The sequence below is a fragment of the Homo sapiens genome, chromosome 1, assembly GCF_000001405.40.
Source record: "Homo sapiens chromosome 1, GRCh38.p14 Primary Assembly".
Taxonomy (NCBI): domain Eukaryota; kingdom Metazoa; phylum Chordata; class Mammalia; order Primates; family Hominidae; genus Homo; species Homo sapiens.
In genome coordinates, this window is record NC_000001.11 from 105,458,713 (window position 1) to 105,530,801 (window position 72,089).

General features: G+C 34.3%; 1 long non-coding RNA gene across 1 annotated transcript; it reads right to left on the bottom strand.

Moving 5' to 3' along the window:
• Window positions 1-14,889: 14,889 nt before the first annotated feature.
• LOC105378881 (uncharacterized) lies at window positions 14,890-31,245 on the bottom strand. The gene is made up of 4 exons (XR_947658.1): window positions 31,051-31,245; window positions 27,880-27,978; window positions 20,406-20,627; window positions 14,890-15,072 (listed from the first exon to the last, which is right to left on the bottom strand). It is a non-coding gene; the product is annotated as an uncharacterized LOC105378881 (long non-coding RNA).
• Between the last annotated feature and the right edge of the window lie 40,844 nt (window positions 31,246-72,089).

The window sequence follows — 72,089 nt, forward strand, 5'->3', positions numbered from 1 at the left end:
ACTGTATAATTTTGGTAACATTCTGAGATAGGAGCATAATTAGATAGGCAGAATATAAAAAGAAAATAAATAAAGAATTAGGAAAAAATGAATCCAGAAAACTTTCATGCATAGTAAAACTTTTATGATTGTTATGAAATACATGTTGTCATTATCTGTTTGCTTCTTGAAACTTACCTGTATGAAAGTTTGGTTACAGAAGGTATCTCTTACAAATATTCTCTGGGTATTGTTTCATTGTTGTTCCCTTCATAGATGTGACATACAAAAGGTTTTAGCATTTCGGTTGCCTTTTTTTCTTGTTTTTTGCTATATTACATCTTTAAAAAATCAGTAGAGTACATTACTTGTAAGACCATTTTTAAAATAATTCATTGGTTCCAAAGGGAGAGGTTTGGCACTCAGAAAAAAAAGTGTCCAAATCACTACTGTTTGGCTTGATGTTTAGATTTTTGATTTGTAATTAAAAAAAAAAAAACTGAAGCCAATGGCTGGATTCTAATACCAAAGAGAGACTAAATACACAAAAGAAAAATTTAAGGATAGAGACCTTGTTAATATCAAGGCTGAGATTTTTAAAAATGCGAACAATCTGGAACTTAATTCCAGAAAGGAGAAAATACAATAGCTAGATAACAGCATGCCAATTAAAATATAAAATTTGTGCCTACAATTAGATGCTCATGTCATGCAATTATTTTGGTTCAAAAGTATTAGGGGAAGCCTTGTCTCTTTCTGTGCCAGTTATCTATTTATTGCCTCTCAGTTTCAAATTCATCTTTCACTCCCTGCTATGCAAAATGTGATCTAGGTCCTTTAACTATGTTTTACCAGCTGGCCTGATGGTAACTTTCATCAGTGGAGGTTACTAAAGAGACCTTGCAGGAGGAAGGGTATTTCTTTCTCTTTCCAGTGTGCTCACTTGGCTGGCTCCTGAAGCACACACATCTTCCTTACCAGCGAGCTCCTGCAGCGTGGGTAGCATCTACACAATCCAGTACATGCAGTATATGGTGGACAGCTTCCCCTGGAAACTACTTCTCCTCCTGACCACTCTTGCCACAGTAGTTCTATAGTACATTAACTCTGCCTTTTTCTGGAACCCTAAGGATTTATAGTAAGCTCTAGAGGGCAGATTTTCAGAAGTCCAGTCAGTGAGCACCCCAACAACTTATCTGCCACTCTGTGAGCCACTACCTTTCCCTCTCCAACAGTTTCTGGATCTTGGCTTTGTACTACATTCTTTGGAGTCTTTTTTTTTAATCATTAGCCAACATCACATTACTCCAATCCCTTGCTATAGTTAATAACTTTTCATATTGACCTTTTCTTGTTTGAATTACTATGTGGTTTTCTTTCTGTTGACTACACTGTGACTGATAGACCAACCAAAGCCATCTATTTCTGGAGGATTATTAAGACTCTTTGTGTTTTACATTTCCTGATATATTGGCAGTCCATGTCTTATATCTTTTAAACTAGAACACATTTAGCCATGGATCAATACGCTGGAGATTAACTGCTGCTTTCATGTTCAAAAGTACTTAACTGGGTCTTTTCAAAATTATTCTAAGGCATTTCTCTTTCTGGTATATTTTCCTTAAGATAGTCTTTACTTTTGGATCATTTAGTGCCTGTTGCAAGAATGTGAAGAAAGGAAGTTTTTACCTATTATTAAAAAGACTGTATACATTGCATAAATCATATGAATAATTTGTGATGTATTGATGAGATAAGCTAGAGTTTAAAATCAGTCATGACATATTCAACCTCACAGAGTCAAACTTGCTAGTGAAAGTCATGAGACCTGCAAGGTATGGGCATCGTGAGCAGGAGGGCCAGAGGTTACACTGTTGATCAAGGAAGTTCAAGAATGCCAAATATATTTGCTAATGTAGTTTTAAAATGTCATTGTTTCTCTTTACTTTTACTGAGTATTAAGGATGACAGAAGCAGTAAAATTTCTTAGTAAGTGGTAAGACTTTTCAAATTTCTCTGTTAAGAATCCAAGTAAAGTCAAGGTCTCTATCATTGGACAGATAAGCTGGAATTCCCCAGCCTGAGACACAAAATCAAATGGAAAATTATGCTACCATCAGTCATAGTTCTTTGGGAATGGAAAGCTTTAATTCATCAAAAAAAAGTCAGGAAAAAATGCAAATATATTGAGAAAAGCTGTAGCAGGTGGGTGGTTTCTTGAAATCTATTTGAAGATTTTTTTGGGAATATTGGACAATGAGGCTTGGATTATTGTCCATGTTCCATTTTGACACTTTTTGCAGAATGATGCTTGTGATAAATGAGTTCACTATAAAAATACAGACAGTAAGATTAGTAAAATCTCTTCACCAATATTGATGAGGCATAATGGCAAATATTTTGAAAGTTTCTACCTGAAGTTTCTGTCACCTCATGCAACTCTTATGAATGTACTAGAAATAATCTTCAACCAAAATTTTTCCAGTAATTTTTGCAAATTCCAGAGCTCATCAGTGACATTCTATGACAGTATCTTTTCACAAATCCAGTGAATTGACTCTTTGGAATATTACAGAGGTCATGATCTTAGGGAGGGATCCTTTTTTGGCATAATATTCAACTAACACATTTCAACAGCTTCCATATTATTTTTTCCATCTATGATTCTCTCGTTAGATAATCCTTAAAAGTTTTATTTTCATTGTAGACTATGGGTAAAAACATTTACTGTTTCCACAATGTATTGTATTCTGCAGTCATATTCCAAAATATAACGGACAGCAGGTATAGATTAAATCTTATACATTTCACAAATTAAGCAATATCTGGTAAATGTAATTTGTTCTAATATCTGAGCTGATTTTACTTTTAGTAAAATATCTCACTTTAATGTTACATTGAGAGGTCTTATTTTGCCTACTATTTACTTATTTCAGCCTTAAGTTATGATCCACCAACAAACTAAGAATGTTTGAATTTTTAAACAGAGAGTTCTAATAAATTGTTTAAAACCATGTTTAGTTCACAACAGAAAGGATAAAAAGTCATGGATTTCCCCTGCTTTAAGTAATGAAAGAACAACAGGATATAATTTATAGCAATGAATAGAAATGTTTCAGGGGCAAACATGAAATTTTGTAAGAGGTGAGCTTACTTGCTAATAAACGTTTCCTATTTTCAATAATTAACAATAATTGAAAGCATGAAATACCATCAAATATAAGGCACATTTTAAATTCAAAATTGAAAAATCTCCTTGCTTATTTGATGCTGCTATTGCTCATAGAAAATATGGGTAGATATCTGCCACTGGGTTTCTGGAACACCTTTAATAAGAAATTGGTCTGAGATCATTCAAATGAGATTGAGTCTAACCTCCAAGGTCTTGCCCAGAGCACTCACATATAAGTAGGTATTATGGGTTTATGATAACTAAGAAGATGCAGAGTAGAAATCAAAACTTTAATTAAATCACACAGTTACTGTTTCTCTTTAGTGTCACAGGGAAATTTCAGTTATGAGGTTTCATAAAAATTGGAATTCCATTGCCTAGAATTCACACTGACACTCTTAAAAACTTTTTGTCTTTATATTGCTTTATTGAACAATAAGGATTTACAGTCAACTTCACTTCTATAAAGTGTACAGTTTGTTGAGTTTTGAATGTGCATATATTTATGAAAAAAATTTAATGAAGATAATGAAGATATCCATCACCTCCAATCCTTTTGTCAAGTCCCTTTATAAATCAAACTCTCATTTTCCCTGTCACCTTCCACATTCTCCACCAGGGGTCAAGGCAACTACTAATCTTCTTTTTTGTCAATTTTATTAATAATAAATGTACACGCTTTTATATAGAGGGAATCATATAGTAGTACTCCATTTTGTTTTCTTTGTTTTTCTAAGACTTAGCATAATAATTTTGAGATTCATCCTTGAAGTTATGTCTGTTGATAGCTTGTTTTCTTGTATAGCCGAGTGGTATTCTGTTTAATCCATTGACTTTGAAAGGTACAATCTGTTAATCCATTACCTGACAGAGATATGGAAAATTAGTGCTTTACTTAAAAGTGCCCAAATTCACAATTTCTAACACTACCAGAGAGGGGGAAAAAAAAACAAAGCTGCAACTTGCCGTTTTTCTCAGTCAGTGGAACCTACTGGAGATATGTAAGGAAAACGGTCATCTTTTAGAGGCTGAATTATGATTTCTATGAATTATTTTTGTACCTGCCACATTGAACAGTTTAAGATTTCTCATTATTTCAAATATTGCCATTTCAGCTAGTTGGTATGAAAATTCCCAACCTGGATCTGATTTCTATTGAAGCCTTTCAATATGAATGCCTTCTTGGAAATTATCCTGTTTCAACTTTCTTAAAGATGGTCAATGAGAAATGTGAGCATATTCAATTATTTGAGTACATTAAGTAGTAGGTTTAGTGTGAGTCATAAAGAAGCTGGACTTTTCATAGTCATAGACTTTTTGTTTCCTTTCAGATTACTAATTTTTTTTTTTTTTTTTTTTTTGAGACAGAGTTTCGCTCTTGTTGCCCAGGCTGGAGTGCAATGGCACGATCTCTGGCTCACCACAAACTCTGCCTCCTGGGTTCAAGCTATTCTCCTGCCTCAGCCTCCTGAGCAGCTGGTATTACAGGCCACCACACCCAGCTAATTTTGTATTTTTTTAGTAGAGAGGGGTTTCTCCATGTTGGTCAGTGTGGTCTCGAACTCCCAACCTCAGGTGATCTGCCCGCCTCGGCCTCCCAAAGTGCTGGGATTACAGGCGTAAGCCACTGCGCCCAGCACAGATCACTAATATTAATTAAAATCAATACTTGAAAATGAATCAAAACTTGCAAAAATAATCTGGTTTAATCTTATTAGGTAAAGATTTCATTTATCAAGACAACAGTATAAACTCAGTAAGAACACTTCAATTTATAAATATTTTCCAATCAATTTAAATATTCAGTCTTAGATGGGTACTTTCTTTTTTTAAAAAATAAATTTTATTGTGTATATTTGAGGTTTTCAACGTGATGTTTTGTAATATATAGAGATAATAAAATATTATATTAAAAAATTAACATCTCTTTATATAATTAATTTTGCATAGCAAGAACAGCTAAAATCTACTTATTTAACAAAAATCTCAAATACGAGTTTCATTAAATATAGTCCTCATGTCGTACATTAGATCTCTGGAACTGTTCATCCTACATATCTTTTAATTGATTTGTTTTGATATACATCTCCACTTCTTCCCTCCAGGCCCTGCCCTTCCCCTGACAACCACAGTTTCATTCTCTATTTCTTTATATATGAACATGAAAAATAAATTCTACATATGAGATCATGTATTTTTTTTCTGTGCCTGATTTATTAACACTTAGGTCGTTTCCATAATGTGGCTACTGTGAATAATGCTTAATGAATATTTTGAATAGACTGTAATCTGTTGGAAGTATTTACAGTTTTTGATAAATAATGTACAAATGACCTATTTGTTCTCACAAAATTATAACTTTTCTGGAAGCTTTGTCTTTTCAAGATAAAAGAATAGGAATATTGATTGAGTCAGTCTTATTACCAATATTCTTCCTGAATACAGATGCAGAAATTCTTATAGAAATAGACAAGCTTGACTTCTGTTTTCCACTACATCATTTAATGAATCTGGAAGTTGTCACTCCTGTCTACCTGATGAGAAAAAGGTGAACAAACTAAAATTCAAAATTTTTTCTTAGGTCCATTAGAGAATTGAGGTATGAAGCAAACCATTCCCTTGAAAACTAGTGTCAGACAGATGCAGAAAATCACAACTTATCAGGAGCAGAAACAGCAGAAACCAGAAAAAAAGTAGGAACACTTAATCCACAAATTGCTGTATGTGGACAAGCTTTAGTTAAAAACTGCTGAAAGCCCTGTCTTAGAAGAGTTGAGGAGGAAATACTTTTGTGAGTTTTATCCCCAAGAGTTTCACCAGGTACCCACAATGAAGAATGGAGGAAAACATTCTCTACCTTTGGGTAGTAGGAGTTATTTCCACCTTGGAAAAAATAAGTACTCCCAGAATGTTTGTTATCCTTACTAAAGGCTTTCTATTAAGAAAAGTTACTTTATGAGGGCCTTATCGGGCCTAGAAGGAGGATCATTAGACAGTTGGAGCCTCTTATAGCATTCCCGTCTCACATAATCAGAAGACCACCGGCTCAGGGATTCTGGCACACTTACAGAGAGAGAGGGAGAGAAAGAGAGTGATTTAATCTTAAGATGAATACTTCTTCTCCCTAACACCTAATAGCATATCAACAGGGTTCCTGTATAAGAGTGGATTATAATTGAGAGAGCTACAAGACACATAATTTACATAATGAGTTTCTAGGGAAGCCCAAAGACAGTAGGGGAAACAAAAACAAGTGAGCCAAAGGAAATAAAAACTATTGATACCTACAGCTACATACGACTACAGCAAAGATTAAATGAAGCCTAAATTTTAGCCAGATAAAGGCCTGTTTGTCTCTCCTTCTACTACATGATACACGGTGTCTGGCTTTCAAAAAATTGTAAGAGGCCAGGCGCAGTGGCTCACTCCTGTAATCCCAGCACTTCAGGATGCCGAGGCGGGTGGATCACGAAGTCAGGAGTTTGAGACCAGCCAGGGTAACATAGTGAAACACCATCTCTACTAAAAACACAATAAATTACCTGGGCTTGGTGGCAGGTGCCTGTAATCCCAGCTGCTTTGGAGGCTGAGGCATGAGAATCGCTTTAACCCAGGAGGCAGAGGTTGCAGTGAGTCCAGATCGTGCCACTGCACTCCAGCCTGGGCGACAGTGGGAAACTCCATCCAAAAAAAAAAAAAAAATTGCAAGACATGCTAAAAGGCAAACACATAATCTGAAGAGACAAAGCAAACATCAAAACCAGACTCTTATGTGATACAGATTTTAGAATTATAAGACTGTCAATTGAAAATAATTACTATTAATAAATTAAGGATTCTACTGTAAAAAATGAAAAAGATGCAAAAGCAGATGGGTAATATAAGCAAGAAGATAATGAGATAAAAACCCTAGAAGTAAGCAAAAGGAAATACTATACATTCTGAAACAAAACAAAACAAAAAAACCCAGTGTAACAGAAATGAAGATGTCCTTTTAGGTACTCTATCAGTGTACTAGGCACAGCTTAGGAAAAATTCAGTGATTTTGGAAGTATATCAATAGATATCCCAAATGGACACGGTGGCTCACACCTGTAATCCCAGCACTTTGGGAGGCTGAGGTGGGTGGATCACTTGAGACCAGAAGTTCGAGAAGAGCCTGGCCAACATGGTGAAACCCCACCTCTACTAAAAATACAAAAATTAGGCGAGAGTGGTGGCACACGCCTATAATCCCACTACTCGGAAGGCTGAGGCAGGAGAATTGCTTGAACCCAGGAGGTGAAGGTTGCAGTAAGCCAGGATCGCACCACTGCACTCCAGCCTGGGTGACAGAGCAAGACCCTGTCTCAAAATAAAATAAAATAAAATAAATTCCCCTAATCTGAAATGCAAAGAGACAAATAAAATAAAATAATAGAAACAAATATTCAAAACCAGTTGGACAATTATAAAAAGTCTAAATTATGTGTCATTGGAATACTAAAGGAAGAAGCAAGAGAGAGAGAGAGAGAGAGAGAGAAAAAAAAAGGCAGAAGGATTTGAATAATAGTGGCTAAAATTGTCCAGAATTCTTAAGAAACACCAAACCACAAATCCAGAAATCTCACGGGAAGCCAAACAGTACAAATATCAAAAGTTTACACCTAGGCATATAATATTCAAATGGCAGAAAACCAGGCAGAGAGGGAGTGGAGACTTACCTATAGACAAACAAAAATAAGAATTACTTCACGCTAACCATCTCAACCATGCTAACATCCCAAACCATGCTAACTAGAAGAGAATGGAGTATTTTAAATGTTAAAAGGAAAACACACACACACACACACACACACACAAACACACACACTCTCACACACAGCAGTCTAGAATCCTGTGTATCCTGTGTCCAAAAAAATTATTCTTTAAAAGTGAATGAGAAATAGAGCGTTTCAGACAAACAAAAACTGAAGGAATCTCTCACCTGTTGGTCTGACTGGCAGGATACATAAAAAATAAATAAATTAATTAATTAAATTCACCTAAAAAGTTTTCCAAAGTAGTCACCGTAATTCTAAAGTATTTTTGGTGAAATTATGTCATTTAGAATGGTAAGTCAATGAATTACAATTATGGTGTAATTAGTCTAAGCTGTAGGGGTCCTAGAGACATGTTTAAACTTCGAGACAAAACCAAGAGAGTATGACAAAGGTCATAGCCAATAAATTTTTTCTCTAACTTTTGGCATCCTCATTCCCAGCCCTGTTTTTACATGAAGTCCCACCGTCAGCTTCTCATCTTAGAACAATTTACCGTTACCACAAATATCAAAGTTTTCATTGCTAAATTTGCCCCTCTTGCTGGCCTATTAGTTCTGTCACTGCTAATACCCATAGCTAAGGTCACCCATGTTGTTAAATGTGTCCACACCATAGAGGTCCTCATGTGACCAGAGCCTACCAGGTGGTGATTCAGGCTCTCATTCAATCCTGCAAAGAAAGAAGTACATCTTGGACCTTACAAAGCAGGGTCTTAAAATTTATTTCCTTATACATATGTTATTGTATATTGTTCTAAAGATCCACACAATGGTTGCTACTGAGCACAGTGTCAGTCACACATGAAGAATAGCTTTTGCAAATAGTCAGAAATCCTAACATTAAGTATAACATTCTTGCTTAGATTAATTCTGAGTTCTAAGATACTGATCTAAAATTAGTTCAATATAGCTACTCTCTGTGGCTGTACATTTGACAGCCAACTTTCCAAATATTTCAAGAAATGAAAGTAAAATCAATTAAAATCATACACCTAGAGATTTGCCATATCAATGTCATTACAATTGTATCAAGAAATTGCATACAGGAAAAATGATCATTTAGAATAAAATCTATTATTCATGTCAAATGGGATGACACTTTCAGTCACTCACAATACAATCCTGTATTAATTTCTGTATAAATGACAGGTACTAACCTTTTTGATAAGAAGATGAAGATGAAAATTTTCTTGTTGCACACAAAGAGAGTACAGTGTATTTTGGGAGCCAGATACATGAACTATCCATCATAATACTATCTAATAAGAACAGTTTCTATAGCATAGTAAAAATTATATAGGTTTATCAAGTAAAAAAATGAATCTTTTATTTTGGAGAGAGTTGGGAAGGTTGAAGTGAAACATAGTGTGGTTACTATTTCACAGGGTAAGTAATTTTTTCTAAAGTGTAACTTGAATGCTAGGTAAAATACATAAAAACTAGGAGAATTCTCTTTTGAAATATGCTAGGAGAAGAAAGCACAGGGAATGTTCAGGCACCAGTATGATTTAGTTGGTGGGCAGGATATTTGTAGTACACCACCTTTTAAGCAGGAAATGAAGATCTAGTTCCCCAAAAGTCCAGCATCCTAAAATAATTGACTCAATTTCTGTATGGCATTGTCATTCAGACTTAATGGTCCTAAAATTTGCCACTCTGTTTTAGACATGAACTTTCTTATGGAACGTAGAGTTTCCTGGCCTTTTTAATTTTAAAAATATTTTTATTGGTTTAAAACAAAGAACTCCACTCATGCCTTAATATTTTGTCTAAACTTTTGTGTTATTTAATTTTAATTTGTTCTGAAAGAACTGGGGTATACATAGAATTATGAAGAGTTTAAAAAAATCAGCACTCAGCTTAAGACATTAAACATAGCTAGAAGCACCCTATTACCTCCTTGCTCAAACTCTCCAAATCTAAAAGTGATAACTAACCTGAATTTGGCATTTATTATTATTGTGTTAAGAGGCTGAATCGTGTTCCCTCAAAATTTATACATTTGAGTTGTCACCCTCAGCTCCTCTCAATGTGACCTGTAACCCTCAGCTCCTCTCAATGTGACCTTATCTTTATTTGGAAATAAGGTCTTCACAGAGGTAAGCAAGTTAAAGTCATTAGGGTGGGCATCCAATATGAATGATGTCTTTTATAAAAAGAGAAAATGTGGACACAGAGGGTTTCATAGAGGGGAGACTATGTCCAGGGACACAGGGAGAAGACAGCACTCTAAAAGCCGAGAAGAAAGAGACCTGGGACACATTCTTGCCTCACAGTCCTCAGAAGAAAGAGACCTTAGTGACACCCTGATCTTGAACTTCTATCCTACAGAATTGTGGGAAAAAAAAAAAAACCCATAAATACATTTCTGTTGTTTAAGCCACTCAGTCTGCGGTACTTTGTCATGGCAGCCCTAGCAGAGTAATACATCTTATATATTTATTTTGTTATGCACACTATTATCAATAAACTATACATTTTACTGCTTTGCATATTTTAAACTCTATTAAAAGGGTATCATAATGCCACTTGATGTTCTGTTCTTATTTGATACTGTAATTGAGGAAAATACCTTCAAATATTGTTTAGGTTAATATATTTTTGATGTTGTGCAGAGTTTTAGTTCATTTTCACTGCATTTTCTCATCTCCACCACCTCTCCTTTTCGTGTGGAGAGATCGTGGGCATAACTTTGAGAGTTAGTGGTAGTTCAATTACTTCATCATCAAGCAATTTGAGCTCATGGGAGTTTACAGGAGCTCCACATGCCCTACACTGGGGAAAGTTAATATTGTATGTAACTCTTCCTACTGGAGAGAAAGGTAGCCACTCTTTCTACAGGAATTGTACATAGATACTTTCTTAGTGGGGGCTATCGTTCCTAGACAGAGGTAGCCAATTGAGAGGTAGACTTGAAAGAATCCACTGGGGATTTGCAGGTAATAATCCTACACATGCTTATAAACAGATGGATATTGTGGTCTGGATACTTATTAGAATCATTAATATTATTTAAAGTGTAAGAGGATCATTTTGTTGTTGACTGTCCTGAGTGAAGTTTTCCTGTAATACAGTGTAAACATTCATTGTTTACTTCTTTTTTTCTTTTTCTTTTTTATTTTTGAGAAGGAGTCTCCCTCTGTCGCCCAGGCTGGAGCGTAGTGGCGCGATCTCAGCTCACAGCAAGCTCCCCCTCCCGGGTTCACGCCATTCTCCTGCCTCAGCCTCCCAAGTACAGGCGCCCGCCACTGCGCCCAGCTAATTTTTTTTGTATTTTTGGTAGAGACGGGGTTTCACGGTGTTACCCAGGATGGTCTCGATCTCCTGAGCTCGTGATCCGCCGGCCTCGGCCTCCCAAAGTGCTGGGATTACAGGCGTGAGCCACTGCGCCCAGCCCATTGTTTACTTCCAAATCTGTTATAATATTAGGAAAATTATTCTATTATTTGAATTTTCTTATTCGCTAATTCCCAATGCATGTTGAACATTGTCTTTCTTCCATTACTAACTTTTATATTTATTTCATTACTCTTCTCACAAGTGTGTCTTCAGTGTCCCATATTGTTATGTTTGCTTTTTTTTTTTTTTTTTTTTTTTTTTTTTTTTTTTTTTTTTTTTTTTTTTGAGACGGAGTTTTCCTGTGTCCCAGGCTGGAGTGCAATGACGTGTTCTCAGCTCACTGCAACCTCCGCCTCCCGGGTTCTAGTAGCTATTCTCCTGCTTCAGCCTCCCTGTTGCAGGATTCAGGAAGATGAGATAGAGACCTCGGATTAAAACAGGAGAATCTTTTATTGAGTACACTCAGGCCCAGCTGACTCAATGTCCAAAAGACTGGGCCCGGAACAAAGACAGCACTTGACTTTTATACACACTTCACAAAATGGGGTGCGCCAGCTTGAAGCAAGCTTACAGTGGCGTGAAAGCACGGATACAGAGGCAGGACAAAGACAGTTAATCAAATTGTAACAGGTTCATAACTCAGGATTGCACATAACCATTGCTATGCAACCCAGATGTCCATTATCTAGGTTTGCCTAGGCACGGGCTTCTCCTATAACCTTCACTGTGGCACCCACGTGTCCGTAACTCAGGCCTACTCAGAGGCTCATGACCTTCACTCTACTGCTTAGATAAAACAGAATACTTGAGGTCACCAATTACAGAGAACAGGAAATATAAACTCATTCCGTAAAACAAAGGAAAATTTGTTTTTCTTCTCCCTATGTTGAGGGAGTGCTGGGAGAGTCTCCAGAGCACATTAAATAATATTATCAAGACTTTTCCTGGGTCTGGGCTGTGCCTGTTGCTGCCTCTGGGACAAGTTAGCCTAACACAGGAAAACTTATTTCTCTTTTTTTTAAATTTTATTTTTCTTTAATTTCCCACCTCATTCCAAGTAGCTGAGATTCCAGGCATGCACCACCACGCCTGGCTAATTTTTGTATTTTTAGTAGAGGCGGAGTTTCACATGTTGGCCAGGCTGGTCTCGAACTCCTGACTTTGTGATCCCCCCTGCCCTCGGCCTCCCAAAGTGCTGGGATTTCAGGTGGGAGCCACCATGCCCTGCCTGCTAATTTTTTTCTTGAATTTATTTCTCTATTTTCTTCTTTAATTCTATGTGTTTTCTGATTTCAACTGCCTTACATTTCACCACCTTCTATTTGTTTTCACATCCTTTATCTTTTTTTATGCTCTTGTTGTTGGTCTTTGTGCTTATTTTCACAGTGGTAAATATTCCAATACTTGTTTTGTTCATATTGTAATATTGTCACAGTTTTTATCCATTTATTCTGAGTACTCCTCAGCTGTTGTTTATTTTGCGTGTTGGTTTTGCACTTTAAAATAGTATCTTTATATAGATTCTATTTTTTTCTCTTTTTAAATTATTTATCCTTGAAGCAGGAAAGGTTTACACAGATTGTGTAATCACAGCCTACTTCAGTCAGAGTAAAGTAAAAATTGGATTTTAGAAAGGCTAGTATTTTCCTTTTGTCCTATAGTTTTGTTTCTGAGTGTGTTTATACTTTATTTCTCCCCAAATAACTGAGAAAGGAGCTAAGCATTGTACTGTGAAAAGTCTCTCTTCCTTTTCTTTTTCTCTCCCTTCTTCCCACCTTCTTTCCTTCCTTCCTTCTCTCTTCGTCTCCCATCCCCACTCCAAATGCAATGCATGAAAACTGTCTGCTTCCCCAAAATATGGATTGCCTCTGAATATTCTTATTTGGTCTACCCCAGTGCTTCTCTAATTTAATGGGAATACACATCACTCAATGATCTGCAGCAATGTAGATCTGGAATCAGCACGTATAGCTCAGAGCTTGTGACTCTGAATTTCTAACAATTTCCATAGTGATGCTGATGCTTTACTACTCAGAACACTCTTTATTGTATTTATTTACTTATTTTAATATTTACAAATAATAATTATGTATATTTATGGGATATACACTGATGTTTTAATCTATATAAACGTTGCAGAAAGTTAGATCAAGCTAATTTACATATCCAGCACCTCACTAACTTTTTTTTGTGGTAAGAGGGTTAAAGGTCTATTCTTTCAGCACTTTTGAAACTTTATCCTTAGATCAACATCTCCCTTTTCCCACGATGCCTCCTCCCCTAGCCTCTGGTAACCACCTTTCCACTCTGATTCTATGAGGCTGACTCTTGTAGATTCCAAATATAAGTGACATTATACAGTATTTGTGTTTCTGTCCCTGGCTTATTTCACTTAGCACAATGTCCTCCAGGTCCATCCATGTTGTTTTACAGGATAGAATTTCTTTCTTTTTTAAGGCACTATAGTATTTCCTTGTGAAAATATACCAAATTTTCTTTATTCACTCATCTGTCCACGAGCACTTAGGTTGTTTCTATTTCTTGGCTGTCATGAATAATGCTGAAATAAACATGGATGTTCAGATATCCCTTCAACATACCAATTTCAATTCCTTTGAATCTATACCCAGTAGTGGGATTGCTGGATAGTATCATAATTTTATTTTTAGCTTTTTGATGAATATCCATACTATTTTCCAAAATGGACATGCCAATTTACATTTCCACCAACAGTGTGAACATGTTCCCTTTCCTCTACATCCTCACCAATATGTTATCATTTGTCCTTTTAATAGACATTCTGACAAGTCTGAGGTGATGCTTCATTGTGGTTTTAATTTGCATTTCCCTGCTAATTAGAGATGTTGAGCATTTATTTCATATAACAAAAGCAAAAATAGACAAATGGGATTGTATTTAACTAAAAATCTTCTGCACAGCAAAGGAAACAACAGAGGGAAGGGAAAACCCACAGATTGGGAGAAAATATTTGCAAAGCAGATATCTGATAAAGGGCTAATATCCAAACATATAAGGAACTCAAACAACTCAATAGCAAGAAAACAAATATGCACATTAAAAAATAGACAAAAGATCTAAACAGACATTTCTCAAAAGAAGACATAATAGCCATCAGATCACACTTTAAATACCAAGAGCCTATCCTTTTCTTGTATTTGGAACCAACTGGATCCAAAGAATATGGGGCAGAAATATTTTTATACCCCATCCTTACTAGTGCAAATACATATTTTGGAAATTGTACCTCATTATAATATGTACCATATCCTTTGAAGGTTTATTTCTCCAGCTTTCTGAATGCTGCACCCATGGCATTTGCTCTTCATGTTTTTCAAGGTACCTGCCCTTTGTTTGCTTTTTGTTGTTGTTGTTGTTAAGATAGAATCTTGCTCTGTTGCACAGGCTGGAGAACAGTGGTGTGAACTGCAACCTCTGCCTCCCAGGTTCAGGTGATTCTTCTGCCTCAGCCTCCCAAGTAGCTGGGACTACAGGCACGTGCCACGAGGCACGTGCCACCATGCCCGGCTAATTTTTGTATTATTACAGGGTTTTGCCATGTTGCACAGGCTGGTCTTGAATTTTTGTCTTTAAGTGATCCGTCCACCTCAGTCTCCCAAACGGCTGGGATTAGAGGTGTGAGCCACCTTGCTGGAGCCTTTGTTTACTCTTGAATCTTGTTTGTGTTTTAAAGTACTTCCATGTCAAGATTAAATTAGGAATTTGTGGTGGTTTTATTTTTCTTTCTTGTTTTCTGTGATTTCTAGAAAGAACAAGGAAAATATCTAAATTACATACTACTTTAAATTCTGGTCTATTTCTATAGTTTCATAATTAAATTTAATTATAGTCAGAAGATGCCTTCTCCGTTGTTTTATTTTTAAAGTAATTGAAACTTACCTCATACTTGGATAATAGTCAACCATGCATTCTTTAATTATCAAATTGAACTTTTAAATTAGGTATTGAAAATTATATATTTATATTGATTTTTGCTTGCCCGATCTATTAAATCTTAAATGTGTTCTAATAAGTCAAAATAATTATGAAGTTTCCAATACCCACTTGCTGTATATATTTTAGTTTGATTTATATATTTTGAAAATGTTCATGTAATTTCACATGAATACAGAAAACTATTTCACATAAATTTATTATGATTACTGTTAAATTTGTGATGATTCGTAGCATTTTGAACTTTCTGTCATGATTCATTTACAGTTATTTCTCTTTTCTTGCTTCGTTTTGACTTAAGTATTATGTATATTTTTTGTACACAGTCGTGTAAAATATACACTGTATTTTTAGTATTTGAGTGCTCATCCTTAAAAGTTAAAGATAAATGTTAAAAGAAAGATAAAATTAATCACACATTTATAGATCTCTCATTAACTGTACAAATGCTGTATAATACTTTAATTCTGATTATCATCTGCATTTGCTAGGGCTGCAAGAACGAGGTACCACATACTGGGTGGCTTAAACAACACACATTTATTTTTCCATACTGCTGAGGGATAGAATATTAAGATCAACATGTCACCAGGGTTTGTTCCTTCTGAGAGTTATAAAAGAAAAATCTCTTCCAGGCCTCTCTCCTTGACTTACAGATAACCATCTCTCCCTGCAGCTACACATCATCTTCCCTTTGTGTCTCTGCCTTAATTTTCTCCTCTTCTAAGAATACCAGGCATATTATACTGAGGCCCACCCTAATGACCTCGTTTAACTTGATTACCATGTATAAATATAGTTGTAGAAGGTACCATTTATCCCTACCATAACTGATTTGCCTGTTTTATTTTTATTTTTACTTTTTAATTTTAATTTTTTTTTTTTTTAAGACGGAGTCTTTCTCTGTCGTCCAGACTGGAGTGCAGTGGTGCGATCTCAGCTCACTGCAACCTCTGTCTCGTGGGTTCAAGCTGTTCTCCTGCCTCAGCCTCCCTAGTAGCTGGGACACCCACCATGACACCTGGCTAATTTTTGTATTTTTAGTAGAGACGGGGTTTCACCATGTTAGCCAGGCTGGTGTCGAATTCCTGACCTCAGGTAACCTGCCCGCCTCGGCCTCCTAAAGTGCTGGGATTACAGGCGTGAGCCACCAAGCCTGGCCTTTGCCTGTCATTTTTACCTAGATAATATTACATATATTTGATAAAGTAAATTTGATATCATTCTTTTTTATCCAATCAATGTAATCACAGATTGAACTATATGTTTATATATTTTTTTAAAAACTTTGAAGAGAATGCTATCAGTGATATTGTCCTTGATTATCTTTCATTTAAAATATCTTAAATGATAAACTTTCGTTTAAGAAAGTTTTATTATATTTTGAATTCTTTGGATTAATAACTATATGTTGAATAGTATCTTGTGCAAACTGAATTATCTTTATCCTACTTTTGATCTGTGCTGTTATCTATTTCTAAGAATTGTAATTCTATTTTTCTAAAAATATCAATTATTTATTTAAATAGTATTTCCTCTCTATTATTCCATTTTCTCCTAAAAATATGAATATACATATATTAGTTCACCTCAGTTTAGCCTCTTGTATCTTTATTATTTCTCCTTTATATCTTTTAATCCTGTACATTTGTTGTTTGAATATTTTCTAAAAATCTACCTTCTACTCTACTCATTTTCTTTTAACTATCATCTCATTTAATTTTTCAAAATATTTTAAATAATCTTTATTGAAACATGATTTATGTACAAAATATGCTGGCTATTTAGATTATATACGTTGTTGACGCTTGACCCTAAGTCAGCAACACAACAAACACCACGTACAATATTTATATTATCGGCCAGGTGTGGTGGCTCACATCTGTAATCCCAGCACTTTAGGAGGCAGAGGCAGGTGGACCACCTGAGTTCAGGAGTTCGAGACCAGCCTGACCAACAGAGTGAAACCCCATTTATACTAAACAAAATACAAAATTAGCCAGGCATAGTAGCTCATGCCAGTAATCCCTGCTACTTGGGAGGCTGAGGCAGGAGAATCCCCTGGACCCGGGAGGCAGAGGTTGCAGTGAGCCAAGATTTTGCCATTGCACTCCAGCCTGGGCAACAGGAGTGAAACTCCATCACACACACACACACACACACACACACACACACACACAAAAGAAAAAAGAATATTTATATTATCGAAATTTTATTCAGAATTCTTTCCATTCAGTTTGCCATCTACTCTTCAATTCAGAAAACCATTGATCTGTCCTTTTGCTTTTTTTTTTTTTTTTTTTTGAGACAGAGTTTCACTCTTGTTGCCCAGGCTGGAGTGCAATGGCACGATCTCGGCTCACCACAACCTCCACCTCCCAGATTTAAGGGATTCTCCTGCCTCAGCCTCCCGAGTAGCTGGGATTACAGGCATGCACTATCACATCTGACAAATTTTTTGTATTTTTAGGATTACAGGCTGGAGCCACCACACCCAGCCCCTTTTGCATTTCCTAGAGTTTCATGTATGTAGAATCAAACTACATTCACTCTTTGTGTTTGTCTTCGTTCATTAATATGTTGTTTTTTTTATTTACCTATGCCACAGTAAGTATGAATAGTTTTTGACTTTTTATTGCTGATGCTTCAGAATTTATTTAGTCACTTGCTAGTAAACAATGACATATAAAAAAAAAAGTATCAAGACATACCCATGAGAATGACCAACATTAAAAAGGCTAATATTAGCAAATGATGATGCAGCTGTGCAGTACTGAAACTCATATATTAGTAGTAAGAATGCAAAATTGCACAATCATTTTGAAGAAACGTTAGCCAATTTCTTATGAAATTAAGTGTAAAACTACCACATAACCAAGGATATGCTACTTCTAGGTATTTAACCAAGCAATATAAAAACATGCACCTGTGTGTGTATATATATATATTATATATATGAGACTATATTTTACAAATCTACATATATAGATATAAGAATATTTATGGGAGTGTTTCTTATAATAGCTTAAAATGCATAAATTATGTTTTAAATGTAATTGTTTTTAAATGTTAGAAGTAATATTTTATTTAATTTTAAAGTTTTATTTTCTATGGTATCTTATTAACAGATTTTCTATGTCTTTCTTTTAATTGCAAGTCATTTTTTAACTTATTTTATCTTTCTGATCATTCTAATTTTGAAGGCCTTAGATACCTACTTGTCACATTTTATGTTTTTGTTGACTTTCTTAATGGCTAGATTTCTTGTCAGTAGCATAATTTTTGAAAGTCAGTGTTTATTTTAAGCTCTACTGAAAAGGAGGACAAAAGTGTCTTAAGGTGTTCCCCTTCTGCTGAGTACCGTATAGATATACATTGGGCCACCTTATTCTAATAGAATCAATTTATGTAAATGTCCAAATAAAGTAGGTGATATATATATATATATATATAGAGAGAGAGAGAGAGAGAGAGAGAGAGAGAGAGAGAGAGTACACAATAATTTGTGGCTAGAGCAGTGATTTTAAATTCTCAGAAGATAATTTTATTATTTTATTAGTATTATTATTATTATTATTAACCAAGAGCCCAAACTAAGATAATATATTTTCTTTCTTCTTTTCCTGGTCACTAGAATATTTTCTAGACAACTTTTCTCACTGTGTAGTACTTGAAGTACCCTACTTTTATATGGGAGTCTGAGTTGCAATTCTCTGTCCTGGCTGATTGGACCCAAGTATTTACACTATTTTTAATTTTTAGTTCTTCAGAAAAAGGATTTTTCACACTATTTATTCTGTATTTGACATAAACCTAATTCAAATTTGGTAAAGTGTGTTATTTGTTCATAACTATATTCTTCCTCATTGCCATTTCTGTAAATAGAGTATGCTGGCTTTCCAGTGGTGTTAAATCTGATCTTGGCCATACAACCTGGTTTGATTAATGGAATGTGAACAGACATGTTGTATATTACATCCAAGAAAACATTTTAAATGCATTTGAGTGGTTGTGCTACTTCTTCATCTGGAGTCCAAAATAAGATAATATATAGAAAGGTTAGAGGAGCTGTACCCGACCTCCTAAATCTAAACACTAAATAAATATTTGTTGCTATTATCCACAATCAACTTGGGATTTGATGTTGCCATAGCAAATGTTGAATAATACACAAAGCAGCATGGCTTTCATTCTATCTTGATTCTTTATTCTCTTGTTACTGATAAGACTAATACTATGCTTTTGTGACTACCTCTATATTTTCTAAAAAGTTAGTCTTTTAATTGCCTCAAATTTAAAAAATGCATGTTATATTTTCTCCATTTCCTGAGTTTCTAAATGAGGAATTACATGGCCTATCAGGGACACAATCATCAACAAGATCTCTCATTTTACGAAACAATGATCAAAGAGTATTTTATTTTATTTTTCACTATCTCAAATATTTCTTTTCTGTTTAATAAACGAGATTATAAATTCTTATATTATGCATATGGTATAGGTACAAAAAAACCTCGAAAAAATACAACTAAAGATTTTTTCTGAACTTTTGAATCCTAACAGATTTAATACTAAATAGTCCAATAGAGAAAATTGCACAGGACATCTCATACCCTCTGTGCTACCAAACTAGATAAATGATGCAGAGGACAAACATCATGGTAATTTTCACAGATGAAAAAATAGGAAAATCCTGGATCTACACATAACTTACAGTTTACAAACAACTAATAACTATCTAAGGACATATTGAATGTTTCATTATATTAAACTTTCCAAAGAGGACAGCTGTACCAGGGAAAGATGGATAAGATAGCCATAGATTTTTATTTTCACTAATTTAGTTACTGAAACTTTCATATTATTATTTACTTAACTGATATTATTTATTCATTATTTAAATGGATACATTTTTTAAGGCAAAATAAATAAGTTGGAGTAATAACTAGACTTGTGTTCTATAATATGTGATATAAGATTCAATGCATCAGAATCACCAGGGATTTGTTTTAAAAATGTGGATTCTAGGACCCTACAGTAGACTCACACAATCAGAGTTACTTTGCTGAGATACAATAATATTATTTGTAATTATTATAACTGATGCTACTAATGAAGGAGAGCAACTGTAGATAATCTAACCTTCCAGAGAGTGGAGAATCTGTTCATGATTAGCTGCTTATTTCCATTTGTCTTTTCCCCCCAACTCTCGGTCACCTTTGCTGAGAACACAGAAAGCAGCAGAAAGCAGCTTTTAGCAGACACATGTTGCTGAAGTAATAAAGTTGTATCCTGAAATACTCCAAATATGAGCATGATTTTCCCTACAGAATACTTGCCAAGTTCTGAAGCTAATGCAGGAAGCTAGGCAAAAACAAACAAACAAAAACAAAATGAAAACTTCTGAAATGTAGAATGAAATCTCTGTCTTAGAAAACATGTTGAGGGGCGGTGTTTACCCAAAACACATGACCATATTCCCCATCAGGAGGTTTACTAAAGTGTGAAGTTGGTATGAGAAAAACAAAAAAGTAAGCCACAACTACTAAAGTACAGGGCCTTACCTCCTGTAATGTTTTAGGGCTTTGGTGACCCAGACATACTAAGTTTTTAATCAATAAACTGAATGAACTATACCTGGGGATTAAGTATGGCTCAGAGGTAGACTGAGTGATACAAAAACTACAAAAAAAAGTCCTAAATCAGCTAAATCCCCGAATGATTTCAAAAATCAGCTATTCATTGTATTGGCCTGATCAAGGAAATGGATACCTCCTCTGGTTAAAGACAACATCAACTGGAGCTTCTCAGTTTATTTTATTCATAGTAAGTCATTTAAAAGATTTGATATTTGTGTAGATTAAATGTCCTATAACAAAAAAATACAGTAGAAACAGGGAATATTGCTATTCATTTTATCACAGAAAGAATTTAAGTATGACTCAAAAATTTATGGACATAAGGAAAGGATGGGAGAAACAGAAAAGACGGAGAATTTCATGTTTTAAAGTGGAACCTAAGTACATAAATTAAATGGGTATACTAAAATTAAAATTAAGAATCCAGAAAATAGGGTTAACAGCTAATTGGACATACATCAAAACACAGAATTTGTGATCTGGAAGACAGGTGAATGGAAAACAATGAAACTGAAGGACAAAGAGAAAAAAAAGAATTGATACATTAACAGAATATAAAAGAGGACATGCTCACAACTTCTATTAATAACCTGTGTATAATTGGAAACTTAGGAGGACAGGAGAAAGTGAAGGAACAGCAATGTTTTTGATAAATATCTAAAAGTGCAATTCAGAGACTGCATTCAGAGTTTCAAATATCTTAGTATACTGTGGTAGGAGTTATTAAAGTTATTTTAAGCAGATAGAGAGGAAAAGGGGTCCTTGGAGAGTTTTCATTTTTAAAACAGCTCTAGAAATGTTTCTCGTCTAGCATGAAAGCCCTGGCCCTTAGGCCAGGCCAGCAACCTTTGATATGCAAATGCACGCCATTAGAAACTGGGTCTCCCCAACATGGTGAGTCCCACCATTGTCTTCTTGCCCTTGCCCGCATATACGCCTAGCAGCATGGCTGCCCCATATATCCAACGTGTGTAGGACATCATGGTGCCCTTCATTTGCATATTAAAAGACTGGGGCGGAATGGCCAGCTATTTTGTGGGCTACATGAATGACGTGCCTGGCCAAACCAATCCCCTGAGCCCTATGCAAATCAGACACCTCTTCCTCCAGCCATCCATAAAACTGACTGGTATCCCCCAAATGTCAGGCCTTCTCTTATGGTTTTGGAGCCCCCCTCCCTCTGTCTCTGTACAGGGGAGCTTCTTCCTTCTGCCTTCTTCCTTCTTTCTTGCCAATTAAACTCTCCACTCCTTAAAACCACTCTACGTGTGTCCATGTCGTTTCTTCCAGTTCAACTTGAAACGGAGAACCTGGTGTTACTCCACTCATTGGAGGCATATCAATACTACAAACAGGATAAATAAAAATGTCATCATGAAATTGTACAAAACCAAAGATAAAAACAAAACCTTAAAAGTAGCAAGAATAGGCTGGGCGCAGTGGCTCATGCCTGTAATCCCAGCACTTTGGGAGGCCAAGGTGGATGGATCACGAGGTCAGGAGATTGAAACCATCCTGGCCAACATGGTGAAATCCTGTCTCTACTAATACAAAAATGAGCCAGGTGTGGTGGCATGTGCCTGTAGTCCCAGCTACTCAGGAGGCTGAGGCGGGAGAATCACTTGAACCTGGGAGGTGGTGGTTGTAGTGAGCAGAGATCACGCCGCTGCACTCTAGCCTGGGCGACAGAGTGAGACTCCATCTCAAAATAAAATAAATAAATTCAAAAAATTTAAAAATAAATAAATAAAAATAAAAAGTAAAAGTAGCAATAATAAATAAAACACATTACTATCAACACAGTAACATTAAGATTGACAACTGACTTCTCAACAGAAACGTTGGAAAACTGAAAACACATCATTGCATTTAAAGTGTTTAAAAAGAATAACGGCCAACTTGAGATTCTATGCCTTAAATTCAAGGCAAATAATTACATGTTTTAGTAAACAAAACCTGAGAGATTAGTCACTAGCAAAGTTTCATTACAAGAAATGGTAAAAATGAATTCTTCAGTCAGATGGAAAATAATTTTGGTTGAAAAAGTTAAGATAAAATGAAAGTATGAAAAGGGATGTATCTTTCAAATAACCAAGAAAGAAAGAAAATGTGGCAGTATTAATATCATAAGAAAAATATTAAAGCAAGTAACATTATCAAGGAAGAATTGCATGGTCAATATTATCTTTAATACTTTATTTTTTGCATGGAGTTTTTATACTTTTTAAAATTTACCTAAACATTTTGTGATAATTAGTTTAATTAACACTGTTATAAAATACACAGATATATTTAATGGAGCACAAGTAAACTACAATATTTCACACGAAACAAATAAGTGATTTTTAATTAATTAACATTTGCAACTCCCTGTGCTCCCTCAGGATATCTCAATGACACATAAACTCCTGGCATACAGACCAAGTGACTAATGAAACTTAATGATTATTAATAATCATTAAATCATATTATTAGTAATCATTAAATCATATTACCCTCAGAAACATAGCATTAAGTTTAAGAATTCAAACACATTGATTCAATTGGGACACAGTTTAAGAACTAGAAAAAATGAATCCGTATGGATTTAGAAATCAGGATAGTGATTACCCTTGGGGAGAATTATTGCAGCAGGAAATGGTTATAAAGGAGCTTTCAGGGTTCTGGTAAAATTTCTGATCTAGGAGATTGTCAAACAGATATGTTCACTTTGTAAAAACTTATGCTTTACAATTATGAGTTTTACACATTCTTGTATGTATACAATATTTTGATAAATTTTGCAGAAAACAATGCTTATAAAATATCTTGAGGGGAGAAAATATCACAAAACAATGCTTTACTAAATTTGGCATATTTTCTGTGCATTACTACTAGTAAATTAAGCAAAATTAAGTTACTTTTATTTATTGTTGGCCTTTTCATCATTTCAAAAAATTATTAGAAAAGTTTTTTTAAATGTTTCAAAATCTACCAATTTGGATGTAAGGAATTTGCATAAATTTGAAATACATAGTATCTAGGCCTCATAAAAATGAGAGCAGATATAGTTATCTGTTAATAATGTTAAATATTAAATTAAATTTTATAAGGATTTTAATAAATCTTCAGGTTGAGCAAAAACAATTTCTAACTGGAAGCTAAAAAAAAAGAGAAGAAAATAAAGAATAAATGAAATAAAAGCCAATATCTGAAGGCAATATATACATTTTAAAAATGGAAACAACAGAAATAATCATTCTCCTGCAACTCCTCCATGCTATTCATGTTAAATTAAATTTTATATGACTTTTCTTCTATTAATTTGCTTTTTGTTAGTTGATTTTCAGCAAACCATCAAAGGGAAAGCGGGTATTTTTCTTTGACCCCTGCAGTTTTGTTGCTGTGAGCAGGATAATCAAAACTGCTCTAGTCTGCTGCAAGTCAAAATTAAGGAAATCAAGGACCTGACAAATTAATAGAAGAGAAAGAATCTCTTACCAGTCAGGATCCTGGTCTGTTTCTGTGGAATCTGGTTGAGTGAATGGTAAAAAAAAATCTCTGTTTGTCTTCTTTTCCTCTCTAAAATGTTGATTAATGGGAGAAAAACATTTACACAGGCTATCTTCAGGTGCAGCAGTATAAATGTTTATAATGTCTGACCCTATTCCTCCCAGAAACAGTCTTTTTTTGTTCCTTCGTGACTGTCTTCCTGTGTCATTTTGTCATAAAAAGGGATACCATAGACCCTAATATGAAAGCTAGATGAGATTCCTCTCTAGTCTTGTTTATGTCCTGGAGAGCTTGACTTGTGACAAAGTAAGAACACTCTTGGACTCACTATCTGGGGGATATAATTTTTGGTCACTTCTGGTGACTAGTCTGAAAAGATTGGAAACTCTGAAACACCTAAGATCTTAAGCATCTCACTCTGTTTCAAATGTGCAAAGCCCTCAGGGGTATTTGTCTTAATAATTTCTCTCCATAAAGGGCTTTTGTTGTCTTAAGTCTTGTTGCCTGGTTAATCTTAGGATAACTATATCCCAGGAGGACCTATTCAGTGTTCTGGATTCATGGGTCTGTGATTGGGAGCCAGCATTCCTTTGTGGAATGCAGAACTCTTTCTATGTGCAAACACCACTCTTAACTATTTGTGGCTACAAGAGTATTTTGCTATCTTAATCTACTTGTGGAAGTGAATTTTTTGGGGTATGGGAGGCTGCATCTTTTGTGCCCATTTAAAAAATGTTCCTTTTGTCCATTGTATTCTGAATCTGGAACGTTACCTTTGGGACTTCCCATGAAAAAGTCTTATTGGCTTAGGTCACCTACATAAGGAATAAATTGTGTTTTAATAAAGAACATTTTTAAAAGAGCTCTTGTTCTAAACAGCTATCTTATTGGTACCTATGAATAGATACAAAAGGGAAATAGCCTTAGAAATTCACTTGGCAAGACTTTTGAAAGAGAAAAAAGAAATCAGATTTAAACCTAAATCTCGAACTTCTTGCTTTGGAACCCCTGAATGATTTACAAAGAATATACTCCAGCATGCAGTCTAGTGGTTAGGATTCCACAGTTTTACTACTGAAGACTATGTTTGATTTTTGGTGAAGAAACCAGTCCTTTAGAGATGCAAATCCTTTAACTCGGGGGGTGGGTGGAAGTGTATAAAAATTAGTTTGATATTTGTGTGACTTGTTTTTTTTTGTGAACCTATTTGTTATTGATCCTTTTCCCTTTCATGGACAGCTACTGTTTTTTTGTCATACTTCTTTGTGAACTGAGAACTTGGTTTGGCTTACTTCCTGTTGGGGGAATGCAAGTTATCATGTTTGCTTGTGTAGAAACACAACCAAAAGCTTGAAGACATCATTAAAAAAAAATCAAGATGGCCTGACAAAACATTAGTTGGACCTCATTTGCAGCTAGCATACTGACTATTGCCAGTCTTAAGAAGTTAATCTAAGTCTCCTTTTTCTCTTAGTTGTCTTTGGGGAGTGGGTCTAGATTTTGTGAGGACAGCTTCTTTATACCTCTTTAAGGACAACTTATGAATTGTTGGTTAAGTCAAAAAAAAGCTTATTGGTTTCTGTTTTTATTTGAGAAGCTTTTGTGGTTGCTTGTTTTTTTTAATGAGCTTTATGTGCAAAATTTGGCTTAATTAAAAGCTGATATTTAAGCTAAATATATTTTTAAAGACCTATTTGCTTTTTCTCTTTTGGATCTTATTTCTTCCCTGAGTATTTTTTTTTCAGTCAAATGAATCCCTTTTTTAAGCATTGATGTTCCATTTCTTTGTTGCTTCCTTCCTTGTTGGCATAACTTTTGTTGAGAAAAATGTAAAACCTCATTGACCTTATTGGGAAGTTTAAAATCTCCTCAAATTGTCTTCTCTAATACTTATTCTACAATTTACTTCTACTATGCCTTCCTTTTTTGCTACCTTTGATATCTCATGAAGAAATCTAAAAGGGACTTCTAGAAGCACTGAAACCCCTTGAGGAACACAAAGTAAAGGTGTCACACACTCTCTTTTGAGGGACGTTTCTGTCTTCCTCATGAAGCCCCAAGATTCAGGGGCAGGTTCTCCTGAGGCCTAAAGCTCTGATCTGTTTTGCATTGAGTTCCCTGATTTCTTGGGCTTTTGGGGGTTAACAGGAATTACTACATACTGTGAGAGAGAACTTGACCTGTTGGTGTGTAATGGTTGGTGAGTCACTGGAGAGAGGACTGTAATTTTGGAGATGACTGATAGCAGTTGCAATGAATGATTATTACCACAGGATGGTATTCATTTTTTGTACATTTAGATACTAAAAGCACAGTTTGGATATGTGGGGGCTATGAGAAAACTCACCACTGAAGTATGAGACTTCTATGGTTGATGGGCTAATCACAAAGCAGGCTGATTGAAATCAGATTGCTTCCTAGCCTTGGGAGAATGTTCGTACAGAGAAGGGCACTGTGGAAGCATTGCACAGCCTAGCTGAGCGACATTTCTCTTGAGCATTTGTTTCAACTCTGGTTAATACAGGAGTTAGTGCAAAAATTAGATTCTTGATTTCTGTGGATCTAGGTGCTCTGCCTTCCAGCTGCACCCGCTTTTCATATATATAAAGAGTAGGCCCTGGAAACTACAAATGCTTTGTTGGCATTATTCATTGATGGGCTTTGCCCTGACCTCAGTGGTCTAGTTGAAAATGAAGACTAAATTGGAAACTATTTACGTAACTAAAAATTGGTCTCTTTATGGAATCCTGTGTTTAATCTCTATTATTTCTGAATTACCTTGACATCAATTTTTAGTCTTTCTCTAACATGCTCAAATTTATCCTTGAAATAGCTTAAATATTCTCTCTGTGCTCTGAGATGTAATTTGTTACCCTCTTTTATCTGAAACTTGATAAAGGTTTTGGCCATGGGGGACAGATAGACTAACTTTTTCATTTACGGAGACACGGTTTAATCCAACTACCCTTTTAAACTTGTGAATTTTACCTGTCTCATGGAAAAAAAAATTAAATCAAAGTTATATACTATTTATGCTTGTCTTTACTTCTATGTATATATGTGTACATGTCTTTGTATTTTGTGTTTGTGGTAACAAATTAACTTATAAATAAATGAGTACTCATAAATTGAATAACTAACCCAAATGCTTTTCAAGTTCACATGACTTTAGTAATATTTGATAAATAAACTAGTTTTAAAATTGTTGGTAAAATAAATTAAAAATGTCTTCAGAATTTTAGACATTTTTGCCTAGGTATACTGGTCAGACAAAATTTATACTATCTCTACTCTATGTTTTTCTGTCATAAAACTGTTCCTTCTCTGATATTTTTGATACTTCCTTGACTTATCTTTGAGGATATGTCTTATTTTGAGCCTGTAGATTCTGATTTCTAGAATGGCCATGACAAGGCCTCCACACATACATGTGTTTATAGTATCTGCACCAAGAGATGCAGGGCAGGCCCAAGCTCAACATTTACCAATCCTCCCTGGTCCAGCTCTGCCTCCTGGCCATGCTGGGAGGTGTTGATTCTTCAGGCATTGTCTTCAAGTTCTTTCCTCTATCTTTGGCTCTGCATCTAGTATGTAACAATTAAAACTGATTACTTCCTAGGTTTTTCACCGAAAATTATGATTAAAATAGAGTTAAAATTATAATCAACAGATGTTATTAAAACTAATAGATATAAACAAACAATTTTGTATACAGGGTATATTAAAAAGGATATATTTTTTATAAGGAAGGTTATACAAAAGATATAAAGTTTTGGCTTTTGTTAAAGGAAAATTAATTTTGTCCAGATTAGAGGTTTCAAATTGCTGTTTCAGAGAAATAAAAATAATGTAGATAGAACTAAATAGGTCCAGAAAGTAAAAGGAAAAGAGTATTTCAAAGTTTAGTGTTGTTAAACTGACCAAAATTTAATAAATTTATCATATAGATTTTAAAATTGAACCTTAACATACACTAATGCAAAGTTAGAATTTGATTTTCTCTTTTGAACCAGATTTTTGTGTAAATATTAACACAATAGTAAAGATTTCTTATTTAACTTTTGAGTAAACTGCAAATAAAAAGAAAGAGAAAAAAGGAGAAAAGGAAATATAGATTTTATATTAGTAATGCTACTCTTGTTAGGTCTATAATTATTTAGGCAACTATCTCCTCCTTATCAAAGAGTAAAGTTTTTGAAATATTTTCATTATTACCTTGGCTAAAATACTATTATTTTATAATTATTTTATTTTGATCAAGTGTTTTACACCTTTGATGTATTTGACATACTGCCCAATATCAAATTTCACATTATAAATTAAGTCTATTGACATCAAACTAACTTTTGGACCTTCCAAAAGGGACCTTGGAAGTCCAGGAAAAGTATTTTAGGCTAATCTGACATGTTAAATTATACAGAAAGAATATTCAAAAAGGGAATTATGTTTAAATGTTTTTTGAGTCATATTTGTATAAATGTATTAACATATGTTACAAATTTATATGAGAGTCTTAAGTAGCTGATACGTTCAGAAATGTGACATAGGTAAAAAGTTATGGCAATTCCGTAAAATTGCTATAGACCACAGAAGATAACCAAATTCTGTTATCAATCACATCATTATTATAAACTCTTATGAGCTCTTTCACTGTGACCATCTAAGTGTTGCTGTCCACAGTTCATTGCCTTCTTTTTAAGCTTCATCTAAAGCATCTTTGCAATAAACTGTAATCCTAAATATTGTATCTTCAAAGAGATTCCTTTAAATAATAAAAAGACTGACAGTTACTCTGAAATACAGACCTCTGTTGATGATTTTGGGATTATTCAATTAGACTATGTAAGAATTTCAAAAATTCCAATGGAGAGTAAAAACTGGACTCATAAATTTGGTCACGTAACATCAAGCAGAACAAATATTAATTACATGTGAGTGAATTGGTAGAGGACTGAAATAATTTCTTATTTTACTTTGATTTGAAACATTGCTGATTTGTTTGTTTCTCAGTAAAGAAAACTGTTTCTTAAAAAGCTACTTATAGCTTACAGCAGTTGGGTAAAGTATGCTTTTGTGAGCATAATTGAAACATTTATCTTTCTCTTTACGTAATCCCCCAGAATTTAGCAATTATTCCTGAGTGTTCTTATTTTATAGCAATATAGTTATTTGCATAAGTTCAGTAAGAATCTGTACACTTTTGTGGCAAGACACAATTGAAATCACGCGTTACTTTACTGAGGCTTTGACTGAAATGACACATTTTCTGATATGACCACGTTTTTTTGAGTAATTGAAGTTGACCTTTCATGGAGCCAATACAAAGACTCTTGGAAAAACTTGTCTGGTACCTTGTTAATGTGGTTCCCTTACCAGGTTCCTGACTTTGCAGTAAGTAAACGATGTCAATTTCTCACATATCTCAAGATATTTTGGGGGCCTCGAGAAGAGAGGAACTCACCCAATATACACAAGTGTCATAGATACAGACTTTGCCTTGGCTCTTAAGCCTCAGGAGAATTTTAAAAATCGAATCTGAAATTTCTTATGAAAAAATCTCAGTAAATTCAACTTAAAAAGTACCTATATGGCCAATCACTATTTTTACTGAACTTTATGCAAATAATAAGCCCAAGTATAATAAGATTAAAATATATTTTGCAAATAAATTGCTCTCACCATGATTTATCTTCAATAGAGATAGGGAACTGAAGAGAAAAAAAAATATTTCATGAAGAAAACCTGTAGTATGACTGTTACTAGATTCTGGCACTGCCCATTTGTTTTTGAGATTTTTTTATTATCTGGACTGAATCTTAAACTTTTAATTCCCTAAAATATATGACTATGACTCTCCAGACTCACATCTCCAATTATTTTTCCCACTCTTTTCATTTAAAATTATTAGAAATTAAATGTGCTTTTCTTAAGATTCTACAAACTGAAGCTAGAAAACTTGATATAAACATGGAGAGAAATCACTATAGCAACTTCTATATGAAGAGCCTGTTGATGTATGAACTACTTAGAAAGTGCGCCAGAATACCTGATTTGAACCAGAATCCAGAAGTCTGTCAGATTACCACTTCCTGCTCACTCTAAGTGAAGATGCCTCAAAGACTCCCCCAAAAAACCGATTTATAGACTACTCCAAACATTAGCTTTGTTTTTCTTCTATTTCCATAGAAATGCTTTTTATTAAAAATCTGTTTTTCTGGGTTATATATAGGGTCCTACTTTTGAGATCTTATCTGCCATTTTATTTCCTGATGAGACACAATTGTTTAATTGGACTGGCTTATTCCCAGAAATGGGAGAGTCATTTAATCACATCCTTTGTCATTCAGATATTTACTTAATTTTTCTCCCCACGGACACTAATTCAGCTTTTAATGTATTAAAAAGTATCATTGAAATCCACAGAGGAACAAGGAGAAGCTTATTTCCTATTAAAAAAAAAATCTGCCGATTGGAAAGGCACAACTTCAGTATAAGTGAAAGTCTACTCTCTGATGAACAAAGGTAGAGTGTGGCTTAAATAAGGAAAGTTCTTGCCCAGGTTCTTAATCAGGTCTATTTATGCAAATGAAAGAAACAAACTTGTTCAGTTCTGACTGGTCAATAAATTTTGAGCCCTGATTATATGGTTTCCATACCCAAAGGAGAAGTCTCCATCAGATGTTTCTTGCAAATGGCCAGTGGGTGGTTGAGGAGGCTCGGGCCACAGTTGATCTTGGCACCAACAACAGGAACTGGTTTGATTTGGTTGTAGAAAAGGGGGTTCAATGACACTTTCACAACATTCTTCTGAGAACACAGTGTATGACCCCTCTCTCGCCCAGCCATGGATGTTTCGTTCTGTTTTAAGTTTGAGCACCACAGTGAGTATATTTTGTCTGTCACCTTGGGGCATTCTTTCACAAATGAAATTTCTAGGAAAGTTTTAGAAATGAAAAATGTTGGGGGTCAGAAAGCAACACCACAAAGACTGGCTCTTTGATATGAGTAGAGGCTTTAAAAGCTGCCGAACACTCAAGGTGCCTCTAACCTTCTCTTGCGGCCAGGGAGGCAATCACACAGAGGAGGAATCACTCTGGCATTTGCTTATCTGACCATGGAAGCTTCTTTTCAAAAACAACACAATTACTGTTCATCACCTCCCTCAAATCTCATCTTCTATCACAGAAAAAAAGACTGAGGGGCCAGGCGTGGTGGCTCATGCCTGTAACCTTATTACCCAAAAGGGGTCCAGATCCAGATCCCAAGAGAGGGTTCTTGGATTTGGCACAACAAAGAAATTGGGCCCAGTCCAAAGTATGAAGTGAGGGCAAGTTTATAAAGTAAAAACCCCAAGGAATGGCTACTACATAGAGCAGCAATGACGGCTGCTGGTTGGCTATTTTTAATGGTTGTTTCTTAATTATGTGCTGAACAAGTGGTAGATTATTTATGAGTTTTCTGGAAAAGGCGTGGGCAATTCCCAGAACTGAGGATTCTTCCCCATATTAGACCATATAGCATAACTTCTGGACATTGCCAGGGCATTTGTAAACTGTCATGTCACTGGAGGCACTGTCTTTTAGCATATTAATGTATTATAACTAGTAAACAATGAGCGGTGAGAGTGATGAGCAGAGGTCACTTTCATCACCATCTTGGTTTTGGTGGGTTTTGATTAGCTTCTTGATTGCATTCTGTTTTATCACCAGGGTCTTTATGATTATATCTTGTGCTGACCGCCTATTTATAATGTGACTAGCAATGCCTAACTTCCTAGGAATGCAGCCTAGTAGATCTCAGCCTTATTTTATCCATCCCCTATTTAAGAAAAGTTGCCCTGGTTCAAACGCCTCTGATAATCTCAGCACTTTGGGAGGATTGAGGTGAGCAGATCACTTGAGCCCAGGAGTTTCAGACTAGCCTGGGCAACACGATGAAACTCTATTTCTACAAAACAAAATAAAACAAACAAAAACACCTGGGCATGATGGTGTGCACCTGCAGTTTCAGGTACTCAGGAGGCTGAGGCAAGAGGATTGCTTGAGCCTGGAGGTAAAGGCTGGAGTGAGAAATGATTGTGCCATTGCACTCCAGTCTGGATGACAGAGTGAGACTCTGTCTCAAAAAAGAAACAAAGTATAATGACGAATGCAACCACACCTGGAAGTGCCTTTAAACAAAACAATACCTGTCTCTCATTCAAGTTCCAGTAAGAATCATTTACAAGTTAATTTCTGTCTCTTCACTTATCCTAATAATCATTTGCTGGCCCTTAAAATAATTGCCTCCATTCCCATCTCCCTCTTGCCTTTGAAAGGGGGTATATAAGCTTCTGTTTCCCATTGGGTTATTGGATAATCATTCTCCTGTGGTTTCCCCATGCTATGCACACTAAAATAAATTTTGTATGTCTTTTTTATGTGTTAAAAAAATGGAAACAAAGCATTACCATGAAAAGATTAATGTCCATAGCTTAAGTGTCAAAAATAAATATGAGAATGAATTAGCAATACATGAAACATGAATATAAACCACCTGAAACAAATGTTCAACAAGAGGATAAATGGGACATGAAACACCCTGTCCTTAGCCTCAGAAATAGAGACAATAATTGAGGAGATTATGCTTTGTGATCTACTGTGATAAATTCGATTGACAGAATCTAAAGAATTGGCATGGAGCAGAAACAAAACTTCTGCTACTACAAGGATAATGAAAACTTTAGATATGGCATTTTAAATTGAATGACCATTGTACACCTTAAAACCAGTTAGGTGTGCTTGAATTTATAGTGTATAATATTGTAAAAAATCTAAGAGCATAGTTTCAATTAATCAATACTTTACAGGAAGAGTTTTATGTAAAAACGTCTGTTGAATATGTGTGTTATAAACATTTTTCTTAAGACACAATTGATTTGTATTTAAATTTTGACTGTAAAAATGATTTTTAATATTCAATGCAATAAAATCTTATAAAGAAAAGAGACTAAAAGAGAAAATTATTTCTGCTTATTAATATTCAAATAACATACTTTTATTCACTTAACTTATTTTTTTCCTTTTTCAAAAGTGATTGCAAGATTCAATCATCTTATGCATAGGAAAAAGAATCATATTACATGTATTTCATCTGAAATGCATGCCGATCTACTGAAGCCTAGGATGAGTAGTACTTAAATGTGAGAATTGTTGAGAGAATTATGAAATTCATTTGAGTGTGGAACAATTTTAAAAAAAAGTGAATTGTAAGGCAAAGTCAAAATCTATGTTAATGCTTAAGTACATTAGTAGGTAAATGGTAAATTTAATCTAATTGACTTGTCCTAGGAGCAGAAACACAGGAATGAACAAAAGTAAAAATATGAATATTCATTCAATTTCTTCCATTCACCACATTACAGTGGACACATAAAAAGAAACACAAATTCAATTCAATTTGATAAATCCTATAATAACCATAAGATTATGTTGTGAAGGAAGCCTAGAAAAGTGAAATATTCTGTGACATAAAGTAGGAGAGTTATAAATGAGCGATATATAGTAGGAGAGGAGGGTGTACTTCAGCAGGAGTGTATTACAAGTAGAGGGCAATACAGTATGAAAAGGTGTGAGGGAATTTCCAGATTGACCAAAACATACAGGCATATTGAGTTGAGTAGCAAAATAAAAGTAAAGCCTAAACATGCACAATTACAATAAGAATCTTGCTTGTTCTGAAAATAAAATTAAAATATAGTATTTTATTCTGAAAAATGGAGAAATCCATCAAATAATTTTAATCAACAGACATAAAATAGTTTGTGCTTTAAAGGAATTATCCTTGGGGGAGCCTGAAAAATCTGGGTTGGAGCCAAGTGCAGAGACTCAGGCCTGTAATCTCAGCACTTTGGGAGGCCAAGGCGTGTGGATCACTTGAGGTCAGGAGTTCAAGCCCAGCCTAGTCAAAATGATGAAACCCCGTCTGTGCTAAAAGTACAAAAATTAGCTTCATGTGGTTGCATACCTTGTAATCCCAGCTGCTCTAGAGGCTGAGGAACAAGAATTGCTGGAACTTGGGAGGCGGAGATTGTGAGCTGAGATCACGCCACTGCACTCCCATCTGTGTGACAGAGCAAGGCCCTGTGTGAAAAGCAAAAAAAAAAAAAAAAAAAAAAAAAAAAAAATTGGGTTGGAAAGTTTTGGTAGAGCAGAAATACTATATATAATCCAAGAGACTAAGATGTTTAAGGTATACAATTAGTAGTAATTAAAGATGTATAAAATGCCTAAAAATTCTCCTATTATTCCTGGATAATAGTAAAATTAAACAAAATTGTGTAATTCTTTAAGGAAAACATTCCCAGCTGAATAGATAAAATTATAAGCATGTCTCGAATCATTTAATGCTTGTGTTTTTTTTTCTTCCATTATTAGAAAAACTTTATTGCAGAAATTATTCAAAATTATTTAACTAAGAATAATTAGAATAATTTATTTTCTATATTTTTTAAAATTAATTATTATTACTATTTTTTGAGATGGGGTCTCTCTCTGTCTCCCAGGCTGGAGTGCAATGGTGCAGTCTTGGCTCACTGCAACCTCTGCCTCCCGGGTTCAAGTGATTCTCCTGCCTCAGCCTCCCGAGTAGCTGGGACTACAGGCGCTTGCCACCACACCTGGCTAATTTTTTGTATTTTTAGTAGAGACAGGGTTTCACCGGGTTAGCCAAGATAGTATTTTCTATATTTTAAATATATAGTAACTAAATTTTGACGTATGTAATTATAATTATTTCCAGGCATTTCATACATCTTGAATTAGTATTTATCATGTACATGGAACACTCTAGACCCTTGGAATAAAATGAACAAAGAGAAAGGGTCTCTGTCCTCAAAACATTTAAAGTAATGTATTAATGATAAAGGGAACAAGTCAAAAATTGTATAGCTGAAGGCTTTGGAGGATAATAACTAATTTTTGTGTATTGGTGATGCCATCTAGGGAGATCTGCTGTAGAACTAAAGACTGGTGGATTGAAACTGGTACATCTGCTTGCACAAAAGGAGGCAAATGGTTTCTTGGATATAAGAGAACAAATAGTTACTTCAAGGCATATCTTCTGGTGAATGCTTCCTTTTTTGGTTTGAAGATTAGTTGCCTAAAAAAAAGTAACTCATGAGTTTAAATCAAAACAAAAAAATGTAAGATGTTAACAAAAGAGTAATAGAAGGTTTATAATTTATGTAGGTAATCGTTTTCAATACGACTGAATAAAAGAATCAAGCTTGTTGTCAAATAATAGATCAAAATGCTAAATTTACTTCTCAAAGGATCCACCAAAAAGAAAATGATACAATGAGAAAATAGTCAGCATTTAAACTATGTCAGTACATTTCATTCAAAACACAGTATATATGATACTGCATACAAATAGGGAAGACCCAGTGCTCCGGCCAGAGAGGAGGTAAAGTGCTTTTTAATGAATTGACTGAGAATTACAATGATTTTACAATTTAGATACAATAAAATTTCAAAAAAGAATATTACATTACATTACGTTTTGTAGTGTTTGGATTCTTGGAAAACTAACTTAGTTATCTATGCATGATATATAAGTAACTTTATGTAAATTTTCCATTTGGAATTCAAGTCCTAACATTCTTTCATTCCCTACACTAACATTCAAAACAGCAAATGAGCCAATGGTGAAAACCGTTAGTTTTACTGACTCCATATTAGAACATTTTTCCGGGAAGAAAAGTCAGTTTGTATTGTGTTTAGTCATATCCTAAGGCAAAGGTTAAAAAGGAGAGAAACAAAATCTGAGTTAGAAACTTGGATCTGTTTAGTCAGAGTGAAACAAGTTGGGAATGTTCAACTCTAATGTACCCATATGATTTGTCCATCATTATTCCTGAGTAGCATAGTTCTGTCTTCCTTCAAGCAATGTTATCTGTAAAAGGAGAGGTGTGATCTGACTGTAATTAAAAAAAAGCGGGTTTCAGTATTTAAAAATATATATATTTTAATTTTGGACTCTCATATTTAAATTAAATAATAAAGTCTAATCAGGTAAAGAGAACACTGCTAGCCTGGGCAACATAGTGAGACTCTGTCTCTAATAAACATTTAAAAAAAATTAATTTGGTGTAGCTGTGCACACCTGTAGTAGGGAGGTTGAAGTAGGAGAGTCACTTGATCTGGAAAGTCAAGGCTGGTACTCCAGCTAGGGCAACAAAATGAGACCCTGCCTCAAAAAAAACAAAAGAAAACAAAACAAAACAAAACATTTTCCACTCCAAACGCAGTTGTATTTATTAGAAAATAGCCACAATGTTGTCTCATGATTTGAAATCCTTGCTTCTTCAGTGTCCCCAGCTTGGGCAAGAATAATCAAAGGTATGTGTAATAATCAAAATGGTAATTAAATTAATTGGTGAGCTAGATCTCTATGTAGTAAAATCCAGTTTTATCGCTTCTCCAGCAAGGTCTCAGGTGGTTCACGCCTTCTAAAGCTGTAGAAGTTCAATATACCTGTCCATTTGGCTACCTACTAGTTGTAACTGGTAATTGCAATCTTTATAAGTGCCATGTTTACTAAAGCCACTGCCTGTAGTTTGAACTTGGTAATCCTACCAGAGTTTCCAGTATTGTAATAGTCGAGAAAACTTCTCTTCAGGGTTATAAATTATTTTTAATTTGAGCCAATAAAACGTTGTTTTACATTTTTATTCTTTTTTCTTATAATGAATTTTTTTTTCTTATAGTTATCCTTTAAAAACTCAAGTATTGTGATAAGTACTGCTGAGATTGAGACAAAAATATTTAAGGGACGGCATTTTAGTTTTCATTCAAAATATATGTTTTGCTAATCAATTCATATGTGTGGAATGATTTTTCTCCAGGTTTATTGAGGTATAATTGACAAATAAAAATTGTATATACATTCAAATTGTATAACTGATGGTTTGATGTCTATATTTTTCAATGATTTATTTTATCCACAGTGAATCTCAATATATAATCAACATTTTAATTGTAATTAATTAATATTATTCTTTACATTAGCCTTCTGCTAAAGTGTAACTTGTTTTCACTTGTAATACAGTAAGTCTTATTAATTATTCCCTGAGCTCTATTTTCAGTTTTATTCACAGTTTGATAATTTTAAATTATTTATATATTTTTCAGTATGTGAAGAATCAGTATGGATCTGAAAGTCAGGACTTTATAGGAAGGTTTATTCAGAAGAGCATCACTCCTCCCTAATGCTTTCTCTACTATTGACATTTACTTATTCTCACCCACACCCTGCAGATAGGCAAATGCATTAGCTTTTGCTAATTCCTTCGGATTTGTTTGTTTGCTTTTTTGTTCATTTCCTAAATGAGTAAATATATGCAGTTGCTCCTATATCCTCTTTCTTGCATGAAAGGGAATACACTTTTGGTACTCTTCTATTTGCTTTTTCTTTTCTCACTGAAACATATATTGTGGGCTTTACTTCATGTTAGTTTGTAGGGAGCTTTTTCACTGTATTTTATAGTTGCAAATAATTCTATTGTATGTTTCTATCATACTTGATTTGACTACTCTTCCACGTATGAGTATTTGTGTTGTTTCAAATATTTTTGCAATAGTACAACGCTATAATGAATAACTGGGGTAGATATATGTTCATATTGCTGAAAAACATTCCAGATAATACATAGATATGGGACTGCTCAGTCAAAATTAAGTAAAAATGTAATTTTGTAAGATTATGTCAAATTTACTTCCAGAAGGCTTGTATCAGTTTGCATACTTAGCAACAGTGTCTCATATTGTCTGCTTCTCTATAGTCTTGGCTAGAGAACATGTTGTCATGAATATATATTTAACTTATATATTTATGCATGTATATTATATATTTAATTTTCACCACTATGTTATGGGAGATACTGACAATGCCCTGGATTTTGTTATTGTCCTGAGGCCATTTTTAACTTTGAAATTATTTGGCTAGATGAACATAATCCATGTGTCTTCTATAGTTCCTCTAAAATCTATTTAGAAACAAAAATATTTGCTTTTTAGTTCACTCTTTCTGTGTATACCTTACTACAGGTGGCTAAAATAAGTAAACAACTTTTCAACTCTCAGTCTGAGAATCTCCTTAGCAACATTAACAAATTTATTGGGTACATTTTCAGTCTTCCACAAGGTAACAGTAGACTTCACAATTTCATATGATATGGCATCTTTTCTCCAGCCTCCATTAGCAATTTATTTGGCAGCCTCCTATACTTCACTCATAATTTCAGCTTCTATTCATAGTATCTTTGCTATGCTTCCAGCCTGCAAACACTGCCTGGTCCGAAAGTTAATGGACATATTTTAGATTTGTGAAACACCAGCACCTCACTCCTGAAAGGAATAACTGTATCAACCAAAATTCAATCAAGGAGGCAAAACCACCATGATTTATGAACAAGTAATTTACTACAAGAAACTAGACCTTAAACAATCATGGAGAAAGGTGAGGAGTGGTTAACTAAAAGAGGAATTTGGAAGATTAGAGAGCGAGAGATCAACAAACAATCCAAATGAGAAGTCAAATACATCCAGCCACCAAAGGGCCATGGAGAGGGGACTGCAGAAAAGTGTATACAAAAGTTTTGCTACTGTGAGGCCACAACATGTTGTTTAATGATGAGCTTAGGACTCTTACTGGTCCTCTTATTGGTCAACAGATAAAGCTGTCAGAAAGAGGAGCTAGGTGCAAAACAGAGGAGAGATGACAAGCTGGAACATCAGACATATTTGTGTCTTTATGTTACCACATTTAACTATGACAACATTTCAAATTAAATGGCTGCTGCTTCACTTCTACTCTCCTAATCTCAAATAAATTAATATTTTGGCCAACTCTAGACTGAAACTATAGAGAAAAGGAGATAGAAACATGGTTCAAAGTTTAATGTGGCTGGACATTGTATAATTCATTACTATAAAATGGAGAGGCACTTAAAAGTTTCCTTCTAAATTTGGCACTGAGAAAAGTTTGCCTTTCTTTTCAATATTACACTTGGTTTCCATGCAGGTACAACAAGTCAAGTGAAGGAAATAAAAGGTATAAAGGATGTAAAAAATAAATAAAAACTTACATTATTTGCAGATTTGGTTTTTGTGGAAATAGGAAAATTTGAAATCTTCCAGTAACTATTATTTAATTGTGAGGCATTGAAAAAAATCAATAAAATTTCAATATAATACAAATAAATTAATATAAAATTTAAATAATTCTACAATCTTGGAAGCCATCAAAGACAAAACTTACTGGGGAAAATATAACAAAACATTTTTAACACTGAAAACTATAATTAATTACTGAAACAAATTTTTAAAAGCTAAGTAAATAGAGAATGTAAATTATCCATGAATTAAAAAAAAACTAGACCATGTACATAGTTTCTCTAATTTATCTAAGAATTCAAGGTAATTCCAACACAAATTATAAGAGAGTTTCAGGTCAAAATTTTTAAGCATATTTTAAAATTTAGAGTAAAATGCAAAGCAGAAAGAAAAGCTAAGTAACCCTTAAAAAATGAACTCCAGAAGATTTTTGCTAACTATATTAACACTTAATTTAAAGGTACAATTATTTAACTATAGGAAAATATAGAATTGAAAACAATGTCCAGAAATAGTCCAACAGGTAGAGTAATTTGATTTGTGACAAGGGTGACAATCAGTGCATTAAAAAATTAATAGTTTTTTAAATAAATGATTCTGGGAAAGTGGATATCCTTTGGGGAAAAAAAGTACATTTTGACCTTTAATATGCATCATATAGAAAAATATTTCAGATGGCGACAAAGACTCTCTATAGTTGACCAAACTTCAGTAAGATTCTTCTGAAGAAACAGCCTAAACATATTCTTTGTCCTTCCTTTTACATGCCTGGCCCAGTCTTAGCAAAGAATTCTGCTAAGTCAACCTCTTCATTCTTGATATGTGAGCACTCTTAGTATCAGAACAAATTCCTCCTTTGATATCTGATCACCTTGTCCTGACTTCAATAAGAGTCCTCCTGTTCAGTCAGTTTAGCAATAATCCCCCTAACATTGATGTCACCTCTCAGCAATTTTTCATCCAACAATCTCCTCACCATGCTCCTTGACTATAAATTCCAGCTTCTCCTTATTGTATTCAGAACTGAGCTCAGTTTCATAGTGCCATAAACTCTTACAATATTTTCTGAGTCAAATCTATTGTTACTGCTTTTAACTATTGCCTGGCTCTGGTGTTCTTTGACAATGGATTGAAGATGTAAATGTGAAATTAAAAGTGTGATGATGCTAGAGGAATGCATAAACAAATTTCATGGGGTAAGCTACAGTCTTTAAATGGAAAACATAATTAACCATATAATTTTCTGATAAGTTGGACTATATTACAACAAGAAGGATTCTTTTTATTACAAAAGGCAGTAAAGAAAGTAAAAACACAGAGATAATTCAAAGGTTGATTAACAGTATAACATTGAAAAAAGGTTCCGCATTGTACAAATAGAATACTGCAAAGCCAAATAGAACTGAAAGACAGCACAGAAATAAAGTATTTGTAACCTACATCACTAATAAATTGTTAATATCTCTAATTTATTAAAAAAAACTATCACAAATAAAGTGAGAAGGATGATTAAAACTGGATAGGAAAACTGGGCAAAAACATGAGTAGATAACTCATAAGAAAAGATTTAAAATGACCCAAACACATATGCTTTCAGCAACTGTCCGATGTTGAGGAAAAATAGGTTGTATTACAAGGCGTTACAAGTTGAATTGTCTCTGAAATCATTCTAGTTTATATTCAGATCAAAGGGCTACACTCTCAAATTGAGACATATGCTCTGGGAATAAGAATTATAACCTATGGGTAAGGACAAACAGAATTAAAGACCAATAAAGCCCACCCCACCGTATTCAATGGATCAAAATGATTTGCCAGTAAACTATTTAGCATTTAAATGATCTAGCAGACTGGGCACCGTGGCTCATGCCTGTAATCCCAGCACTTTAGGAGGCCGATACAGGCGGATCATGAGGTCAGCAGATCGAGACCATCCTGGCTAACATGGTGAAACCCCGTCTCTACTAAAAATACAAAAAAATTAGCCAGGCATGGTGGCGAGCGCCTGTAGTCCCAGCTACTCAAGAGGCTGAGGCAGGAGAAAGGCGTGAATCCGGGAGGCGGAGTTGCAGTGAGCTGAGATCGCGCCACTGCACTCCAGCCTGAGCGACGGAACGAGATTCCGTCTCAGAAAAAAAAAAAAAAAAATGTCAATACACTCTTCTTGGCCTTCAATTAAAAAAAAATTAAGTATGAAAAGGAAACACCATTGATATATACAGAAATAAAAAGTAAAAAAAGCAAGAATATTGCCAGAAAACAAAAATTGATTTTAAAATATTCAAATAGAAATGTTGGTATTTAATTTTTCATTGCATTTCATTTTAATAATGAAATTAAATTTCCATAAATGGTTTTTAGATCGTAAATACGTAGAAGGAAGAAATGAGTAAACTGGAAAACTTGCCAGTAGATATATCTTCAAGGAGGCAGAGAAAGAAAGAGAAGATAAACAATGTGAGAAAAAGAATTATAGACATAGAGGCACAATGAGAATGAGCAAAAGTTTTTGTATTTTCTAAAAAGAAAGGAATTGAACATGAGCAATTCCATTTCTAACAGAAATGTGTACATATGTTTATTAAAATACAGGTAAAGTGATTTTAAAGTAGCACTATTTATAAAGATCAATTACATGAAATGTGAATTCCATTCACAATAAAAAGAAAAGATTAATAGTATACATGAAGTATTATACAACAGTGCAAATGAATGAACTATCAATACAAAAAACAATATAAATGAATCTCACAAACTATCGTGATATTAGATTCCAACAAACACTACTAGCTCTATTTTTTGCAGATGTAAAGGTGAAATTATTTTGTGAAACTTAAAAGTAGACAAAAATAGTGATCCCATCACAATCCCTTAAATTCTGTTTATCTCATTGCTTAGAATGAGCATAGTCTACATGCAATATGGCAATGGTCTCAGTAGAGGATGGCCATGGGATGATATTATTCTGTATATTTATGGGTCATGGGTTCTAGGAATATCTACAGCCATAATGTCATAATAAATATCTCTGATTAGGGAAATTACCCTGTTAGAAAACTGTATTCTCTGAAGCCCAAGATATCTTAGTCATCTACTATAACATATCTTAGCCACCTACTGTAACATAATAAAACAAATGTTATATTGAGATATATTTAATTTACAGAATTGGCAATTACATAAAAAAGAATTTGAAAAAGATCTCTTTGTAGATGTAAACTCTATAACAACTACAATAGGTAAAATTAATGTGGAAAAGAAGGGATTTTTAACAGTTTTATTGAGCTATAATTAATATACAGTAAACTGTACGTATTTAGAGTTTATAATTTAATATGTCTTGATATACATATCTACCCATGAAACAAACCATCATGTCAATTAAGAAAATGGTCATCTACCTGAACGATTTCTTGTTCCTCTTTTTAATTAACCCTTCCTTACCCAGCTCTTTCCAACCCTCATCTCCAGGAAACTGTAGATATGCTTTCTATTGCTATATATTAATTTGTATTTATTAGAATTTTTAACAAATAAAAAAGCACAGTATATATGTGTCACACAGGCTGGAGTGCAGTGGCACCATAATGACTCGTGACACCATAATGGCTTACTGCACCCTCAACCTATCAGGCTCAATGTTCCTCTCATGTCAGCCTCTAGAGTGTCTGGGACTACAGCCAAACAACACCATGCCCTGCTATTTTTTTTTTTTTTTTTTTTGTAGAGAAGGTGTTTCGCTGTGTTGCCCAGGTTGGTCTTGAACCCATGACCCCTCCCCAGTAATCTGTCCATGTGGGCCTCTCATAGTGCTGGAATTATAGGTATGAGGCACTGTTTCCGACCTGTGTGTTTTTTCTGATTATTGTCATTCAAAAAAAACAATTTTGAAATAAATCTACATTGTAACATGTATAAATAGTTCATTAATAGTTAATTTTTATTGGCGACTTGAATTCAATTATTTGGATATGCCACAGTTTGTCCATTCATCTGTCAATGGACGTTGGAGTAATTTGCAGTTTGGAACTAAACAAAACTGCTATGAACATTCATGTACAAGACTTATGTGGGCATATGCATTTATTGTTTGGATAAATACCACTGGGATGAATGGTTGTACCATATTGTAGGTATATGTTTAATGTTTTAAGAAACATGCTAAACTGTTAACCAAAGTGATTATATCATTTTACTGTTCTTGGTGGCATGTGAGAGTTCCAGTTTATCCACATCTTTGGCAACACTTCACATGGTCATTCTTTTTAACTTAAGTCATTCTAATTGGTATGTAGTGTTATCTCATTGCGATTTTAACTTTTAATTAGACAACGTAGGTCTTAAGTATTGGATTTAGTGTTTTTAATTTGACATATAATTGTGCCCATCTAATATTATACAATCAATTTTAAGTATAATTTTTATAATACAAATATTTTAAATATGATGAAAGATTAAATTATACTTACATATTCATTAAATTCATGCAGTCATAGATTTAATATGATGAAAGAACAATTAAATATACATGTTAACTTTTTAAATGGTATATAATTGATATAATCAGCAAAATTTTATTTATTCTAATCTAATAATGCTAAGAATTTAGAAATCTGTCTTATTATATGTGCTATGAACAGGATAATCCATTAATAGGCAAACTTATTAGCTATTTTGAATACTTTTAAACTTTAAGTTATTTATTTTAAAGAGTTTATTGAAATAGGGCTATTTTTATTTATTTGCCAAAAACATCATTTCTGAGATTAAAAATTTTTGGTTGGATGTTACAAAACAATAGCTTACAAAACATCTTAGCTATTTGCTCTAATACAGTTGCCTACCTAGTGAAGACTTAATATGTATTATAATGGCCTTTACTTTTTAAAAAATAGCAGAATTATCTATATTTTGTATCATCATTTCTCTAGAACTAATGTAGAGAGCTGAAAACTATAAACGACAAGGCATATTATCCTCAGGCTTTTCTTTGCTCTTTTATTTTGCAGAGCACAGAAAAATATTCATATTTATTTGCTACAGCTATATCACCTTCTATTTTGTCACTTCTGCATATAAATTGTAGGTTTTCATTATTGCATACTTAACAAAAGCTACTCAATATAAAATGCCTTTGCAGAAGATAATATGCAATAACCTCTTTTTTAATTATTATTGTTTAGCTGAATATCTTCCATAATAATGACTTACAAATTTTTATTTTTCTTTCCTTTCTTAGTTATATTTTATGCCTGTAATCTGAACTAAGAATTATTTCTATAAGATTCCTGCCTTGTCAAATTGTTATTTTCTAATACTTATAAGTAAGAGGATTTCTAAGTTCATGTTATAATTATTGACCACGCATAAATTGCAATAACTTAAGAAAATAGTAGCTGCTTGTGTTGCTAGGTTTTGTGTTTACACATGCTACATAAGACAGAATCATATTTGATGTCAGGATATTGTTGACAAGTAGTACAATTTGGTATTAATTCTGTATCTAATAAGCTAATTTTTTCTAGGTGTTTTCTTTTACTAAACAGCAAAAAACTGTTCCTAAGAAGTATATTTCCATACTAGAAATAGACTAGAAAACAATAGACAATAGAAAAGATGAATAGAATAATTGTTATTTTGGACAGATAAACAAAATCAACAAACATTTAGCTAGACTAAGAAAAAAGAGAAAAGATTCAAATAAAATCAGAAACGGAAGAAGACATATTACAACTGAGACCACAGAAATAAAAAGAATTAAAAGGAACAATGAACAACTACACAGCAACAAATTAGATAATCTAGACAAAATTTAAAAAAAAGCATTCTAGAAACAATCTGCCATTATCACATCATGAAGAAATAAAAGAATGAACACACCAATAATGAGTAAAGAAATTGAATTAATATTAAAAATATTGGCCGGGCATGGTGGCTCACGCCTGTAATCCCAGCACTTTGGGAGGCCGAGGTGGGCGGATCACAAGGTCAGGAGATCGAGACCATCCTGACTAACACAGTGAAACCCCATCTCTACTAAAAACACAAAAAAATTAGCCAGGCATGCTGGCGGGCGCCTGTAGTCCCAGCGACTTGGGAGGCTGAGGCTGGAGAATGGCGTGAACCCGGGAGGCGGAGCTTGCAGTGAGCTGAGATCGTGCCACTGCACTCCAGCCTGGGCCACAGAGCGAGACTCCGTCTCAAAAAAATAAAAATAAAAAATAATAAATAATTAATAATAATAATAATTTAAAAATTCCATCAAAGAAAAGCTTTTACAGAATGAAGTGAGGAAATAAAGCATATGATCACCACCATGGATGCAGAGAAAGCATTTTACAAAACCCAACATACTTTCATAATTAAAAACTCTCAACAAATTAGGAAGAGAAGGAATATACCTCAACAGAACAAAAGCCCACCACTAACATTATACTGAATGGTGAAAAGTTGAGAGCTTTTCTTCTAAGATGAAGAACAAAATAATCATACCCACTCTCACGACTTCTATTCGTCATAGTACTGGAAGTCCTAGTCAGAATAGTTATGCAACAGAAAGAAATAGAAGGCATCCACATTGAAAAGGAAGAAGTGGAATTGTCTCTGTTTGCAGATGGCATGATTGTACATATAGAAACCCTGAAGACCCCACCAAAAACTGTAGAACGAATAAATAAATTCAGTAAAATTTCAGGATACAATATCAACACACAGAAACCAGTAGAATACTCCAACAATGGACTATTCAAAAAATAAATCAATAATACAATCTTATTGGCAATAACTACACAATAAAATAAAATACTTCAGAATACATTTTAACCAAAGAGGTGAAAGATCTATACACTGAGATTGATGAAAGAAATTAAACACAAAAAAATGGAAAGATATCCCATATTCATGAATTGGAAGAACCAATCTTGTTGAAATATCTATACTCCCTAAAGCAATCTGCAGATTCAACACAATCCCCATCAAAATTTCAATGATATTATTAATAGAAATAGAAAAAAATTCTAAACATTTTTTGAAAACACAGAAGACCCTGAGCAGCCAAAACATTCTTGAACAAAATAAACAAAACTGGAGACATCATATTACCTGATTTAAAAATCTACCTCAAAGCTATAGTAATTCAGACAGTATGATGCTGGCATAAGAACAGATACATAGTTCAGTGGAATAGAGAAAAACCAAAAAATAAATCTAAGCATACGCATTTAATTTATTTTTGACAAGTGCCTCAATAATGCACAGTGGGAAAAGGATAGTCTCTTCAATAAATGGTGTATGGAAAACAGAATATCCACATGCAAAATAATGAAATTAGGCTGTTACATTACACTATATTCAAAAACAAACTAATGTGTTAAAGACCTAAATGTAAAATCTGAAATCATAAAACTCCAAAAGAAAATATAGAGGAAAACTCCTTGACATTCAACTTGGCAATGATTTTTTTTGATAGAACACCACAATGATAAACCACAAACACAAAAATAAACAAGTGGGAATACATAAAATTAAAATGCTCAGCACAGCACAGGAACCAACCAGCAAAACTAGAAGGCAGACTGTGGATTGGAAAAAAAAGTATTTGTGAACCACATATAAGATAAGGGATTAATATTCAAAGTCTATAAGGAACTCCCACAATTTGATAGTCAAATTTTTTTTAAATGACCCTTTTTTAAATGACCCAGTGAAAAAATAGGCTGAGGACTCAAAGAGACATAGGACCTCCCAAATATGTAAATAGCCCACAGGTATATGAACAGATGCTCACCATCACTAATCATCAGGAAAATGCAAATCAAAACCACAAGAAGATATCCCCTCACACCTGTTAGGATGGCTATTACCAAAAAGGCAAGAGAGTGTTGGCAAGGATGTGAGAAAGTAGGAACTCTTGTACCTGGTGTGTGAAAATGGAAATTGGTGCAGATACTATGGAAATTTCCAGTAATTTCTCTTTGCTTATATCCAAAGGAAATAAAATCATTACCCGGCAAAGATATCTGTACTTCTATGTTTATTGTAGCATTATTCACAATAGGCAAGATATGGAAGAAAGCTAAGTGTTCATCGTGAGAAGTATAAGGAATATTTCCTAATAAAGTATATTTCAGTTATGTTCATCAAATAAAAAAAGAAAAGAAAGAGACAGAAGGACAACTGTGAAATGATGGATATGTTAATTTGGTTGTAGTAATCACTTACTACACATAGGTATTAATATATCAAAACATCATGTTGTGCACATTAAATTTATACAATTTAAAAATTTTAAGGTTTTTATTTTATGTAACTATCAAAGGAAGAAAATTGTCCAAGTAATTTGTATGGTTTATCACATGTGAAGAAAACCTCACACATTTATATAATTATTAGTATTTTTAATCATAGTGCTTTATAGGTTAAAATCTTGCATTGATAAGTGAATTCTGCATAGTGCGCCTTTGAGAAAAAAGAAAAGCTGCTTCAGTATTTTTTAAAGGCAGACGTGGTGAAGATTGTTTAAAGGAAATCAATCTAAATAAAATGTTACGTACTCAAGATTACACGAGACTGAAATCATTATTATCAGAAGATAATTAAAGATTTGCAATTCTCACTCTTTATTTTAATTACTCCCTTTAAGCACTGCAATAGTCAATTAAACTGACTTTGAAAAAGCCATTCAAGATGATCAGTTAACATACAAATGTTCTTTAATTGTTTCCTATTTGTTTTGCTTGCAGTATTCCCACAGCTAAAGCTAGATTGAAATATCTATTTTGTGAGATTAATGGTGTTTTTAACTTGATTCACTGAATAACCACACTAAGATTACTAGAAAATGAGGCTATTGTGTTTTCATAGGTTGATGTTATTTTCTACTGGTTACTTCACAAACTACACATTCTATGACTAAGCTTCTTCTTTTTCATGGCAAAAAAATCCTAATATTTTAGGGTTTTCATGTAAATTTCTGGTTATATAATCCAAAATAGAGAAGAAACAAGAAAAAGTAACTTTCTTTCAATGTCTATTACATGTCAAGTTTTATACTAATTTCTTTATATAAATTATTTATATGTGTAAATTTATTTAAACCTCAACATGAAAGGGCATTGTGAAATCAAGAGATTCAAATTTTGATAAAATCAATGCTGAAAAGCTATTTTGAAAGACCTTATTTTATTCCATGGCCTTAAATATTTTACGTTTGGATTGGAATTTTGAAATGGTAACTATTTTATTTTAAAGAATAAACACTTATTGATAACCACCTTAGTAAATACCAAGAACTACCCATGGCCTGGTAATGCAAAGGTGGATGAAATATTTTTGAAGTTTTCAATGAAGTTGTGATCTCTCAATAAAGAATGTCTTGTTCTAAACAGATGTGTAAATCGTATTTTGGTGTCCATATGTGTTTGTGTGTTTGTGCATGATAGAGAGAGATTTACAATTCTATATACCCATCTGTACTCCACTCATACTTCTGAAAAAGCCAAAATTTAGTAAACATATGCTATGGAAGACATTCTGTATTTCACTACCTTTTCTCTCGTATAAAAGCTTCTTGTCCTTATCCTTAATTACATTAGGTCAAGACTTTGACATATAAAGTGGGTAGAGTGTTTCCTGTGTAATTATAGGAATAAAAAGCCAATTTTAGGATTGCTCATCAAATGGCAGTCAAGTAGTTTCCTACAGAGAATAGATCATTGTTTAGGTCATAGACACCAGACAATTTAAATTCTGAGATGTGGTTAACATGAGACAGCACCATAATTTCTATAGTTGCTCTCATAGACCCGTGTTTGACGTTCTTTAACAGGTAATTTTACAGTCTTCTCGAACTGATTATTTCAGATGAGTTGCAAGGGTTTTTAGAGCATATAAGGAACGGCATGGGTAAAGGGCAATTGAAAAACTTGCTGGGAGAGTGGAATAAATATCTATAACTAATAGACCAAACTTTCTATATACTGTAGCACAAGAAAATAAGAAGACTCCCATAACTTCATGCTGCTTACCACAATCAATTCAGTCTCTGTAGAAGCCAGTTACCTCAGGGTTCTTATCTCCTGCCCATTAACTCTTAACGCTTCTCGTGAATTACTGCTTTTCCAAAATTGCCATATTTGATTGAGCTGCCGACTAAAAGTGCCCTTGAAGAAGTTCTTCATTACCTCCAAGCCTACATATAATCTTGAGATGAATGACTTCAGAACTGCCTAGAATGAATATATTTTAGCTACATATAAATTTTCTATACTAGAATCTCTGGACTATAACTTTAAATCATTAGCAATCTTTCTTTAAGAGATAATCCTTCTGTGAATAAATGGGTATTTTTATAATACTCTGACTTCTGTTATCACCTACTCCAAGACTTTGTTTATGTTAGTACCCATTTTATTTTCTTTATTTCTTTCACCTTCTCCTTCTATACTGGATAATTCCCAGTGCTATAATAGCAGATTCAATTTTTCCCATAAAAGAAACTTCAATCTCAATTTTTTTAAAGTTTCTATTTTATATCATTACTATATCTCAAAATAAAAACTTGTAGAAAAAAAATTGGCTTTACTGAAAATCTAGCCTTTCTCCCTCCTTTTTCTTCTCTATGGAGAGGCTCCATCTCCATTCTTACCTAGTGAGCACCAAATGAAAACCTGTGTAAAGGACCTGATGAGTAGGCAAATCAGTGAACAGAAATAGAGGCTATGAAGTAGTAAAAGCAGAGTTTCTTACAAGCCCAGAATGACATCAAAAGCCCAAGCTCTGAGAAATTTTGGCCTCATTTTCAAAGGACCTAATAAAAATAATAGTATTTTCACTCTCTTTCACAATATCAGTTTTTAACTGGGATTTAAGTAATGTGGGGCTGAAATATATATTAAAAAACAGTCCCTAATTGGTAATACATTTTATATTTTGGAAATAAATATTTTCATGTCTCAATTTTTTTCCTGTGCTTTACAATTTTGACACAATGGAAAATTTCCTGGCCTTTCAAAGCCTGCTGCAAATATTAAAGTTACTTTGCCAAATAACAACTGAGCAGGAAAGGCATGTTACTGCCCAATGTAATCACCCTTCTTTTCAGTAGCATCAAAACATTTGGAGTGCCAGTTGAAAAAAATGATTTAGCAATTATGAAGTGAGTGTTGGATCCATGCTGTACCATTTTGAGTAGTACCAGCTCTCTAAAATTGCACCATGTCAGAAAATAGCATTATAATACTGTGGGTGAGCAAGAATATTCTGCATTCTCTAACACCTGGGCATAATGGGGAGCAGACTTAATGACCTCCCACTATGCTCACTTACCTGGTGGAAGGTATTCCTAACCACTTCTAGTGTTCTTTCTGTGTATTTTCTAGTAAATGTCTAAACTGAAGTAAAGTTTTCTGTCTAATTTGTCATGATTTTCTTACTTCATTCTAAGTAAGTCACCATGATTTTCACCACTCCATATAATTATTATTTCAGAGACATTTTCAAATAGGAACCATTATGTACATCTCCTTCAAAAGGTCAGCTTAACTTATAGAATTAGTCAACTGAGGGTCAGGCTCTAGAATAGCTGTAATTAACAAGCTTTTCTTAGCCTTTGTCCAGAGGGCAGAAACAAGGACTTATCTACCACTATTTTGATTCCAGAAAGGCTCTTAGGTCACATTTATTGCTGTGTTTATTTGAAACTAGTATGCCACTTCTGGGTCTTACTGACCTATTATATACTTGTCCTATATTTCCAGAAGTAAATAGAAAAGCAGAAGGCAAAAGCTTATTGTAAGAAAATTGTGTGAGGAGATAGGGATGTATTGTTGCTGAATTAATAATTATACTAAACAATATATATTTGTGTACTGATGTATATTTTTAGTTATTTAAAAATATCTTATTTCTCATGAAAACCCTTTACAGATAGGGTATTATTATCATAACATAATGAATATAAACACTGAGGTTCACAGAGGTTCAAGGAATTGTCCTGGGCCATCTAGTTCATAAGCCAGGTCAAAGGAAATAGAATCAAACCCCTTTATTACAGATCCATTATTAGTGTTCTACAATACTATACAAATAGAATCTAGGTGAAAGACAAACAAGTCTCCTCTTCAATGTTGTCAAATTTACAATGGAGACTAATCTCAATAATTAGAATATAGGTCAAAATATATTTTTCCTTATCCAAGGAATTATTATATATTTTGATCAGACTGGTAAATACATGGATATATACATTTGTGAAAACTCATTAAACTTTACATTTGAAGTAGATGTTTTATTATTGCATACAAATTATACTTCAATAAAGTCGATTACATATGTTACTTCTAAAAAGTGGTCATATATATGAAAACTTTAATAGTCTACATTATTAGCTTAGGTAATAAATAGTTGATATACATGCATAATTACTGGCAAATAATTTAAGCAACCAATTTTACACTGTTATACATGGTTATTGAATGAAATAATTATGCTTTTCAAATTGGTCAATTATTATTATTTTTGATGTGATGGTTGGGTTTTTATTATTTATGCTCATAAGTTCTCTGATAATAGTTTTTAAAACACAAATTACATGAAAAATTCTGAAAGCATAATTTGCCTTTAGAACTCTATATGTAAAATGTAGCTGATATTTATGAGAAGCAAAGATTTAAATTATCTGCAGATGATTTAACAAATAATTTAGTGTTTTCAGAACACGACTACCATTACATGCATATTTGCTTGTACGATAATATTGTTTATCCAAGCAACTTGACAATTAAGAAAAACAACTTTGGCGTAACTAGAAAAAACATTTTTAAAATAATAATTGTTCTGATAATAATAAAGTATGTATTTCTAAAGCTGCCAAATATCTGCCTGTTTAGCAAGGAATGACTAAAAGAGAAATTCAAATTGACCTGATGGTTATAAGAAATTTGGGTTTTGCTAGGGAGATGCCTACATTTTTATCTTTAAAAAATAACTATTTGTCTTAAATTTACCTTATGGTATTATTATATGTTTTATTTACTGTGGCTAGCAAAATAAACGGTGATTAGAAAGGATGTTGTTTATTTAATGCAAGTATTAAGAAGAGGCTTTCTCTATAACTTGTAGGCACATTTGGGATTTTTGCCCCAGTTTTAAAGAATGACAGCAAAAGCATCTTTATCTGACATTTAGACTGATTAAATTTTGAAAAGTCACTTGGCATATTCAGCAGGACTCCACAGGGTACTCCAGCTTTATAAGGCAATGGATCATGTTAGCTTAACTTATATTTAAGATTTGCTGGCCTGATATTATTGTGTTAGGCAATATTGCTGAAAAGGAAACATAAAATTTTGCTGTCATGAGATCAAGTCTCTGCCTGCCCTGCACTATAAATTAGTTCCATAAAGTTTTAAAATGCAACTTTTATTCTGGCTCAAGTGGTATTGTGAAGCAGTAAACAGCTTAAATACATAAAATTAAGCCTACTTTGTGTGAAAACAAATTTTTTAATTCACTTATCCTTGGAATGCAGGAATAAAAGTTACTTAGCCACCAAAAACATTTATATAAAGCTAAAAGAGAGAAGTCAGTTGTGTTTGAGAGTTCATTTTTAAAAGCACCATGTCCTTTTGGCCATAATGCACAATTTTTATGAGCCCACATGTATATTGGCTATTATTGCAGCTTAAGAAGAAATGTACTGAGACATGCAAAGGAGGATAGTATAATAATAAAATGTTCATAAACATGTGTAACATCTATGACACCCCTATTTTGAAAACAGTTTTGTTCTAAGGAAAATATTAAATAAAATGAAATGCATCTAACTCAATTTTGAAAACATAAAATTGATCTATTATAATTTAATTAAATTATTTGAAGGGAAAATCTGCAGAAATAAAATATAACAAAAATTTGATTATCATTGGAAAACATCTTTAAAAATATAGATGAGATGAAGTATCATTTTGCTAATGAAGACAAAAGTAGATTAAACAATATGTATTTCATTTGGTTTCCCCATCCACTCAAGATAAAAGAAGGTAACCAAACTATTTATCATTAGAAAAAGCAATGCAAAAAACTATTAAGTGTTGATCATCACCTTCTAACTAGCTAGAAAATGATCTTATTAACTACATATAGAATAATACTGAACTGACAAAATGTATCCATACTTACAACTATTCAATAATTTTCTTAACAGTTATGTATAATTCTACTGAAGACTTCTTTTTGTTTTTATTCTATATTTTCAAGCATATATTTCATTTTCTTGCCAATATAGGACAAATGACAATTATTCTATAAAAAAGTGACTGTAGCCACTTCTAAGCTCTTATGTCAGGAATAATTTATGTGAGTAAAATGATCTTTTTAATTGTATTTGTTGTAAAAGACTCATCCACTGTGTAATGCAAAATAGAACAAGGTATAGATAATTTCAAGATGGCAATGCAACAAATGTTATAGAATATCGAGTTTAATTGTTCCCAACATTTATTTGAAATAATTAATTTAGTATACCAGACAGATGAAATTTCCTGTATTTTATAATAAATACTTTGGCAAAGAAATTTGGTATTATTTATTTGGCAATTCCATAAATTTATGAACAAAAAGCATTGTAAAGGATAAGTTAATAGCTATTAATATTTCTTCATGGATTTCAAATATCATAAGTCAAATGCAAGATAATTTTCTGCAGATAATCATATGTTTATCCTACTTTTTCTCCCATGGTTTAAATTTTAATATGCAAATTTGATATGTTTTTAAGTATAAGTTATTCAAATGTTTTGTGATGTTGACTTGATTTTAAATTTTCAAGAAAAATTAGAAAATATTCTAACATGGGTCAACCAACTAAAATGGAAAAATATTCAATCCATTAATTAAGGGAAATACAAAAATATTGGCTAATTCCATATTTTTATTAGAATATCAATTAAGCATAATTAACTACTTATACCGCAAATTTTCTTGCAATTATATTTATTAGCCAATATTTGGATTGAGTACATTTAAATATGGGTAAGAAATTCAACCCATACTATTTAACCCATAATCTAATATACGGTTTGAAAATTATTCAAGGTTGTTTATTATTCTAAATATTTACTTCTGAAATTTATCACTAATGTAGAATAATCACATTCAATGTTAGTGTTTTGATGAAACAGTTCTTCCATGTACTTTTGCATAAAGTAAATGAATTTCAACATTAATCTTTCTATATTTAATTTAAACTTTATTAGTGTATTCTATAGTTAGGTACACAGTGAGTGTAAACAAGGCAATTTTTATACTTATGATAAATTACAATGATGTTCATGGCTTCTTAAAGTGTTTGCAATTTTATTTAGAGTTTCATAATAGGATGCTTTAAATGTGTCTACAAAAATGGTTTTCTGTCATCCCCATATAACACCTACTATATGGGCAATTCAGAAGAATATGTGTGCTTGTGATTTTGTGTGTCTGTGTGTACACCATTTGTAAATAAAGCAAAATGATAATTGTATTCTTTTTCCAGTGTCATAAAACGACACTGTTTAACAGACTCACTATTATTAATTATGTAAGAAAACATACTTGTGTTCATCTTTTCTATGTACTATGCGATTAGCACTCAGACACTATGGAGTCACATGCTAACTTGTGGATTTCTGTCTAGTAGAAAACATAATTTCAATGTTATGGTTTTAATACTCTGTAAGAAATTAACTTGTTTTATTAACATATTTAACTTAGAATTCCTTTTACTGAGTAATTATATATATTTACATTTCTCAAATTATTTTTTGAGCTAGCTGTAGGGTCTTATTGGTTCCTCAATTAAAGAATTTTTTGAACAAATATCTTTGACATATATTTATTATTTATTTGTATGAGGGTAATGCTCTTAAATTTTGAAAATAGTATTTGATAAATGCTGCATAGAGTGATTCGCTCATTTTGATAAATAGGAAATCTGTGTCTGGCAACTTTTATTTTAATACCAATCTTTACTAGATAATGACACAAGGCTGAGTTTGATGGGGTTTTTTTTAGATTCCTTCTGGAGGTTGATTTTATTATTACCACGGTGCTCACTTAAGTTGAACAAAATCAAAATTTTCATTGCCCAAAGATATTTATGCTGAGTGATCTACTTAGCCAATTTTCTTTAGCAAACTAATACCAAATAGTAGTTGTAACTACCTCTTGTATCTGAAATTCAGAAGTATTAAAAGTACATTTCAGATCCAGTCTTTAGCTTTTGGGAGCAGTGGTTTCATAAGTGGTTAAAGCTAACTGTTTCTTAATGTTACAGTTAATGCTTCAAAAATATCAACCAGAATAATAGATGTTATACATTTCTAAGTTTCATGCATCCATGCCCCTTGTTAGAATAAGAATATCTATAGAGATTACACTCGGGATCAGTGCCTGCCTATTGTGGACTCTTAAACCCTCAGGATAGAAAAAGTCAAGCCCACTGTGAAGAAGTGATCACTATAGTGTGGTCTGTGAAATAATAATGTAATAAGTGTAAGTTTCATTGGAATAATCATGAACTTAATGTCAGAATACATGAAATTAAACTTTGTCTAGTACCCCACAGGTTAAAGTCTCAGTCCTTTGATTTATTTTCTATTTGATGTAGGCAATTTATAAACTAGGTTTTCATCTATTTACTCAGGTCTGCTTTTATTGGGAGGCAGTTGTAGTGTAATGGAATAAAAAACTCTGCATTATATTTAAGTGACATTTTTATTTTGAACACTTCCAATGTGTGTATTATTTAACTTAAATGAGATGCACTTTTGTTTCTTCTACTGTAAATAAAGGATAACAATAAAATCAACATCAGATGAAGACCCTCTAATTAGTAAAATGTTTAGAAAATAACACGTGTGAAATATTAGCATTAGTTTTCTTTTTAAAAGAAATAAGATAGTAAGACATTTGCTTTGTGAATGTTATTGAACACTTCACAGAGTATTAAATTTTATTTTATCCCTCCAACAATTCTATGAAGTGGGGGAAGGGTATGAGGTCAGTTTATACTTTTCTCCCTAACTACAACTGCCATTCCTAATTCTAATGCATCCTTAAATGTTCACAAATCCTAACAAATTTTTATAATCACAAAGATCCCTTTGTAAATCACAAATGATGTGAATTTCCTTTAGCACTTTAATGTGTTTGATCCCCTATAAAGCCCTTCACTTATGTTTTAGAATTCTACTTTTGAAATATGTTTAGAAAGCCAAGAATTATACTAGATCTTTGCAGCTTCAAGGCAGGTATGTATATAGGCTATCAAAAGCTTAAAAGAGCTTATTTATCTTTCTGGAAACAATCTTTTCAAAACCTTTAATTTTGTTGTTACATGTATGAGAGATGGAATAGAAAAGAATTTGGCATATTTTAGAGAAAATGATATTCCCATAGAAGATTGGCTACCTAAATGTGATAATTCATTAATCTAAATGTGATTATGTTGTATAGGCCAGTACTCTCCTCCCGCTGATGTATTCCCTATCCTAGTAGCTTATTTGCATATTAAACCTCAAGATGTCAGCCATATCTGCATATCTCCTGACAAAGCATTCTCAGACTTCTGGAGTGTGTGTTTTCCATGATTATATTAAAACATGTATCTCCGTGGGAATACAAAATATTAAAAACTTTAATACATAATTATGATTCCATTTCAAATTCTCAAATGTGCTCCTTTGTTTGATAATTTATATTTATGTACCAATAATCACGAATTTTTAAATTTTAAAAATTCCCATCATGTCTTTGGTCAAGCTTCAGAGTTATTTTGCATTATATCCATAGATAATATTGTTTACTTGGGTCTCTGGTAATTATATATTGCTGAATGTTAATCAACAGGATATATTAGAATCTAAGTTATTCTATAAAGCTGTTGCATATGCTTTGCTCTGTCATTTATGAACTTTGATAGACAAAAATTGCCTCTACTTACGTATAATTTGCACCATTATCAGGATTGATTATGTCACTCATACTGTTAAAATTGATAAGTGAGGTTTCTACCTTCCTCACATCATTTACAGTAAATATGATTAAAAATATGAATTATTTTAAGCCTTTCCTTCCAGATTTTGAAGTTTTAAAAAGTATCTATTTTTTTTAATTTAGATTGACTCAATAATGTAGATAGTATTTGGGGTTTATAGCACTGATTGGTTACATTTGTGACAGCTCTAGAAGTGATGTTTTATTACACAAGCCCTGTGATCTCTAGCATATAGAAATGAGTCAGAAATAAAAATGCTCCGTTTCAAGTGATTTTTATCAAGGTAACAATTGCTACGTATACTATATTGAGAACTATGAATGTCACTAACATTCTTAGAAATGTTCTAATAATCTAACATGGATAAATAACTAAGAATTATGAATACGGATTCTAGGTATATAGGCAATACCAATTTTTTCAGGTTATTCTGTCTCTAAATTTACTTGGTAAAGATAAAAAGCAAAAATGTAATATGTATTTTAGGCATCTTCTTTGTGATATATGCAATGAAGAAATATACATTGATAAATATATCTTAATCAATAAATATATTGAAGAATGAAGAAATATATATTGCCCGAATGAGGAACTTATATTTGGTTGAAAAATAACTTTCTTCTACCTTAAAATTATTAGGGAGTAATTCTATTACTTGTCAGTTATATGATCTTGGACAAGTCTCATGTTTTTCATCTGTGAAAATGGTATAATAATTTTACTTTCCTCATAGAGTTATATGTAGAAGATAATATTTTATAAAATATTTAAAGATTGTGTTTCACGCTAGAAGTATTTAGTTAATTTTATTTATAATGATAGCTATCATTATTATTTTTGGATAACAATATTTCTAAATGAAGTATAACCTTGTATTTTCATGTTTTAAAAACCATAATTTTCACATACATTATTTTTCGGTGTGCAGTATCAGTAGAGTTTTGATTGACAGGTAAACCTTTTCCAGATTTTACAAATAAGGAAATCAAGACTAAACTTATGTTAAAATATTGTTTAATGCCCAGTCATCTGATAGAGTTATACGTAAGGAACAAGGACTCAAATCTAGATCTGATTCCAAATCCAAACTTCTTCCTATTGTACCAAAATTAGGGAATGAAACACTTTTAAGTCAGAAAAGGCAATATGTACCTCACCATTTCTCCTAAAATAGTACCTTTATTCACCATCAATTCTAGAAAGCATCTGCTAATTTTAAAACTTCATTAAATCTGAGTCAATAGGCATGTGAGTGGATACTTCAAAAAAAATAGAAATATTTAGACAAACTGAAATAATTAAAGCAGTAAATCTAAGCTATAAACTAATTAATCTACAAAATACATTAAATGACATCAGAGGGGCAAGTGGATATCAGAACTCCAAGGAAGTTAGATCTCTTCTAGAAATTATTTGAATATCTGATCTTACTAGAAAAACTTTATTCTAGGTGGAAAGCAATCTTGTTACTGTCAGCACTACTATCGGTCAGTCTTCATCAAGTTTTTAGTGTGCACTCATAAGAAATTCATAGAGAAGGGGATGGTCATAAGCCTTGATAAATTTGTTTCTTGAGACTGAGGAGTTCAGAAACTAATTTTTCACAATAGCAACTTTTGGAAAAATATTGCCTAAGCTCATTTTAAAATCCTTAGAATTTTATTCAGTTGTCTTGCTTTATCTGTAAGATTCTTTTTCTGTATGAAACCTCCTTTCCAAATTTTCCATATCCTAGGAGTTCCTGATTGTGAAGCTAGAATTGAAGGTTCGAGATACAAATTGCACAAGAAACTTTTAGAGTGACTTCTGTTCAACTTTTAAGAGTGTTCTCAATTTAGACAGAACTCTGGGCCCTCTCCAACCCAGACTATTTAAGCTAAAACTGTCATTCATTGAATTAAGAGTCTAAATGACATAATTTCACCAAAGATAATTGAGAATTACAGTGTCCACTATAAGGGATGTTAAGGGTTTGAACTTTTTTTTTTTTTTTTGAGACGGAGTCTTACTCTGTTGCCCAGGCTGGAGTGGAGTGCAGTGGCGTGATTTCGGCTCACTGCAACCTCCGCCTCCCAGGTTCCTGCCATTCTCCTGCCTCAGCCTCCTGAGCAGCTGGGACTGCAGGCACCCGCCACAACGCCCGGCTAATTTTTTATATTTTTAGTAGAGATGGGGTTTCACCGTGTTAGCCAGGATGATCTCGATCTCCTGACCTCGTGATCTGCCTGCCTCGGCCTCCCAAAGTGCTGGGATTACAGGCGTGAGCCACCGCGCCCGGCCAAGGGTTTGAACTCTAAAACAAATAAACAAGAACAAAAAACCACACAACTCCTTAGAATGTAAGCTAAGTAAATTCTGAAACATTGAGAAGATTTTTTTTATTTATAAGAGAAAGCTAAACTTTTTTCCAAAATGTTTGTAGCATTTTATACTCCCACCAGCAATATACAAGGTTTCATCACCAAGACTTATGAATCACTACATTGTTTTAATTTATAAACAATCTCATAAGCGTGAAATGGTGTCTCATTGTGGTTTAATTTGCACTTTGCTAAAGAATATTTTGATTATTTTTAATTGTGTCTGTCTAATACATAGAAATATTTTACTCATTTATTAGTTTGAGTAGCATCTTTATGTGCACTGAAATGTCAATAACTCTTGTATCTGCCGGATCATATGGCACAAGTGGTAGAGCAGCTTGCATGACTGCCTGGTTTTGTTGCAGGGCCTTCTTCTATTCTAGACCCCACATAAAACTAGCAGCTTTTGCATCACTCACCGAATGGACTAAATGGACTACAGTAGCACATCCAAATGAGGAATACGTTTCATCTAAGGAAGCCCATTAGGGGTTGTCTACTGGGGGTTGTATCTCTATTTTGGTTGTAGAAAACATCATATGTAACAACTTATCCTTCATATGCATGAGAAGTCTTGATATGTCCCACACCTCTGGCCCCAAAGAAGTTTCGCTGAGGTTGAAGTCTCCTAATTTTTTTGTCAGATTTGTGTTTCGCACTCTGTTATGCAAACGTGTTAGCAATAAATCAAGGATAGTTGCTACTGGCTGCTCACTATGTCCTATCAACGTAATCCTATTAAGATAATGAACTAACATGATGTCTTATGGAAGAGAAAGGTAATTGAGATCCCCATGAACTAAATCACGGGAAAGATCTGAATAGCTGATAAACTCCTGAAGTAGCAAAATACATGTATATTGCTGGCCTTACCAGCTAAAGAAAACTGTTCCTGGTGGTCTTTTTTAACAGGTATTGAGAAAAAAAATTATCTGCAAGATCAATAGCTGCACACTAAGTACCAAAGGATGTGTTAATTTGCTCAAGCAATAAAACCACATTTGAAGCAGTAGCTGGAATTGGAGTCATCCCCTGGTGAAGCTTAAAATAATTACTTGTCATTCGTCAAGGCCCATGTTAGATTTTTTCCCCTCACAGGCCAAATAGTTGAATCGAATGGGGTCATGCTGCGAATCCTCACCCCAGTATTTTCAAGTTCTTGATGATTTACTCATCTCTGTATTTCCTTCAGGAATGTGGGATTGACTGTGGCTTACTATTTTCTTAGGTAGAGACAGTTCTAATGGTTTCAGCTTGACCTTTCTTATTGTAGTAGCCTCAAATCCTTTAAACTCAGGGACCTATTCTGGATCCCAGTTTTTGAGTATGTCCTTAATTAATTATGCTTTCCAGAACTGGGGAAATGACTGCAGAATGTATACAGGAACCTGATAGACCCATGGTGAGACAGTTCTGAACTAAAATTCCTTTGATCTCTCTGCATATATAAGCACATCTGGCACTTCAACTTCATTTAGTATATTTCAACTTTTGGTTTAGGTTTTAGCCAAACAATCAAACAATTAGAGACCTTTCTAGTCCCTAGATCTACAACATTAAATTTATAATCTATGTTTAGTGTACCCATACAAAGACCATATCTACAAAAAGCCTTCATAGCAATATGAAGACTAGAGTTTTGCCAACAAACTCAGCACAAAGACTACCCAGGTCACCACATAAAGTTAAACATTAAAGACATTAGTAAAGTCATTGAAAATCAACAACCATAAAAGCATAAAACATATAGAAAATAAAAAAGACACTAACATATTTTAAGAAATACATGGTGCTCTCTTAGAGTGTACATTATATATTGAGTCATGTTGGAGTCCATCAAATAGAGGAAGAAGAAAATTTTAGGTGAACTTTAAGACTTAAAGTTGGAAGTTTAATACTAAAAATATTAAAAAACAGTAGCAATACTTAAGTAGTTTAACGGCAAGTAAGAAAGTAAGAGAGAAGAGAATTGAGATATGAAAGTGAACATACGTTATTATCTGTTTATCCTGTATTGTTCTTTGACTTTTGTTATCAATCTATCTCCTTAAAAATGGGAATACGTTTGTTCAAAGGCTAATGTAAAACAATCCTCTACAGAAAGAAGTTGAAGATTTGTTCTAAAGTCCTTAGTCTTCTCTATATATCATGTAAATCATATATGGGAGAGATTAAAGCTCAAATTCCTACTGTGGCAATTTTTTTAAAAGTTATGAACTTGTGAAAACCAAACAGGTTAGATGCTTCCAAAATTCAATGGGGGTACAGGCATAGCATAGAAAACCCCATTACCTCGTTTCAGAAAAGAGAAAGAAGTAAAGAGTGGCAGGTCCCAAGCAAGACTAAAATCTGGCAAAAAAAAAAAAATTGTGAAATGAGTAAGATAATAATGCTCAAGAATAATCCTCTTTGACTCCATTCTTTGCACTCCCAAGCAAGACTAAAACCTGGCAAAAAAAAAAAAAAATTTGTGAAATGAGTAAGATAATAATGCTCAAGAATAATCCTCTTTGACTCCATTCTTTGCACTCCAGGCCCACAGAGATGGTAGTCTCACCTTTAGACCGACTGAGGTTGCAGTTTTCTGCCCAAATCTTGGTAGGGTACTGCACAGTCTTTAGCTCTCTTGGGTGTCTTCAGCCATGTTCTGTCTCTGTGCCAGGGCACTGTACATGCCACATTTTTTTTTGTCAAGGTAGGGCGGGTCATGCCCCATTGCTTTGCTTGTTTGCCTTACACCCAAAGCTCCACTAGGTATTGGTTCTGCCTTTTGAAATTAAAGGGGAAGCAGCCATGCCCCAAGAGGGGGAACTCTGGGCAGGTGTTGAAAATAGTGGTTCTGAATTGTCTTTGAAGTTCCTTCTTTCCTTATCTTGAAGAATAGCATATGTTCACAGACAAATAGTTTTATGGCCTAATTTTATATGGTCTAAGAGGCCCAAAATGCTTTTCATTTTCTACTATTTTCTCTATTTCCTTTGTCCCACCTGGGGGTGTGTTTGACAGTATAGCTTCATTTCTAACTTTTGTTTAGATAGTTGATTAAGTCTATATTTTAAGTCTATACATCCATATGATCTCCTTATCAAACAATTTCTTAGCTTCACACTTAGTGCTCTCCTGCAAAAATGTTTTCTTATGTTTTGCAATATGGTTAAGATGATAATTTTCCAATCTTAAATTTTGTGTCATTTTTTGCATAACAATTACATCTTTAAGTCACTTCTCACTTCTTGAATTTAGTATAAGCAGTCAGGAGGAACCAAACCATACCTCCAACATTTTGTTTGCAAATGTCTTCAGGTAAACATGCAATTTCATGACTTACAAGTTCTACCTTTCACAAAACCCTGTGAACATAAGCATTTCAACCAAGTTATTTGTCCCTGTATTACTCAGGGTTCCCTAGAGGGACAGAACTAATCGTATATCTATATCTATATATTATATTATATTATATTATATATACAAAATATATATTATACATATAATATATATATTATATATATTTGGAAAATTTATTAAGTAGTATTAACTCACACAATTATAAGGTCCCACAATAGACCATCTGCATGCTGAGGAGTAAGGAAGCCAGTCTGAATCCCAAAGCTGAAGAACTTGGAGTCCAATGTTTGAGGGCAGGAAGCATCCAGCATGAGAGAAAGATGTAGACTGGGAGGCTAAGCCAGTCTAGCCTTTTCATGGTTTTTTTTTTTTTTTTTTCCTGCTTAATATTCTAGCCACGCTGGCAGCTGAATAAGTGGTGCCCACCCAGATTGAGGGTGAGTCTGCCTTTCCCATGCCATTGACTCAGATGTTAATCTCCTTTGGCAACACCCTCACAGACTCACCCAGGATCAATATTTTGCATCCTTCAATCCAATCAAGTTGAGACTCAGTATAAACCATCACAAGTCCATCCCTTGTCAACTTGAACCCATACACATCTCCTGAGATCATACATAATCTTCAAATAAAGCAATAATGAGGTCACGATTACATCTAACATAATAGAACTATCCTTCTTCCAACTGGAAACACACCAACCCCAACCTAAATGCTATGTAAAGTTAATAATACTTAAATGCTGATATTGATATGAAGTCAATAAATGTTATATCAAATGATAAAGGAAAAAGGAAATAAAATGCAGATGTTTTCTTAGTACAAGTGTATACATACACAAACATGTTTTTAACAAAAAAAGGAGAAAATACTCATGACAATTGCAGTCCTCGTTTCTGCAACCAGTCACGTGGTTGTAGCTGGTATTGATGACTACTACCTTCTTCTACTACCCATTCTGTATTACCTTTGCCTTCAGCAAGCATCTTTCCAGGTCGTGTTTTGTTCCTGGTAGAGTGACCCAGACCTTCATTCCTGAAGGGTCTGGGCCATTTGTAGTCCATCCTGGATTAGACTGTTGTAGTTTCCCATTTACCTTAATCACAGGGCATGGTAATACTAACAGACACCCTAATGGATCTCCTGTATTCCATGCATACTCTTCCTTACATTCTTTTTGAAGTAGTAGACTAATTTCGTCTTGCTAGTCCGGGTCAATCACCCTAGCCAACACTGTAACTCCCTTCTTAGCCTGTTGGCTTAAAGGTGGGAGGAGCCCAAAGTGTCCAGGTGGCAATCTTAACTTCCAGTTTAATGGAATTGTTGTTGTGTCTCCTGGTGGTAGCATTCCTCCCTCTAGAATTAAGACCTCTAGGCCATCAGAATGTAACGTCATGGGAACAGGAAGCAAAAATTTTGCTAGTGGACCACTAGGGGTTATGGTGAGTGGTGCCACTTCTACTTCCACCCCTCGATTCCTGGACTCATGAATTCTGGCTATGGGAAAAAAAAATACCATATATTGGATGCTAACTCAGACCATACATGGCATTCTGAAGAGCTTTGCCCCAGCCCTGTAAAGTATTGTTACCTAGGTGGCATTGTAATTGCTACTTCAAAAGGCCATTCTACCATTCTATCAATCTAGCTGCTTCAGGATAATAGGAAAAATGGTAAGACCAGTGAATTCCATGAACATAAGCCCATTGCCACACTTCTTCAGTTGTAAAATGAGTTCCTTGATCAGAGGTAATGCCATGTGGAATACCATGACGGTGGATAAGGCATTCTGTGAGTCCACAGATGGTAGGCTTGGCAGAAGCATTACGTACAGGATAGATACTCATATCTGAAGTAAGTGTCTATTCCAGTGAGGACAAATCTCTGGCCTTTCCATGGTGAAAGAGGTCCAATGGACCAATATAATCAATCTACCACCAGGTAGCTGGCTAATCACCCCAAGGAATGGTGCCGTATTGAGTGCTTAGTGTTGGTCTCTGCTACTGGAAAATTGGACACTCAGATGTGGTCGTAGCAAGGTCAGCCTTGGTGAGTGGGAATTTGTGTTGCTAACTCCATGCATAACCTCCATCCCTGCCACTATGACCACTTTGTTCTTGGGCCCATTGAACGGTGACAAGGGTGGTTGGAAAAAGAGGCTGAGTGGTGTCCACACAATGGGTCATAATATTCAATTGATTATTAAAATCCTCCTCTGCTGAGGTCACCTGTTGGTGAGTCCTCACTTGGGATACAAATATCTTCACAGTTTTTGACCACTCAGAGAAGTCCATCTGCATTCCTCTTCCCAAGATTTCTGTGTCACCAATTTTCCAATCATGCTTCTTTCAAGTCCCTGACCATCCAGCCAAAGCATTGGCTACAGCCCATAAATCAGTATATAATCACACATCTGGCCATTTCTCCTTCCATGCAAAATGCACAAAAAAGGTGCACTTCTCGAAGTTCTGCCCACTGGAAAGATTTTCTTTCACTGCTGTCTTTCAGGGATGTTCTAGAAAGGGGCTGTAGTGCTGCAGCTGTCTACTATTGGGTAGTGTCTGCATATCGTACAGAACTATCTGTGATCCAGGCCCTAGTCTTCTCTTCCTCTGTCCACTGACCATAGAGAACTCCCAGTGAGGACTTTGGTGTAGGCTGGGGGGAAAAAAGGCAGGGTGGCAGAAGTGTAGACTACATAAGCCACTTTCTCATGTAACTTACTTGTGCCTTCAGCACCTGCTTGCGACCAATCATGTATATACTACTTTCATTTGATGATGGAATGCTGCTGCGCACAACCCACTTTATGGCTAGATGGGTTAGAAAGCACCCAAGTCATGATAGGCAGTTCAGGACTCATGATGACTTAATTACCCATAGTCACACGTTCAGTTTCCTCCAAAGCCAGTAATAGGCCAAGAGTTATCTTTCAAAAAGAAAGTAGTTATCTGCAGATGATGGCAGAGCCTTGCCCCAAACCCTAGAGGCCTCCACTGTGATTCATCTATAGGGGCCTGCCAAAGGCTCCAAACAGCATTCCTATCTCCCACTGACACCTCAAGCACCATTGGATCTGCTGGGTCATATGGCCCAATGGAAGAGCAGGTTACACAGCAGCCTGAACCTGTTGTAGAGCCTTCTCCTGTTCTGGACTCCACACAAAACTGGCAGTCTTTTGGGTCACTTGATAAGTGGGCCAAAGTAGCACACCAAAATGAGAAATGCATTGTCTCCAAATTCCAAATAGGCCCACTAGGCATTGTGCTTCTTGGTTGTAGGAGGGGCCAAATGCAGCAACTTATCCTTCACCCTAGAAGGAATATCTCGACAGGTCCCACACCACTACATCCCTGGAAATTTTACTGAGATAGAATGTCCCTAAATTTTAATCAGATTTATTTCCAATTTTCTTGCATGAAAATGTCTCACCAATAAGTTCAGTGTGTTTTCTACTTCTTGCTCACTGGATGCCATCAGCATAATATCATTAATGTAATGGACCAGTGTGGTATCTTGTGGAAGCAAAATGTGATTAAGGTCTCTCTGAATAAGATTATGACACAAAACTGGAGAGTTGATATACCCCTGAGGTAGGACAGTAAAGGCATATTGCTGGCCTTGTCAGCTGAAGGTAAATTGTTTCTGGTGGGCCTTATGGAAACGAATGGAGAAAAAGTCATTTGCCAAGTCAATGGCTGCATACCAGGTACCAGGAGATGTGTTAATTTGCTCAAGCAATGAAACCACATCTGGTACAGCAGCTGCAATTGGAGTCACCACTTGGTTAAGCTTATGATAATACACTATCATTCTCCAAGATCCATCTGTCTTCTGCATGGGGCAAATAGGAAAGTTGAATGAGGATGTGGAGGGAATCACTGCCCCTGCCTCTTTCAAGTCCTTCATGGTGGAACTAATCTATTCAGTCCCTCTAGGGATGTAATATTGTATTTGGTTTACTATTTTTCTAGTTAGAGGCAGCTCTGATGGCTCCCATTTGGCCTTTAACAAAATAATAGCTCTCACCTTACCAGTCAAGGAGCCAATGCAGGGTTTCTGCCAGCTGCTAAGTATGTCTATGCCAATTATGGATCCTAACACTGGGGAAATGACCACAGGATGAGTCCAGGGACTCACTAGACCCAGTGTAAGTTGGGCCTGAGCTAAAACTCCATTAGTTGCCTGACATTCGTAAGCCCCTACTTTATCTGGAGGACAACAATGACGTTTTGGGTCCCCTGGAATCAACATCAGCTCATCACCAGTGTCCAGTAGTCCCTGAAATGTCTGATCATTTCCCTTTCCCCAGTGCACAGTTACCCTGGTAAAAGGCCAGAGGTCTCCTTGGATAGGATGGGAGAAATATTCACTGAATAAACTGTCAATAATGTAGTGGGTTCCCTCCTCAAGGGGACCTGGCATCCCCTTCGTTCAAGGGGTTCTGGGTGTGTAAACTGGCTCAAGTCAGGATATTGATTGAGTGGCCATGATTCTCTATTTCTATGATTCAAATTCGAATTTTGTCCATTCGACCTGGAAGTTTTCTGATTATACAAATTAAGTAGGAATGCAGTAGGCTTCCTATCAATTTCACTTCTAGGAACACCATAATTAATTAGCAAATGCCAGATCTCTCCATGTGTCAGACTATTCTGATTGCTGCTTTGCCTTTTCTGTCCATTATGGTAGCTATGCCCACCTTGTCTTTAATGTTTGAGTGCTGCTACTTGCCCCTGGCACCTTGGGATCCAATTATTTCCATTATATTTAAATTTTGTAGTTGAATGACTGAGCTTTCCATGGTCAGATCTGACATACAGAGAAGGGCAATTATAGGGCTCTTCAAAGGTACAGGTGCTGCCCTCACGAATCTATTTCACAAGGCATTGGTCAAGGGTATATTCTGGATGCTCCCAGCTGAGATGAGTTCGTCTAAAGTAACTAATCTACTCCACCATTCCAAAATTCCTAAGCCTTTGGATCCCCTCCTCTACATTAAACCAAGAAAGATCAGGCATTTCCAGCTTATTCACAGCAGACCATCTTTTAATCCATATTCCAGCTAACCAAGCAGATGAGTGGTTAGAACCTTTTTTAACTCCTTGAGCTGCAGCATTAAATGCAGAATCCTTACTTAGTGGGCCCAAGTCAACAAATTCGGCTGGACCAACTCTATGTTCCTCCCACCATTATCCCACACACTGAATATCCATCCCCATGCCTGTTCTCCAGATTTCTGCTCATATAAATTAGAAAGCTCAAGCAGTTCTTTTCAAGTGTAGCACACCTCCTCATGGGTCACACTCTGAATTTTACCTCTAGGAGCCTGCCATGACTTTAGCCTAGTTATAGGTCTAGAAACAAACAGGGGTGTTGGGGATGGCTCCTGGGAAGAACCAACATTATCTTGCCTCTGGCAACTGCCTCAGGGGAGGCCATCACTCTTGCCTCAGGCTGGGTAGGTTTATATCTTCAGAGGAAGGTGGAAAGGCTGATGGCAGCATGGGTCTGGGAGAGGATGTTGCCATTACTGGGGATGAAAAGCTGTTTCTTTTGGCGAAAAAGGTTCATCAGAACTTACAAGCTCAGTGTCCCCAGCTTCAACAAGGTCATCCCACACATCCCCATTCCAAGTTTCAGGCTCCCATTCTTTTTCAACCAATTCTCTCACTTTGTAACAGTAGACACCTTGTGAGGCTGTGCATGCACCTTTCATTGCAGGTCAGCCACTCTCATGGTAAGCGCTTGTGTTCATTTTCCCAGAATTTCAGCTCTTTTTCTACAGGAGATAAGACTCTGACTCAGGGCACTCTTATGTTTCTTGGTTTTCCACCTAGAGTCAAAGGTATTATGTATAGAGTCATTAAACTCATCGCCTCTCACGAGCGGTGGATCAGGAGTGTCTTATGCCTTTATTTTGCATAACTCTCTAAACAGTTCATGCCAAGGACTATCAGTGTTCTCCATACTATTACAGGTACAGTCCTTAGTATTTTTGGGTCTAATCATGTTGAGCAGACAACTCCAGAAACCCCAGAACCAATGAGAGAACTCCATTCTTAATGGAGTTCCATTAATAATAATCTGTTCCTCTAGAAACACTCCTGGTACCAAATCTGTATTAATCAGGGTTCTCTAGAGAGACAGAACTAATAGGATATATATATATATCCTATTACATATATATATATACACACACACACACACACAATACACACATATATATGTTTATATGTGTTTTTGTGTATATATATATATATGTATACACATATATGAGGAGTTTATTAGGTAGTATTAACTCACATGATCACAAGGTCTCACAATAGGCTGTCTGCAAGCCGATGAGCAAGGAAGCCAGTTTGAGTCCCAAAGCTGAAGAACTTGGAGTCTGATACTAGAGAGAAGGAAACATCCAGCATGGGAGATTGATGTAGATTGGGAGGCTAAGTTTTCTAGTCTTTTCACGCTTTTCTGCCTGCTTTATACTCTAGCTGTGCTGGCAGCTTATTAGATAGTGCCCACCCAGATTAAGGGTGGGTCTGCCTTACTGGCCCACTGACTCAAATGTTAATTTCCCATGGCAACACTCTCACAGACACACCCAGGATCACTACATTGCATCTTTCAATCCAATCAAGTTGACACTCATTATTAACCATCCCAGCTCCCCCCCCTTTTTTTTTTTAGAAGAATCACCTTTTATCCATTGCTAAATACCATCTTTCTCATTTCCACCTGAGACCTCCTCAGAATAGCCTTTACTCTGTCTGTGTTTATGCCAACATTCTGTTCATGATTACTTAGATTTCTATAAGAAGACAAAGCTTTCTTTATATCTATATTCTTTTATTTCTGAACCTTCAACAGAATTATCTTACAATTTTTTTCACTACAATCTATTATTTTTATAGCATGCACCTCAAATGTTTTGCACCTTTTTTCCATTATCTTCATTTAAAAATGCTTGCGCAATTTTGGGTATGTATTATACCAGAACTCACACTTCTCATTACCAATTTCTATATTAGTTTTTTCAGGGTGCTATAACAAATTTTTATATACTAAATAGATTAAAAAACATTTATTTCTAACAGTTGTGGAGACTGGGAATTCTAATATAAAGCCACTAGCAGATAAAATGTCTGGTGAGGGTGTGCTTCCTAGTTTACAAACATTGGTCTTCTTGCTGTCCTCAAATACTAGAAAGGAGGCTAGAGAGCTCTCTGGGGTCTTGTTTATAATGACACTAATTTCATTCATGAAGGTTTCACTTGCATGACTGACTTTCCTTTCAAAGGCCCCATGTGCAAATACCATCACACTGGGGGTTAGGATTTCAACATATGAATTTTTGGAGGACACAAATATTCAGTTCACACAATTTCCAATGTATACTATGATAGATTTGGGGACTTATCTCTATTCTAAGAACAAAACAAAAACCCTTAGAATCATTCACACCCCTTAAGAAATGTAAAAATCACATGGTACAGGAGAATATTGGGATCCATTTATACTGTCAAGGAAAGTGGAAAACGTTTTGGTAAATAATATTACCAAGTAATACTATTAAATTATTTTCTCTATGTAATTATCTTAAAGTTTTATTGAAATAATACATTTTTGAAAAATGAAAATGCCTATATTAGGAATCATTTTAATAATTATACTCCTTATTTCTTTCAATTTCAGAAAAACATTGGTTAAATATATATATATATATATATATATAAAGCATAATATTTACAATCTTAACTATTTTGTTAGTGTTAAGTACATTCATATTGTGAAACAGCCATCACAACCATCAATCTTCAGAACTCTTCTTTTGCACTATTGCAACTCTACATACATTCAATAATAATTCCCCAGTTCCCCTCCCCTAGTTCCTGAAAAACACTCTTCTTTCTGTCTCTATAATTTTGACTACTATAAGTACCTCATATAGGTGGAATCACTTATCTTTTTGTGACCAACTTGTACTTAGGATAATGTGCTCAAGCTTCATCTATGTTGTAGTGTATGTCAGAATTTCCTTTCTTTTTAAGGTTGAATAATATTTCATTGCATATTTCACTTATTCATTCATCTAGTGATGGGCATTTGGGTTACTTTCATATTTTGGCTATTAATAAGGCTGCTATAAACATGAGTATACAAATATATCTTTGAAAATCTGCTTTCAGTTGTTTTGGGTGTATACACTGAAGTAGAATTCTTGATCATATGTTAATTCTGTTTTATACTCAGAAGTAGAATTCTTGATCATATGTTAATTCAGCCATGTTGGCCAGGCTGGTCTCGAACTCCTGGCCCCAACTGATTTACCCACTTCGGCCTTCCAAATTGCTAGGATTATAGGCTTCAGCAACTGTTCCCAGCCTTTTACATGCTCTTTGGAGTCATGTCTATTCAATTACTTTGACTATTTTTTATTTGGGCTAAGTGCTTTTGATTGTTGGGTTTCAGGTTTTCTCTATATATACTAAATATTAATCCCTTGGCAAAAATCATATCAAAATCCATGATATACAAGTATTTTCTCCCATTCCACATGTTGCCTTTTTATCCAATCACACAAAAATTTTTAGTTTTTAAGTCCCATTAGTTTGTTTTTTTTTCTTTTATTGCCTGTGACTTAGGTTTCATATCTTAGATATCATTGCTAAATCCAATGTCAAGGAGCTTTGCATTATTTTTTCTATAACTTATATACTTTTAGCTCTTAAGTGGACATATTTAATTTATTTTGAGTTTGTTTCTGGACGTAACATTTGGTTAGGTTCTAACTTTTG